General features: G+C 35.0%; 3 protein-coding genes across 16 annotated transcripts; 2 read left to right on the top strand and 1 right to left on the bottom strand.

Moving 5' to 3' along the window:
* Window positions 1-11,007: 11,007 nt before the first annotated feature.
* Window positions 11,008-14,588, top strand: LOC142551257 (putative disease resistance protein RGA3). The gene has a single exon (XM_075660391.1). It carries the CDS (start codon window positions 11,027-11,029, stop codon window positions 14,486-14,488), a length of 3,462 nt encoding a protein of 1,153 aa, XP_075516506.1. The 5' UTR covers window positions 11,008-11,026; the 3' UTR covers window positions 14,489-14,588.
* A 3,893-nt stretch (window positions 14,589-18,481) lies between these two features.
* LOC142551254 (WAT1-related protein At4g08300-like) lies at window positions 18,482-21,209 on the top strand. Of its 2 annotated transcripts, none has more exons than XM_075660387.1 (7): window positions 18,482-18,802; window positions 19,149-19,211; window positions 19,292-19,408; window positions 19,504-19,738; window positions 20,295-20,453; window positions 20,531-20,682; window positions 20,768-21,209. In XM_075660387.1, exons 1-7 carry the CDS (start codon window positions 18,678-18,680, stop codon window positions 20,916-20,918), a joined length of 1,002 nt encoding a protein of 333 aa, XP_075516502.1. In that variant the 5' UTR covers window positions 18,482-18,677; the 3' UTR covers window positions 20,919-21,209. The 2 variants fall into 2 exon arrangements, with proteins under 2 accessions (XP_075516502.1, XP_075516501.1); XM_075660386.1 differs by having other exon boundaries at window positions 18,482-18,928.
* On the bottom strand, window positions 20,316-25,061 carry LOC142551255 (uncharacterized). 13 transcript variants are annotated; one of them, XM_075660388.1, is made up of 4 exons: window positions 24,251-24,631; window positions 24,010-24,092; window positions 21,718-22,033; window positions 20,316-20,453 (listed from the first exon to the last, which is right to left on the bottom strand). In XM_075660388.1, the coding sequence occupies exons 1-3, from the start codon at window positions 24,339-24,341 to the stop codon at window positions 21,764-21,766; spliced, it is 444 nt and encodes a 147-aa protein (XP_075516503.1). In that variant the 5' UTR covers window positions 24,342-24,631; the 3' UTR covers window positions 20,316-20,453; window positions 21,718-21,763. The 13 variants fall into 13 exon arrangements, 1 of the variants encoding a protein (XP_075516503.1); XR_012821551.1 differs by lacking the exons at window positions 20,316-20,453; window positions 24,251-24,631 and adding exons at window positions 23,344-23,421; window positions 24,666-24,945 and having other exon boundaries at window positions 21,440-22,033; window positions 24,004-24,092; XR_012821545.1 differs by lacking the exons at window positions 20,316-20,453; window positions 24,251-24,631 and adding exons at window positions 22,418-23,421; window positions 24,666-24,945 and having other exon boundaries at window positions 21,440-22,033.
* Between the last annotated feature and the right edge of the window lie 47,028 nt (window positions 25,062-72,089).

The following is a 72,089-nucleotide window of genomic DNA, read 5'->3' as shown; positions in this document are numbered from 1 at the left end:
CCACTATTTAGTGCGGAAGACGGTTCACAATTTCCAATAGAAACTTGAACATATTAACATGCTTATTCAACAATTAGAAACAAAGAGAGTGCTTGCGATAAGTAAAGTGACACAATGATTTTTATGGATGTTCGGAGAATTAATACTCCTACGTCACCCCTTTTTCCTTCTTAGAAAGGTTTCCACTAAAAGACTCTGGCTCTACAAATTTTTTGCAACAGCCCACTCCAATCAGAACTTATCACACTGCCTGTTTTGGAATTCTTGGTGATCACTTTACACTTCTGGATTTTAAGAACACTTAGTTCACCAGAAACTGAGACTAAATCAAATAACCAAAAGGTTACTGATATGAACAATCAGTTTGTTTTCAGTAGCACGAAATTGATCCTTAGAAGATCGAATGTAATGATGTTTAAAGCCTGCTGAGATAGCGATGAAGTATGTAAGCTTGTGATAGCTCTTTGAGATCTTTGTGTATGCTAGCAACGAGATTTTTAGCTGTCGATCAAGAGGGTGTCTGAGCTAGCACACTCCTCCGTAAATATATACGCGATCTTCATAACGGTCGGAAAGGATGCAGCAACGTTAACCTGATCCACTGAACAGATGTGTTGATGTCGACTTTATGAGCATTAAATGATCTTTCGTAAAAGCATTTAATGTTCCTTTTACTCAGCGTAGTTCTGAAGCGCTTTACCTGAGGATTTCCTTTTATGGTAACTGTCTTCTTTAATCAGAACTTGAAGTCTATACTTGGTCTACCTTTTCTGGGATAAAGATATAAATGCAGATAATTCTTGGAACTGATGAGTGTATTCGTTGACTTCAAGGTGGTGTAATACTTTGAATGTCTTAAGCCGGTCAGAGAATGTCTTTGAGCAATAAATGGTTCTCTTTAATGATCCGGTTCTGAGAATCATTAAAGTCCAAGCTTAATCTTCTAACAGTCTGAAGTAAGCGGTTGAGACTTCTTTGAGCTTTAGCCGGTTAGGAAGATATTCCTGCTGATGAGCCGAGCGGTTGAACTGATGCATATCTCATATACGAACCGCAGCTGTTTTCGCCCTACAACTTGTTTTTGTCATACACCAAAATTCTTGGGAATAATATTTTCTTAAAAAGGTTTCTGTTGCGTTAATTCGAATGGTTATGTAAAAAGTAAACTTAGCCTCATTGTACATGCATAATATTGTGAGATTACACGGTGTTCCAGCAAGCATTTTGTTCAATAGAGATCCAAGATTTATGTCTCTGTTTTGAAAAAGTTTTCAAGAAGCCATAGGGACTAAGGTCACTCTCAGTTCGGATGATCACCACAAGCTGATGGAAAAACTGAGATAACAATACAAGTTCTTGAAGATATGATGAGGACGTATGACTAGACTTCAGAGGAAATTGGAGTGAACATCTACCCCTGATTGAGTTCCTTTAAAGTAATAATTATCAGAGCAGTATTGGAATGGCTCCGTACAAGTCTCTGTATGGACGAAAGTATAGATATCCCCTATATTAGGATGAGATTGGAGGAAAAGCTATCACAAGACACGAGCTTGTCCAAAACAGTGAAAAAAGTAGTCATCATCAAAGAGAGATTGAAGGCGCCCTAATATTGACAAAGATAGCTGGGCTGGCTTAAAAATGAAGACCACGAGAATTTGAAATTGGTGAAGAAGCTTAGGTGAAAGTCTCACCCATGAGAGGAGTTGTCCTATTCAACAAAGAGGGGAAACTAAAACCCAGATATGGAGGACCCTTTCGAAGTTCTAAATAAAGTGGAAACACTAGCATACCACCAACTAGCCTTGCCACCAAATATGTAAATAAGCCACAACTTATTTTGCATTTAAGGAACTACATACCTGACCCAAGCCAAATTTTTGAAGATGAGCTACTTCGGATCAAAGAAATTTGAATATACTAGACACAAAATATAAAGTCTGGAGACGACTTATAATTCCATATGTCAAAGTACAATGGTCTAACCATATTGAAAGAAAAGAAACATGGGGTTTAGAGGAAAATGCGGATCCAGTAACCTTATACTTTTAAAAATCAAGCAAACTCAAGTTTCGAGGACGAAACTTTCAACAAACAAGGTGAGATGTGATAACTCGGAATTTCAAAGAGTAAAACATGTAAGAGATAAACTCAAAACCATTAGTTCAAAGTTTATCAAAACAAAAGTTAAGTGACGAGTTCAAACTTTTAGCTCAAAGTGTTCAAGATTCAGCTTGATGAAGATCGAGACATCACAAACTTCCAGGAACCAAAGTGTAGCAGCTCGTGCATGCAAACCCCAGCTTAAGAACCTAAGAATCCGGAGAAAAAAAACTAGATCCATGATGTCCTAAATGACTTATATCTCGGCTAAAGAAGAAGTTAGACGATGGACACAATTATGGTGTAAGAATTGGCTCTTTAGTAAACCAATGTGACACTTGATATTGGATAAACTTTGACCATAATTATGGCTGTTTGGGCTCCAAGAAAACAGTTGAATTAAAGAACATCAATATCCACTTTTTTCCTATAAATACCCATTGGGCAGTCTCAAGACTCTTAACTTTTGTCTATTTTAGCAACAAATTGAAGGATACTGTTCGAAATTTATTTATATTGATACAGAGGTTCAAATCAGATCCACACCGTTCATAATTTAGGAAATGATACTTTTAATATCCTGTAAAATTTTCAGGCCAATCCAACGATTAGATTCTTGAAACATCTTTCACAAGCCAACCACGCATCTTTCTGCAACAAATTCTATACATTGACTGATTTACTACTTCACATGACCTTAACACAAATCCACACCATTAATAATTTAGTCCCCTTCCATATATACTTGCAAACCAAATTTCATCTTAATCCGACAATTAGATATGTCGCGACAACTTCTTCACATTGACATATTTACAGATGTTTGGAAATCACAAAATTCTTTTCACTCTCATCCTTTTGTGCATTCTTTTAGTGGCTTGTGGTGTGTCAAAATAGAGAAAAGTATTGTCCAAATTCATTCCAACAAAATCAATCTACGATCAAACCACGTTCGAGCCACTAGAAGCCTCACCCATAAGACCATTTTCAACCAACTCTCTTCTCACGCTTTTGAATCAACTGTAAGTAGGCTTTTGTATTGTTTTAAAGACTTGAGTTGTTTTATAATTCAATCGATGTACTATATGTTTGCTATTTCTTTGCTTTTTTTGCCTCTAAACGTTCAGTACTAATTCTGTTATGTCCCGTCTATCAAGTTTTGAATCCGTTTTGAATCCAAAAAAGCTCAGTTATGATTCAAATTGGAAGTGGAAAGAAAATTGATAAGTTTTGTTCTGGCCCCCACACAGTGGATATAAAACTGTGTCTCTGGCCTCATCTTTTAGAGAAATAACATATACGGGACAATTCGATCATAGATAATGAGATGAGTTTCAATGCTCTGTTCTGCTCTGTCATGTTCTGATTTGTTCTGTTATGATATGTGCTTTTATGTTCAGTCTTATTTCTGATTCTGATTATGTTTATACTATGATATGATAAGATAAGCCTTGGAATATCTCCAAGATAAGTATTGAACTTTTAAAACTATGTCTATATGTATAAATTATATTAATGTGGTAATCGATCGACCCCTACTTGCTGAGTGTTTCTCAAAACACTCACCCTCTTACTTCTCTCCCAAGATAGGACGAAATAACTGGTGAACGATGAAGAAGAAGAGACGTTTCGGGAACTGGTGATGGAATCCAAAATCTGAAGATCAAGAACCATTTAGCTTTAGTATTAGATTCTACTGTATTTCACTTCTGCAACTATATGATTAAATATATGATGAAATATTATGATTTTCTATTGTCAATGTAAAGACAATATTTATGTACAAAAAATACTGGTTTTTACTATCTGTTTTGCTATGAGGCTTATTGAAAAGTCTGCTTGTTCGTTTTCTTAAAAAGTACTAGGAAATTTTTTTTTTTATTTTTAAAAAGCTCTCAAATTTTCGGCCACTACATATACATATACATAAAATACTTTTGCACCATTTTAAAATAAATCAACCAACTAGTATTTGAAAATCCAAAGAAATATCTCAAAACATAAAATCGTCAAACGTTTTACCCAAACCTAAAAAGAAATAAATTTTAAAAGTATAGCACATACTAAACCTCTCAAAAATCTATCAAAAGCATAAATAAATAGTCGTAAAATCTTTAACATAATTCATAAACTTAAGTGCGGAAAATAGAAGTGTTGATCCTTAGGTTATGTGCACCGACAGTCCAGCAAAGTCACACATCAAGACCTCCAATATCTTAATTATCAATATCACCTGCATCAAATACACCTAGTGAGTCTAAAGACTCAACACAACATATTCTTGATAACGAATAATGCATATAAAACCACTAGCAACAATGAAAAATACTTATACGTAAAAATAACGTTTCATGTCACGCATAAAACTTCAAACATAAACATTTTCCTAAACGTTTTCATGATACATCAACTTTAAACATAAACATTTTCACAATGATACATAAACATATTCATATTCGTATCCATATTCATATCCACATATTCATATTCATATCATCCTCAACATCTTCGTATCATCATCAACATATACGTATTCTTTTTTCCTTTCGTTGAATTCAGATCGTTAATTGTGACTTTCGTGTTCATCTACGTCTACGTGTTGGGCGATTGATCCATCTACATGTAACCACAGTATTGGGCGGCGGGGACACCAGCAACACTCTCACCGGTAAACTGGGGTTTGGCCTTATGTATTAACATATCATCGTATACATATACATATTCATATCCGTATGCAAGGAAACACGATCGTCGAGCTCCCACTAGGACCATAACCCTCACGATATCTCCAACATATCATCGTATTAGTCACAATTACTTCTCTTCCTTCAACGTTTCATATTCTCATCACTTTAATAAAATGTAAACATGCATATAACGTTTTTCTTTTAAACCAAGCATGCAAAATATCTTTTAAATGTCCATAATTAAACCATAAAATCCATAAACATTTTAAAAATAACATTTTAACATATACATATCCATGAACATTTAAAATAACATGTTAACATATAAAAATTCATAAACATTCCAAATAATCATATTAGCATATAAAACAGTATTCAGGACACTGCCATGACGTTTACTAATTTCTAGGTGTAAAATGACTGTTTTACCCCTGGACGTAAAGTTTCACGTTTTTGACATTCTCTTAATTCCACTGACTTTAACATGTCCCAAATAATTATTTAAGCTTACATGAATTTTCTCATACTTTTATTTGGCTTAAATCGAGGACTTTTAAATTAATCTTTAAATGAGACGTATTAATGCGTTTTAATCCCAAATTAAACCAAATCTTAATATAAAATTCTCAAATTAAAAAATTAGACTTAAAATAATTATTTAAGCTTAAACCTAATTTTTCATAAGTTTATAAAGCTTAAAACTAGGCTTTTCAATTAATTCGTTAATTAACGTTTCGTGAGGCGATTAAATCACGAATAAATCCAAAACTCGTTATTTTGATCACAAGTTTTAAAAATCACATTTTTATTATTTATTCTACCCTTCCAAGTCATGAGCCACACCCGTGGACCCATGGATTCAATTTTAGCTTTATTATTTTTCTTTATGACCCTTTATCGAACACACCGAGCCATCTCCTAATTTACTCAAGCCATGCCCGAACCCCTGAAGCCAAACCCGAGCCAACCCACCTAGGAACCCTAATGACCAAGCACATCCCGAAAAACCAAACCTGGCCCACTCAAAAACCTCCTGGAAGTCGACCCAAAACCTGCATGTGTGACTCCTACCCTTCACCAAGACCCCTAGCCAACTAGGACACCTCCAGCTGGTTAACCCTCGACCCAAACTGACCCTAGCCACCCTGGTCCACGCCCAGACCAAGCCAAAGCTTCAAAACCGAAGCCACATCTCAGCAGCTTGTCATGGCCGAGAAAACCCACATGCACATGGACTCTTGTTTGCACTCCTAGGACTCTATCCGACCGAGCCACCCCTGAACCAGCCTATTGCACACTTACCTAGGATCCCAAAGAGTCACCCTAGCCCATCACGAGCCCCCTGGTCAAGCCCCTTAACCTCCTGCAACCTGTGCAACCCTGCGCTGATGAAATCTGTTTTCTCGGGTGGGAGTCCTAGCAAGCTAGGACTCCTTTCCCAACCCATGACTCGAGTACTAGCATGGCTAGGACTTTACTCTCGACCCTTCCCAGACCCTGGCTAAGCCCTGACCCAAGCCAAGACAAAGCTGAGCCCTCAGGACCCAAAACCAAAACCTATACTCTCCAAGACAGCAACTTGCTTCCAGCTTACGTTTATGATGGTGTGTGCTGTTTTGGTTGAGTTCCAAGGCTTCTAAACTCGTGTAAAACAATGTATGATCATAACCTAAATCATGGCAGCCCTTTAACACATACAAAACATGATTTTGGATGGATAATACAAGCCAAAAGATTGACCTATGCCATAAAACCGAAAATAAATCAAAGTGACCCTTGTTTTCCATACTTTCATGCAAAAAAACATATTATGGAGTGGTGATGAGTAAAAGTAGAATATGACGTGCCTTTGCGTATTTAACACACGAAAAACCGTTGACGATTGCGAAAAACGGCAACGACGACCTTGGCTTGAATTTTCGCTTGAACTATCAAAGCTTTTCCCTTGATTTTTTCTTTTGTGTGTGCCGTGTATTTGAGGGGAGGGTTGTGGAGAGAATTTAGATTGCTTTTGGCGTACACAATGAGGGTTAAGGGGTGGGTTTTGATTATTTTATATTTAATTAATCATTAATTAAGCTTAGACCCATTAAGAATGTAATTAGGCCCATTAGTGCTTAATTAAGGTTTTAAAAATAATTTTGTTCAAGAAAGTTTGTGAATTTATTAGCCGGGTTGCTAATACGTTCGTATTTTTGTTGAAACCAACACCGATAAAATTTATGCCCCGGCGTATAAAATCATCTCAAAACCCCTTATTTTCAAAAATACTAAAAAAGCATCATCCATATTTTAAATAATTTAAAATCAATTAATTAATAAAAACATTTTACATTCTTCAGCCCTCGTTCTCCGTTCCTCGATCGCAACTTGAATAATCCTAAAAAATATAATTTTATGTTTAATGGCAATAAAATCCTAATTAACATATAATCATGCATGTCACACAATCAATTAGACAATTAAAATCAATTAATTAGTCATTTATCATATTTCCTAGATTTGCATGCAGTTGGATTGCGTCGTCTTAATTTTGGACCTTACACTTATTGTTATCAAACAATGCCGGATGTCTATATGCCTCATACACCGAGTGTGACAAATATCATGAATAGAGTATTGAACCATTATTTGACAAATTTGTGGTAGTATTTATGGATGATATTCTTGTATACTCCCTAAGTGAAGAATACCACATAAAACACATTCGTCTCACTCTCTAGACGCTCAAAGAGAAGGAACAACTTCAAGAAATGTAAAGTCTGGATAAAAAAAACATCACATTCTTGAGACATATAATATCAGCTGCAAGAGTATCTATGGATCTTAAGAGAGTAGAAGCAATCATAGAAAAGACCAAAGACTTTGACATAAATTCCAAGCTTCTTGGCATCAGCTGGCTATTACCGAATTTTTTTTAAGGATTATCTTTTTATAGTCATACCTCTCACCAAGCTCACACAAAATAGCTCTAAATTTTTGTGGAGTGAATAATGTGAGCAAAGCTTTGAAATTCTGAAGAAGAAACTTTCCTCTACACCATTATTGATGCTGCCTATTGAAGGAAAAAATTTCACTATCTACACGGATGCTTCAAAAAGGGGTTTAGAATGCGAACTCATGCAAGACGAGAGAGTGATTGCCTATGCTTCGAGGCAACTAAAGCTATATGAGCTAAACTATATGACTCATGATATTGAATTGACTGTAGTGTATTCGCTTTGAATATTTGGAGACATTATCTTATGGTGGGTTGAACTCTTGAAGGATTATGATTTAACAATAAGATACCATCCATACAAAACAAACAAATTAGTTGACATCTTAAGTCGAAAAAAATATGAGTAAATTAATCTTAGCTTTAGTTTCATCCCAATCGTGCCTTTGAGAAACAATCAAGTTAAGTAAAAATCTTGATCATATATGGGTAATCTTAGATTGACTCACAAAATCTCAACATTTCTTGCCCGTCCGTATGAATTATAATATGGAAAAATTGGCTACATTGTACATGGATAATATTGTGAGATTTTATGGAGTTCCAGTAAGCATTTTATCAGATAGAGATCCGAGATCCATGTCTCGTTTTTGGAAAAGCTTTCAACAAGCTATGTGGACTAATGTCACTCTTAGTACAACCTGCGACCCATAGACTGATGACCAAACCAAGAGAACAATCTAAACTCTAGAAGACATGCTACAAGCTTCTTCTATGGATTTCAGTGGCAACTGGAGTGAACATCTACCGTTATTGAGTTTTCTTACAGCAACAACTGTCGCAGCATTGGTGTAGCTCTGTACGAGGCTCTGTATGGGGGAAAATGTTAATCACCCCTATGCTATTATGAAGTAGGAGAAAAAGTGCATTACCGGTCTCACGTATATCCAAGCCACCATAAACAAGGTAGTTATTGTCAAAGAAAGACTCAAGGTAGCCCAAGGTCGACATAAGAGCTTTGTAGACTTGAAAAGAAGACCAGTGGAATTCTAAGTTGGTAAAAAGGCTTAGGATGTACATTCATGAGTCGGATCACAATCTTGAAGTTGGACCCCTTCTAATCAAAGGTAACTTGAATAAGGAACTATAATACGAGAAATTTCCTATCCGAATAGTGGAAACCAAAGACCAAGTAATTAGGTGATAAATCATTCTATACATCAAGGTACAATGTCCTAATCATACCGAAAAGGAAGCAACTTGGGAGCTAGGGAAGAAGATGTGAAAACAATATCCTTACCTCTTCAAGAATCAAGTCAACCCAAGTTTCGACGACGAAACTTCCTATAAGGAGGGAGGAATATGAGAACCAAGAATTCTGCATCTACAACACTTGGAATTAAAAAATATAAGCAACCAATAAAATCATTCAAACATTGCCACCTTTCACAAATTTGAAGGGCATTTAGCTAAGTTATAACAGCCTAATAAATGGCTATTTGACCAAGTCTTTCAACAGCTATTGATTTTGAAAATGAGACACAAAAATGCAGAAAATTTCAAATTGAAAGGAGCACATTCGGCTGATTTAAGATGGAGTGGTATAGCTCTTTTATTAGCTATTATCAGCCATGAATGGAATTGTAACAGATTCCCATTCTACTGAATGTTTTGGTCTATAAATAGTAGCTAAAGACTGAGTGAAATCACATCCAAAACAATACCAAATACTCTGCCATTTTGTAGCACAAGAGCTTAAACTTTCAAGCACAAGTGCTATCGAATTTTCAAGAATCCAACAACATTTTGAAAAAAGCTTTCTGGCCAAGTTTCGAAACTACTGAAGCAGTCTTTTTAAGCACTTGACAGCAACATTCCGATCTGAAACTCTGCCAAAAGATTTTTGGAACCTACAACACCAATTTTCGAGCATTCTTGCATTGCTATCAAGCTTTTTCTACCCAATTCGAAGGCGGATAACACCAAATTCTCGAACAAAACACTGACAAGCAGAAAGATGTCCAATATATAACAAAAACAGCAAGATTCGGTCTACTTTCAAAGTCATTCGGCGGTCGTTGGTTCGCATATCTCGACAATTATTCTCACGTTTTTTGAAATATCAATATCAAGTAAGTAAGATTACTACTGTTTTTTCAAAAATGATATTTTTTATATATATATATGTATGTATGTATATATATATATGTATGTATGTATATATATAAATAAGTATTTGAAAATCCGATCGACATTATATATTCATTTCTATTTGATATGCTATCTTTGAATCCGTTTGTTGTTCGATATTAGATGTGATATTCGAAAGCATGTTTGAAATACACAGTAATGATTCGAGTTAGAAATAACAAAGGAATTCTGATGTTTAATATGTTTTGTTAAAGCCATGATTCAGTGAGTTATAATAACCGTTAATTTGCCTCGCTTCTTAGAGGAGTAACATATAAAGGACTGATCAGTAAACCATGAAAAATGATATGATTTTAAGTGCTATGTTTTTATTTTTGTTTGTATTAGATTCAACATGCTTATAATAAAAATTATGATTCAGTAAACGTATGTATTCTTGGTATTTTTGTGCATGATTGATCTCCACATGCTGGGTGTTCTCCAAACACTCACCTTGTACTCTCCCTTCTCAGATAAGAATAAAAATCAATTAGATGAAGACAAGTAAGCCATATTTTGGGGATGATGATGAAGGACCAGTTCTAGATCAACCCTATCTGAATTCTGTTTTTATTATTCGCTTAACATCCACATTTCGTTTAAGTTTTAATGGCATTGTAAAGACATTGACATGATTTATGATATAAATTGGTTTTGGTAAGATTTGTGCTATAAGGTTTGTTGTTTATGATTGTGTGATTGTTAACAATGAGGTTGTCAATACGTCTTGGTCTCGGGTCGTGACAGTTAAGAAATTGGAGCCCCGTTTAGTTTTTTTTTTTTAAAAAAACAAGTTATTAATATACATAATTTTCAATGTACTAAGTTTAATTATGCTTTGGGATTTTTCTCAAAGCATGCCTACCAAGTATTATAGATAGTATGTATTGAACTGTATCATACGTTTTTAAATATACCTAGCCACCTTGTTAAATTGTCCTTTTTTTTTAATTTAAAAAAAGCTACCTTCTTAAATTAATATTTATGCGTACTATGCAATTTGAAGATATATCATTCAACAACTTTCATACTGACAGGCTGGGAAAGCAGTACAAATCTAATGTCAAACCTTTAGAAGTAAAGAAAACAGAACTAATCAAACTCATCAATGGCTAAACCAAGTTTATGGATGGCTGAAAAATTGGTCGATGCTACCGTTCAAGTTTTGGTGGAGAAACTGCTTGCTGTTGCTGCAGAAGAGATCGGTCTAGTTTTGGGTTTCAAGAATGAACTGAAAACGCTGGAAAAGTCATTGAAAATGATCCAGGCATTCTTGCATGATGCATCAAAGCGGCATATTGAAGACGATCAAGCCGTGAAGCAGTGGCTGCAGAATCTGGAGGATGTCGCCTATGAAGTGGACAACATGCTGGACGAGTTCAATTACGAGCTCATTCGTCGTAAGATTGAGATCCAGAGTTCAATGAAGCGAAAGGTATGGTCCTCCTTGTCATCATTCTTCAATCCTTTGGCTTCTCGTAGCACAATGGGCAGTAAAATAAATGTTGTGAATATGAAACTGAAAAATATTAACGAAGAAGCCAGCAGCTATGGTCTTCAGAAGAGAGTTGCCGCCGCCGCTGATTCTGTTCCTCTTGTGATGGAAACAAATTCCATTGCAGTTGATCCTATTTTTATTGGAAGAGATGATGTTGCATCCACAATAATTGATGGCGTGATCAAGTCCAGCGATGAAGTAGTGGTCTCAGTGGTTCCCATTGTCGGGATGGGAGGGCTGGGAAAGACGACTCTAGCTCGGAATATTTTCAATCATCCAAGTATAGAGAAGCATTTTAATAAAAGGATTTGGGTCAGTCTGTCAAAAAATATTGACAACAAAAGTTTATTTGTGAAAATCTTGGGATCCTTGTCCAACGGATCTGTTCAGGTATCACTGTGGGACGAAGCTGTCTTGAGACAGCTTCGATCTAAGCTGAAAGATGCAAGATATTTGCTAGTACTTGATGATTATCTGAATGAAAACACACAAGAATGGGACAACTTCATGAGTTGTATACTGGGAATCAGCCCAAACAAAGGAAATTTCATATTCGTTACCACACGAAATCGAAATGTGGCGTCAATTGTGACAACACAGACTGTTCATTCTTTACAAGGTTTATTGGATGATGAGTGCTGGTCAATAATTAAGGCAAGAGCTTTTCCTAGCCAACAAGTGCCTAAAGATTTTGATACTATTGGTATGGAGGTTGCTCGTAGATGTCAAGGACTGCCATTAGCAGCCAATGTTGTCGGGGGAAGTTTACGAGGGAGGGGAATGGATGGTTGGACATCGTTTCTAAACGAAAGTGGGTCAGCAATGTCCAATCCAAATGATAATTTTGTGTTGCGAGTATTAAATATCAGCTTTGATCGATTACCATCTTCATTGCTTAAAAAATGTTTTGCGTATTGTTCCATCTTTCGCAAGGGGGAAGAACTATGGAGAGAACGATTGATTCAACTTTGGATGGCGGAAGGATTTCTTTTCGGAACTGATGAACATATGGAAAGTCTAGGTAACAATGTTTACAACATTTTGTTGCAAAACTCTTTCCTACATGAGGCAGTAAATGATGAGTACGGCAGGATCAAGTACAGCAAGATGCACGATCTTGTTCACGACCTATCGTGTTTGGTCGCGAAGGCAGACCCTTTTAGTGTTAATGACAATAATCCTCAAGTAAGATATCTCGCGGTTGTTGATGAAAAACCAAAGATCAGGGAGGAGCAAGCGATTTATTTGCGAACTTTGTTAGTGAGAGGAGGCAGGGGTGAGCTCATTAATAATATTTTCCAAGATTGCAAATTCTTGCGCGTTCTTGATCTAGAACGGGCAGATATTGATGAATTGACAAGTTCAATAGACAAATTGATACATTTAAGATTTCTGGATTTGTCTTTCACTAAAATAAAAACTTTACCGGATTCTGTTTGTAAACTTTTCAATTTGCAAACTATAAGGCTCACTGGTTGCTTTTTACGGAGTGAGCTTCCAGATCAGCTGAAGTTTTTAATTGGGTTGAGACACCTTGTTTTGGAGTCCATTATTACATTCGACCGGATGCCATTTGAAATTGGGAAGCTGACTTCTCTTAGAACATTAATCTCGTTTATTGTGTGTGACGAGGAAGGACGTCGAATTGATGAACTGGGATGCTTAAAGAATCTACAGGGAAAACTTGAGATACGCAATCTTGACAAAGTGAGAGGTAAAGAAGAGGCCTTGAGAGCATGTTTATCTGAGAAGAAATATATAGAAAGATTGGAGTTTGTGTGGAGTAAACCGTCAAGGGAAGGCAACAACAATGATTCTGAAGTTCTGGAAGGCCTCCAACCTCATCCAAATTTAAATTATTTAACCATTAGAAATTTCGGGGGAGATCACTTTCCATCATGGACCATGAAGATGATAGTTGAACAGGGCATTGCTCTCCACAAGCTCATCAAAGTTGTCCTGATAGATTGTAAAAAATGCCAAGAAATCCCAACACTTGGCCATCTACCACTTCTCAAGATCTTGGAGGTGCAAAAAGTTGAAAACGTGAGATCAATAGGTCCGTCATTTTACATTCCTCACCAGTACTGCAAAGATGCATGGTGCAAATACGGCGAGCCATTTCCAGCACTTGAACAATTAACATTATCGGGAATGGAAAATCTTAGAGAGTGGGTTGAAGCACCGAATACGGGGTCAACAGCCTTCCCCAGGCTTGAATATCTGCAGATTATTGACTGCCGCAATATGATGACAGCTCCGAGTCATGATTTTCCATCTCTTAAAAAATTGTTCATTTCTCATGTAGACAACGAAGTTCCATTAGCAAAGATATGCAGTAAATTAAGCTCCCTCACGAAACTGATCATCGAAGGCAATTCAAATCTCACCTCTCTTCCTGACATGCTTCTCTACAACAACCAAAGTCTCCAGGAATTTCAGATATACAACTGTGAGAACCTGACACAACTCGTACTCTCGGGTATCCCCAAGTCTCTTTGCAGTTTAGAAATATATAGGTGCTCTAATCTTGCCTCAATTCAAAATCTGAATGGCCTCACTTCTCTTCGACTATTGGATATTTCGGGATGCGAGAAGCTGACGGAGGTGCCGAGCGACATGCTAGAGTCATGCACGTCGCTTGAGTATTTGGATATTTCTGAATGTCCAAATCTGAGGAGTTTACCCATGGGAGTAAATTGCCTTAACAATCTGAAAGAATTACGAATTGGTCCTGTTTCAGAAGAAACTTGGTTGAATGAAACTCTCAAAGGCGTACGTCAACTTCGTAGTTTATCATTATATGGAAGTCCTAATTGGGGGTCTCTCCCAGATCAGCTGCAGCATCTCACAGCTCTGGATTCTTTACAATTGTATGACTTTGGAATGGAAACTTTGCCCAAATGGTTTTCCAACATGTCGTCTCTCGAATGGTTATCATTTTGTAATTGCAAGAAGCTGAGGTTTGAGGAGACATTCAACCAGAGCGGCAAGGCCGACCGTTCTCGATGGCCCGAGATTGCTCATATCCCCAATGTTATTGTTGATTACAAACAAATTCAGTTTTCTTGATGAAATATGTTAGATACTCTGTCGGAACATTATTTGCTCTTCTACTTTTGTTTTGCTTTGTGATAAATATCATGTTTCGTGCATTCATCTAAAATGTGAATTGCAATGCCATTTTTTTTAATATCGTGGGAACTCTTCGCTGCTGCAATTGGTGCGCCCTAGACAAATCTCCGAACTAAAGCAATAGCCGGCAAACCACATTAGTTAGACAAACCACATTGATCAAGCATTGTGTGACAAGCTCGTACGAAAAAATATTGTTAGAAATAATCGAACTCATAACCATTGGTTAAATGCTCACCTACCCCACGAACTCGGATGCTTATTGGGGGCTATAATACCATTATTAGAAATACTTCATGTGTATTTTGAGTTCTAAATTTTACTTCTTGGTAATATTTGCTAATCGACCATATATATCATATATGTGGAAATATGGAAGTTTGTCTATTTTGTATTTAGTTATACAAGTATTCAATTTTGAGTTTTAGTTATGTAAGTTATGTTATGTTTTAATTTTTAGTCATTTTTTCACGGAATACTGACATAACATCAAGAAATACTAGACGCTACGTCAGCACGTAATGGAAAAAAAAGAATAAAAACCAAAACATAACCAAATTTAGAAGGCCAAAAACAAAAATTGAATACTTACAAGACTAAAATATAAAGAAAAACTTACAAGGAAAAACCAAACTATAACCCAACTTACAGCTTTTGTCCAAACGTGTTGAAAAATACCAGATTCAACTAACATGGATCGAGCGGCTTCTTCTAGGGTTATGTTCCTTCTTTCTACAACACGATTTTGCTGAGGTCATCTTGCAGCTGAGAGCTCATTTTGATTCCATTATCATCCAAATAAGTTGTAAGAAGTTTATTGGTAAATTCAGTTTCTCTTTCACTCGTTATTCTATCAACCACTAAAGTTTTCTCATTCTTAAGACGCTTTAGGATCTTGATAAAATGAACACTAGTCTGATATTTTGAATTCAAGAACATGAACTAATTTATCTTGAAAGTCACCAATAATTACAAAAATATACTTCATGCCTCCTAAGCTCATCACTGTTATTGGACTGAACATGTCCAGATGTAGAAGTTCCAAGCATCGAGCTGAAGCATTACATTATTTGTTCTTGATTGTTGGTCTGAGAATTTGATAAAAACCTGATTTCAAATCAAAAGATGAAAATATTTTTTTCTTTAAATATTCTATTTAATAAATTTCTTTTATTTGGTAATGGTTGTTTTTATCCATTTTAATGTTTTATTAAATGGTTTATAATTTATAGCAAGTCTAGGAGCTCTTCTTTCTAATTCAGCTGCATTTTCTACATAAAATGCTGGGCAACTCTAATGACTATTATTGGGTCTATTCTTTTTTAAGAAGACTATCTATTTCTTCTTTACAATATTTTTAAAGTTTGGGCCTATAGCAATTGGCCTTGATTTAGTAGGAATATTATCATTAGTAAATCATCCGTGTAAGGAAGACTTGATATTTTTTTCCTTTTCCAAGAAACATTAGGAACCTCTGCATATATTTTGAAACGTTCACTACTCGTTTTCTTAAAAATTACAAAAAAAAAAAAATTTCCCCAATTAACCTCGGCCAAAAATACTATACATATATATATATTTTTAAAAATAACCTTACACCATTTAAAAATAAAACCACCAACTATACTTGAAAATCAAAGAAAATAGTTTAAGAACTTAAAATCGACAACCGTTTGCAAATCCTAATTTAACAATATTGCTAAAACTAACAACCTCAAAAAAACCACTCAAAAGCCTAATAAAAGTCGTAAAAATATCGTTAACATAAACTTAAAATCATAATTCATAAACATAAGTCATAAGTGCGGAAGAACAAGCGCTGATCCTCGGGTTATGTGTTCAGTCCAGTCAGATCAACCATCAAGACCTCCACTACCATCAACATCAAACTCACCTGCATTGATCATACCTAGTGAGTCTAAAGACTCAACACACCATATTCTTGATAACAAATAGTACGTATACAAATGACATGCAACAGTAAAAATACTTTTACTTAAAATAACATTTTCATAATCATGGACCAACGTAAATATTTTCCATTTCAACATAAACATATTCATATTCATATCATCATCATCATATACGTATACGTATTCTTTTCTCGTTGAATTCAGATCGTTAATTGTGATTTTTGTATTCGTATTGGGGGCGATGGATCCATCTACATGTAACCACAGTATTGGGCGGCGGGGACATCAGCGACACTCTCACCCGTCAACTGAGCCTTGGCATTTTGTATTAACATATCATCACATTTATATTAGTCACAATTACTTCACATCCTTCAACATTTCATATTACCATCATTTTATAAAATTCATGCATATAAATATCAATTTTCTTTTAAACCAAGCATGCAACATATCTTTTAACGTTAACGTTTCATCATAAAATTCCATAAAAATTTAAAATAATCATATTAACATATAAAAAAGTATTCGGAGCACTGCCATGAAGTTTACTATTTTTTAGGTATAAAATGATCGTTATATCCCTAGACGTAAAATTTCACGATTTGGATTGTTGCTGGATTTTCTCGAGTTTTGTTGCTGGAAAATCTCGAAAATTTTGTAGCCTACAGACAGAAGAATGAGACCTGCTGAAATGAGCTTTGCAAGAGTGTTGTAATAATTAAAATCTTCTAGTGATAAATACCAGTAACAGAATAATTGAGACATAGAAGAGATATGTCCTTCGAACTTCTATAAACAAGTCTTTGTGTCATTATTTTTTTACACGCTAAGTTACTCTCCACTGATTTTGGTTCAATGATTTTTCTAATTATTGTGGTCCACTGAGTTCAATTATACTATTTTTGCACTTTATTTCGCATAAGTTGTACTCAGAAGATCGAGATGAAATCTTCACTACTAACAACAATTTAGAGCACCGAAATTCTAAGAAAAAAATTTTGTAAAGTGTTTATCTACTCCTCTATAAACATCATAGCTAATCCTAGCAATATATATTATTTGAGCCATAACAAATTTTCAAAGTTCAATTTCTTTAACATGAGTACTTATTAAAAAAAAAATCGATTGGACTTGCAACACGTGCACACATGAGCTAATATCAATAATTGATTTGATTCTCTTTGATTAAAAACTTTATCTTCTAAACCATCAACCAAACAAATTAATTTTTTTTTGTTTTTGAATTAAAAACCAATCCAAGCAATGATTTACTAAAACCAATCCAAATCGAACAAATTAGTGAAACGTTTAATTCTACATGATACAAAACAAACATCTAATTAGTGAATGTTTTCGTTGCTTCTATGTCCTCTCTTACTTGAAGTCGACGCATTTAGTCTCCGGCGTCAATCCACTGTTAACAACCTAACAAGGAACAAAACAGTTTTTGTCTCTGTTAATTGACTATCGAAATTTTTTTAATAGACAATAATAGTTATTGAAAATGCTTTCGGGTCTCGAATGGAATCATCCTCTAGAACTAGTACCCAATTTTTGGAGAAACTTGGGCACGTGCAGAGCATATGCCCTTTTCCATTACATTTTACTTATGAATTGCCTTTTTTGTCACGTATGTATCTTTGTCAGCGATTTTTGTCATTTATGTTACCAAATTTATGTTGAGTTTCGTATCTTCCGAATTTTAGAAATTTTAATCTTTTTTTAATTAAGAGTGCAAATGTAATGTTAAATCAGTGCAACGTCGGAAATATGATTAAAATTTTTCAAAAAAAAAAAAAAGCAGATAATGCCAGAAATTTTACCATTTAAAAGGATTATAAAAAATACAGGAAAAGATTTTTTTTTTTAAATGTAGTGACAAACAAAGGAATTCCCTCAAATATAGCTGATATCATCGCATTATATTCTCGGATATGGTTCCAGATTTCTGCCAAGTAGAAATTGTGACAGGAAAGGCATATTGGAACATTCCAGGTCAAGTGTTATTGACATCCTTTTCTACAAAAGTTGCAAGTAAATTACATCAGCTTGCATATGACACTGGGTTGTTGAGAAACGATTAGGACTCATCTATTGCATGGAATATAACAAAGAACATGATACCACAACATGGATGAAGAATCGAACTCTCTATTCGGCTTCAGCCTCTCTCTCTCCACACACATATAAAGAGACGCACGCACGGAGATATGTCAAGAAATGCAGCTTGCATCACAATAGAAGTAAAACAGAAATCGATGAAAATGAAGGAGGTTCGGTTTAGAACTTGTGCAGATTTCAAGCCTCATGTTCTCATGGTTTCAGCACAGATTGGGTATACGTTCATGTATATCATAACTGAAGCATCCTTCAACCATGGAATGAATCCCTTTGTTTATGTTACTTATCGACATATAGTTGCTGGCGCAGCATTGCTGCCTTTTGCCTATTTTATTGAAAGGTAAATCAAGATATACAAGTGTATCATTATGAGAATTAGTGTAAGATTTCACAATTACACACTTGCCAATGTGTATAAACATGCACTTTTCTACACAAAACGATGTCTACACCGAAAAATGTTAATTCAACTAAGGGACTGATGAAACTATTAGCTCATTACTAATATGCAAGGGAAGCTAGATTGAGACATACAATAACATTTTTTTGACTAAATGCAGAGAAGCAAGGCCAAAACTAACGTTTACTCTACTCCTAGAGATTTTCGTTCTCTCTCTTCTCGGGTAAGTCAGGATAGAAGTTACATTTGTAGATAGCAAAACTTCAAAACAGCAGGACTTTCAATGACCTTCAATTGTTGCAGGGTGAGCTTGACATTGAACATGTATTTCACAAGCTTGAAGTACACATCTCCAACATTACTGGCATGCATGGTCAATACTATAGCTTCTTTGACATTTATTCTAGCAGTTATACTAAGGTAAACCATATAAAAGACTTTGAACACAAAAGTTTCGCTAAAATTGCCTGCCCGAAACCTCTGAGTCGAAGACTCAGACATGTTTTTCATTGTAGGATGGAGGTTGTAGATATTCACAGTACTCAAGGGATTGCAAAAGTTCTAGGAACTGGCGTGTCTCTGGTAGGTGTCATGACCATGACATTGTACAAGGGATCCACCTTGAAAAATGTAGGGCATGCACTCATTCATATAAGAGGAAACACAACAGTTATTCAAGAGAACTGGTTGAAGGGCTCTCTTCTTGCTGTAGCCAGCTGCATCACATGGTCTATGTGGTACATTATGCAGGTTCTATCACAAAATCTTCATAGATACTTCTATTTTTCCTACTTGATAATGATAATGTAAGGGTTTGAGAGTCCCTTTGGGAGCAATTATGCTTTTAGTTACTTGTTTTTGTATATTTATTATTTTATTTTTTAAAGAAATTTAACGGGTAAATACCCCTTTGGAACTAAAAGTATCATAACGACTCAGAAACAATATACTGTTTTGGGAGCTTATAAACTGTCACATCTTATTTTAAAATAAGCTGTCACGATATAGTGATAAATAGCAATAACCAAAATAAGCATGATAATGATAAAAAGTGAAGGATAAAGAAATTTATTTTCTTCCATAACCTGTTCACCCGTTTTGGCAAGAACATGAGTTCGCAAAATATACCGATGAAGGTTTATTATATTTGGAGAAACAGTAAAACTCTAAAACAAGGTATCTTCCATGCTCCGAAACATAAACATAATGTCAATCATGTTAATGATGAAGGATTACCAGATATAACAGACTCAAATTTTAATTTTGATACAATATAACAATGCTTACCAGCAAGATTCTGTTGCAGGCATACACGTTGAACCGGTATCCAGCACAACTTTCACTGACAACATGGATGAATTTTGTTGGAGCTGCACAGTCCGCTGTGTTCACAATTATTGTACAACACGAGCAAGGTGCCTGGACTATTGGTTTTAATGTCGATCTATGGTCCACCTTATACGGTGTAAGGTTAAACAATATGAGAATTAAGGAAATCAAAATCAATAAATCGGCACTAACTTCATGGCTAAATTGAAACAGGGAATCGCCATATCTGGCATAGTGACCTTCATTCAACTTTGGTGCACAGAAGCAAAAGGCCCTGTTTTTGTCACAATTTTTAATCCACTTTCATCAATATTAGTAGCAATATTGCAATATTTCGTACTCGGTGAAAAGCTACATGTTGGGAGGTAGACGAAACATGTTACTCTCAGTTAGTCCGCAGCACAACTAAAAGTATTGTCTCTCTGACAACTGGTTTTCTGTAACTTGCAGTATACTGGGGGGAGTTATTGTAATCATGGGACTCTACTTGCTATTGTGGGGAAAAGAACATGATGGGACACAAATGAAGCTGAAAGATCCTGAAGAACCAAAGATACAAATATTCCCTTCTATGGAAAATAATTATAAAGAAGAGTCTTAGCCGTCCGTAGCATTTGTAAGACAGAAAATAGCATGAATATCAGACTCGGTGGAAAGAAAGAGTAAGTCGAAAAACAACAGAAGGGCAAACTCTTCAAAAAACTAAAGCCAGAAGAAAGAAGAAGGATGAAAAAAGTTCAATTACATCTTGCAAGGCCGTTGACAATATGATAAGTGGCTTTCAATTTAATGGTAGATTTCGCTGCATCTTAAAAAAGAAAATTGAAACTATTCTGGCTAGAAATTGTGTGTTTGACAGTTCTGTGTATTGAAAACAAAGAGCCTTCAATCATATTTCCAGTATCCTAACAAGTTTCATTATTATGGGTAGCAAAGAATTGGACTCTTACCCCATAATCCGATGGCATTTTTAGTTCCTGATATCAGAAATATCCAAATCTACCCTTTCGAACATCTACTGAAATTCGTGTAACACTTCAAAATGATAATGTTTTCAAAACCAGGAAACTAGGTGACAGCCTAAAACTTTGTCTGTGTTTACAGATTGTCAGTCTTCTTGTTTTTTTAGTGAACTGAAAACCCAATTCATGCACCAGAAATATGGACACCTTAGAATTGAATCAAGAAATGAAAGCTCAAACTGGGCCCACTAACATCTTAGCAAGCCTCTAAAGAAAACTAATTAGTACTCTGCACCATAATCAAAAGATTTGAAGGCAGGACATTAATAAAGTAATCCATTTCCTCCCAAATCAAATTATCAAAATACTAAAGAAGTAGCAAACAACAGATTGATTGAACCAAAAAAGAATAAATATTAATAAGCTAGAATACGACATTTACAAGCATGAGGGGAAGTACGTCCCCAGTTGCAATTTAAAGCTCCTACAAAGCCGTGTTTATTAAGCACCAGGAGGCCTCAATGCATGCATGATCTTGAGATTTGTCACAGGTAGAGGATGGCAGATACTGCCACACTGGGATAAAACTGTAGCTCGGAAACGCTGACATCTTGTTTGCTCCAGCCTGATATGCAGGCGGATATGCTGGAATGAGCCCAGTAGATGGAACAGTAATGCTTTTCAACTTCTGTTTAATCCTTTCCTTATTTTCCTTAAGCACCAGTTTCTCTTCGCGGAGTTCATTTTTCTCAGCCTATCAGTTAACGAAGTGAGGTCACAGAACCAGAAAAGCACATATAGTTGTACACAACAGAAATACAAGCTGTGGGTCATGATTATATTAATTATTTTAAATCCTGCGACATAATGGGTTGAAGAAAATTACTGAACAGTTCCTGATTCGAAATGCGTTCTACACTGACCATAAGGAGAATTCATCAAATATGTATATCTGTATTCTATGTCACTAGACTGTACCGCTACTGTTCCGGCCCTAACAAAAACCAAGACCACGAAAAGCAAAGACAAGTCTCCACAGACCACAAGTTTCACCCAGAATATTCATTTATCCTACTGAGAGACAATCCCAACTTTATACAGAAATTCTTAAGAAATCAGCACAAAATCCCAGTGTAACCTTCACAATTTTGATTTCCTCCAAAAGCTTTTCATTAATCTCATTTTACTCTTGGGTTTCAGTTTTCAACTGCTCTAGCACTCTGATTGCTTCACCAAGAATGGCTAATTTGTCAGTTTTAACCAATGTTGCACGGGTATGGGTAAGGGTATCGTATCGAATACAATACAAATACGGCGATACGGTAAATTTTGAAAATATAAGATATAATACGGCTATGATACGACAATTATTAATATATATAATATATCGTATTAAAAAATATAGAGATATATATTTATATAAATATATTGTGGAAATATATATACATATTTATGTAAATATACACCATGTACAGTTTCAGAGCAGTGATATAAAAAGAACAAGCTTCAATTTTTTTTAACGAAACACATCTAGAAATGTATATCCGCTGTGTCCATTGCATATCTTAGCCGTGTCCAATCCGTATCCGACAAAAACTACAAAAAGTCAACGACGCGGATTTTGCTTTATCCGTCACGCGTCCGCTTCGTATCTGTATTCGATATTTTAGGAAAAAAAATTTAAAAGCATCCGTGCTACATAGGTTTTAACAGGTTTTAACAGGTCTGCCAGGCTCTGACATTGCCGACAATTCTGCAAAAATCTGTAAGGAGGAGTGAAGACAAACAAAGATTCATCACTGGAAAATTTTTAATATTCATGGCCGTGGAAGCTTTATAAAAGTCAGCGCACAGAAACTTCTGGACATCCAAAGCATTAATATTGCCCCATTTTTTAAACAACTCCAATAAAGTTAATGAACAGGGCCACCAGAGACATGTTTGAATAAGGAACCGAACAGGGTTACACACAAATCAACACTTCCATGATACAAGTGAAGTCTTTAGGGACTTCCGGAGGAAATAACATTACAAAAACGAGATTCTAATAAATATTACTGCCACCTGCTATTCAAGGAGTCTCTTCTGAATTTCTAGCGGCATGCTTTATTTCCTCCACCGGTGCATGGATCTCTGCGGCCCCTGTACGAAGCATAGAAACAACTAATACAAAATTCTCCTTCTTGATTAATTTTCATAAAACTGAATTGCTTCTAATTTCTATTACATTTTCATGACTGTTGCAATATAAACTCAAATTAGCCAAGATCTATTATTATATTTAAATAATGCAATAACATGCTTTCCCTAGTAAAAATTTATTCACTCTGTGCTTGATCCTGAAGACAGTGGAAGCTTGTAGAAACAAAGTCAAATATGTTCAAATTCTTCAAAATCAAGTATTAATAACGATTTACAGATAGAAACAAATTTTATTTAATCCGCATAGGTGTCACATGTGTTGTGCTCACGAAGTTTCAAATATGTTGAACCATTCATTTTCCATGATATCCAAGTCCTGTGAACTTAACAATCAAATGACATTCATATTGTTAGTACCAGTTTCAACCGTATCCATTTTCTGGAAACACATTTTCAAAAATATTTTCCATAAACACCCCAAAATAAATTCCAATACCACCTTTATATTGGTAAAAGCTACACTATACGATCAAACCAAACAGAGAAGAGTGAGCTTTGCCTAAAATAGGGAGAAAAGTTTACCATTACCTCTTTTTCATGAATTCTCTCCTCGAATTTCACTAATTTGAGATGAAGTTCCACTACCCAATGTATCAGCTGACACACCAGCACTGCAGTAAAACAATATCTACATTAAAAATACCATCATTTTAAAACACTTTGCAAATAATCTTCAGCTTGCTGTTAAATTACATCGTATTAAAAACCCAGAAAAGGGTGAACAAAAGAAAGATTTTATGTATTCATAAAGTTAAAACTTTCTGCATACTTGACTCACGGAGAAAAACGAAAATTCGATTTCGATCACAAGAGCGTGAATAAAGCACATCATTTAACAACCATATTTCTTCAATCTCCATGATCACAACTCTATTCAATTTTTAAAGCTTCCTTATACCGCAACACTGGAGTCAAAACTGAACATCAACCCAGAAATAAAAAAGACAAAAAACACCATCACTTTTTTTTTATCCTTCAAAACATCAACGTCCATCATACGTAAAGAACTAAATTCCCTAGAATAATAACAAAATGTACATCATCACATCAAATCTCTACGTCGCGTAGAACTCTTTCATCCTAATTAAGTAAATATCAACATAAAAATGGCTATATTCCTAAACGAATAACAAAACCACAGCGCACGAGCAGCAATTAACATCAAATCTAATGTACAAAATTACTTTTGACAAATACAAAATTCAGCCAAACACCAATGAAACTGCGGCTGAGAATTCAAAAAAAGATCCGCCGGCACGTCGTCTAGAAAGTTGCTGCACTCTATTAAGTGACACCATTCATTCCCATCCACTGAATCCAATTGAACATTATTCATTCTCAATCTCGTTTTTGTAATGTTATTGCCTCCAGGTTATTCATTCTTCCAATTTCACTAAATCGCTCAAAAAAAAAAAATCGAAATCGTTTTCGATTTTGGTTCAAAAACCAGAGTAGGAATCGAGGGCTTACATCTTGGTCCCAGATCGTAAAGATTCAAATTCGGCGTTCGAAATCGTAAATTATGTGAGCCCTTCATATAATAATTATATGTACAATATTTGACACAAAAACACAAATTCAAATATTTTCATTTTTTCAATTCAATTTACGTCATATTCGAGTAACTACTCGTAATCAAGTATTTGAATTGTAAAATAAGTAAGAAAAATATAGGTCACATAGTAAAAGAATAATCTGACCTAGTCAGATATAAAATATTATTGTAGTATTTAAATATGAGATGATATGTATTATTAGTAACATATTGTCGCGAAATGCAATTATCATTAAGACTTTGAAATGAATATCGTGGACTAAAGATGTGGCTCCCACAAACATTTGGCGTAGCATTTTTTCTCGTGCACTCGAGTAGTATCCGTACAATCAATCATTTTCAAGTCAATGTTTATCAAATTTTCGAACTGAAGTCACGTTGTTCAGATAAACCATATACTTGAGTTTAAACTCGTTGTTTGTATGACTCACTTTTCAGGATGAAGTTGTGTTGTCCAATGGGCTAGCAATCCGATACATAGAGGGTAGTTGGGTGATTCGATCATTCATTTGTTCAGTCACTAATCGATCGATAATCAGTTAGGAACAAATAACATTTTTAGAAATCAAACATGCAGAAAATTACGATCAATAAAATGTGGCATGTAAAATATAAGTCAATATAAATGAAAATTTCGTTAATTTATTTATGAAAGTTTTCCACAAATTCCAGAAAATACCAAAGGGGCAATAATTGAAGAAAATAGATAGTAAATCTCAAAGTAAAAAAAATACCTCAATAACTTACTATTTGTCCTTGATTGTCAAAACTAAAGAAAATATAATTTGATTGATTTTACATTTGTTATAATCGGCAGTGGGTGATCAAACCTTTTAAAATCATTTTCATGTCAAGCTTAAAGTTTACAAAACAATAGTACCCTAACTAAGCATCTAATATTTGCGGGATGTTACAATCTCCCCTTTTAAAGAATATGGTCTTCAGATTCTCTACGCAGTGGGAAATCCGAGTCTTTCGGTCTATTTCTTTCCTAATTTTTTTCCTTTTATTCTGATTTTCTACGAGTAGCGAAGAACAGAGAAAATTTTTTCAATTTTGATTAGTCATACCTCAATTTCAATTTTGATTAGTCATCCCTCAACTTCTTGTGTTTCAAGGTTGACTTAAAACTTGGACGGTGGAACCTAAGGAATCGATCGAGATGTTATTTTGTGTTGCGTCGAACAATATTTCATTGAATTTTTTTTAAAACAAATGTATTTAAAATCGGAAGTGAGATTGATTTTGAGACATGATTAGCACTTGGAGATCCATTATTCTCGAATGTAAGAATGAAACCACATAGATTGGAGAGATGCCATTAATGGTTCTGGTGTTCACGATTTTCTTGATAAGGAATCGATTGGATAATATTAATTAATAAGGAAAATTTGGAGCTTGAAAGCGAATTGGTTCCAGAACTTATATTCGTTTAACCGTTAGAATTGAACTCCAACTAATCTTTATTTCTTAAATGAATGATATTAATATATATATGTACTATCTATATTATAACACACACTATAATTAGCGACTAATTTTCATAAACATGTCGCTATTAGCGACAGTTTTATGAACCGTCGTCGATTTAACTCAGCGACAGTTTTAAAAACTGTCGCTAAAATAAACTGTCGCCATTGGCGACAGTTTTATGAGAAAATGTCGCTGATAGTGACGGCTTTTCACAAAACCGTCGCGAACTGTCTCAAAATTTGGACATTTCGGTCCACTTTCTCCACACCTTTTACCTATGTGATATTTTTTTCTCTCTTAACAGATTTTGTTGTTTGTTTATTATCGTAAGATTTAATCGTTTTATACATAATTTATAAATTTGAAAATCATTAAGATGAGTTGCGGAGATTATTTAAAAATTTGTATAAATAATTTTAAAAAATAAATTTTATTTTAAGAAATTATAAAACAACATTTTTTTTATAAAAAAGAAACAATTAGCGACGGAATATGAAAACAATTAGCGACGGTTTCTAAGAAAACCGTCTTCAATTAGCGACAGTTTTGTCATGTTCCGTCGCTCAATTGACGATAGTTTATGTAAAACCATCGCTAATTTAGCGACAGTTGATTTCAAACTGTTGCTAAATTAGCGACGGTTTATTTCTTAAAACTGTCGCTAATTAACGACGAGTTTTGAGAAACCGTCGCAATATGTTTGCGACGGTGACTTTAGCGACGGTGTTAGTTTCCGTCGTAAAAATCGTCGCTAATTTTCTTAGCGATGGTTTATTCCGTTGCAATAACCGTCGCTAAGCATAATTTTTTTTTGTAGTGACAAAGATATGAAATTCTTAAGAATTTGGTATTTATCTTATCGCTCAAAGGCATCAAATTCTTATAAATATATTCTATACCATTTATGTTTCATGATAAACATTGGAGTCTTTGATACCACTATGTGATCCCCGACTTGTAATATAATGATTATATTTTACATTCGGTAGCGGAAGCATGTAGAATATTTGATAACACTAATATTAATTCAACAATAATATCACAGTCATACTAATCCAACATTTTCATTTTCTCAATTTTCATTTTATTCGGAGTCCTATAATCTTGTATCTGGAATTTACAATAAATAGAAGGAAAATAAATGTTAAGTTTTTGAGAACTTATTGGGGGAATAACGGGGCTTATATATAGACATAACAAGAAAATCATAATATATCAATTCAACAATTAAATATGAGATAAAATATATCAATAGTAAAAAACATATCATCACGAAATATCTTGTCAAGTGAAATACAATGACTGTTCAGGAATATGAGTTAAAATATATCAGTAGTAACATATCATTACGAAATATCTTGTCAAGTGAAATACAATGACTGTTCAGGAATCTGCTGTGAATATCGTGGACTAAAGAAATGGCTACCAATTAATCATTTACGAACCAAGGTGAAATCACATTCCCGAACTGAAGACAAATTGTTAGGATGAACCATATACCTAAGTTTAAACTTGTCATTCATTAAACTTACTTTTCGGGCCGAATTCGTGTTGTCCAGTGAAGTAAAAACGTAACGTCCCGAAAATTTGAAAGTCCACGTGAACTACATACATGCAAGTTATCAAATTTCTTATTTTTCTTAATTAATTTATTTTAATTACATTTAGTAAATATGTCAGGCATGTTTACAAGTTTAAAATATGATTTTCTACTAGAATGCATAAAACTGTGTTTTAAAGGTTATTCGAGAAGCGATCGAGGAACAGAGACCGGAGATCATTTAAAGGAAATATTTTTATTAAACAGTTATTTTAATTGTTTAAATGTGTTGTGTATTTTAAATGAAATTTTTGAAAATGGGGTGTTTTGAGGTGATTTTATACGGTGAGTCGTATTTTAAAACAGTATTCGATTTTTGACAAAAATATGAACTTTTTTAGAACTCGGCTAATATTTTCACAAACTTTTCTAACAAAATATTTTAAATATTAAAAATTGGGCTTAATGGGCCTAATATACCATGTTAATGGGTCTAAGCTTATATCATTAGTTTTAATTATTAAATAAAGTCATCAAACATTTACCATAAACCACAAACTCACACCCCCACCCTAGGAAAAGCACAAGGACTCTTCCACCAGCATGTTTTCAAGGGGAAACTCACTAAAATAGTGCAGAATTTCAGCAAGGATTTTTCCCATATCTTTCCGCCAACGTTCCTCGCATCGCCAACCCGTTTTTCGTGCGTAATAAACACAAAGGCATGCCTTAATTTTTTTCAAACATCTTTCACACCATGTTATGTAAATTTGATTATGTTTGCATGAGGATTATGATGCACAAGTTTTATTTTCTTTTTTAAGGCTATACATGCATAAAACTAGAGTTTTCTCTTTTTTATACTCTTCCTAATGATGCACAAAAGGGCTGCCATGGTAGGGCTATGAGAAGGGACGTTTTCAACTTGTTTAAGGGTCCATATATGAAGGTGTAAGGGCTGGACAGTAGGATGAAGCATGATGAACGAAATTGGAGTCAAGGGTATGCTAGGGTTTCGGCTACTCCTAGGGAAGCATGGCACCTGGCTGGTATTGGGGTGCGTTCAACGGACCTAAGAGAGGCTAGCCATGATCCTAGGTTGACCACAAGAGGGCTGGAGCGAAGCTATGCATGGCTGCACCATGGGAGCCGCGTGCATCTTGGACACGTGAGGGGGAAGGATGGGCTGCTGTCGGGGGGTTAGCGTCTGTCCAGAAGCTTACCTATGGTTCAGTTAGGGTCCGAAGAGGGTGGCCAAGTGTCTGGTCGTGTGGCTAATGGGTTGGGGTCGAAGCTAGTCTAGGTCGAATCACACTAGAACCAAGACTCTTGCGCAGAAAAATACAGCAACTTCCTAGGCATGATCGAAGGTCTTGTTAAGCTTGAATTGGGTTGAAAATGGTTTATTTAGGTGTTATTAAGATTTGGTTCAAGTTTGGTCAAGTTTCAAGTCAATACGAGTCAAAACCGGGATGTACGTCTAAGCTTTAAAAACGATTTGGAAAATTAGTCGAGGAGCATAATTTTACGTCTAAGGAATATTTATAGGAGTTTTTTAAGGTTATATATTAAGTTCGGAATGATTTGGGATGTCGTTTCGAGGTCTATGGATAAATAAGGAAAGTTATGTTTCTAGTGGTAAAACGGTCATTTTACATCTAAAAATTGTTAGACGTCCTGAAAATGCCCTGAATGCTGTAATATATGCTAAAATATTTATTTTAAATTTTTATGAACGTTTATTGTAACATCTCGAAAATTTGAAGGTACACGTGAACCACATGCATGCAAATTATTAAATTTCTTTGGTATTTTATTTAATTGTTTTAAAGCATTAAATGCATGTTTATTTCATTAATTTGTGTTTAATTATTTTTATGCATTTTATGCATAATTCATGTATGATAGGATTTAATTCATGAAATTTTAAAAGTTCACGTATTAAAGATTTTTAAGTTGCATTACACGCTCGAACGAGGAATGAAGACCGGAGAATTTTCAGGAAAAATATTTTAATTACATGATTAATTTTTATTAATTATTATAAAGTGTTTTAAATTATTTTTCAAGAATTTGGATTTATTGGATATTTTTACCCGCATGATTTTAATTTTAACGGTACGTAAATTTTATCGAATTGGGGGACTTTTTGAGAGTTCGGCTAATATTTTCAAAATATTTTCAACACGAAATAGTTTTCGGGAGTGTGTTTGAATTTAACGGGTCAAATTTTGAGCTCATCGAGCTTAAATATTCTTTTAAACCTTTAATTATCAAGGTTAGAGCCCATTAACCTTTTTAATTGCAATCTCATTTAAGCCTAATAAAATCCCTTAATCTCCCGTAACCCCCACAGCCGATATATGTCCCTCTCCTTTCAGAATTCCCATGGTTTCAGAGAAAAAAAATCAGCTGAAGGCCACGGCTTAGCTTGTTCTTCCATGGAATTCTCTCCGGCGCATCCCTCTTCTCGTTTTTGATCTTCAAACTCATAAGGCACGCATTTGTATCATTTTTTATGCATCATACACGATATATGCATGCTGTTATGTGTTTATTTGTTTGTGAAACTATCGATCCAAGCATGAGCATGGTTGGTTTTCGGTTTTTGCATGTATCTTTGCATTCCATGCTTTGCTACTCACGTTTTTATGAATTGGGGTGCAAGGGGATGCAGTTTGGGGCTGTACAGGGTCTGATGTTGGTGTCACGATGGAGCCTTGGATTGAAAATGGTTCGGTGTTGATGTAGGAGAAGAGATCGAGAGGTGGCGTCTTGGTTTTTGCTCGGTATGGCAAGATAGATAGAGTTGGGGGTGCTGCGATGTATGGGTTCGAACCAAGCTGGGTTTCAAAACTTGTAGAGTCTAGTAAGATGGTAGAGATGAGTCATGGGTGTTTGGTGTTGGGTCATCGTATTCTCGCACCCAAGGCGCAGCGGAAGTTTAAAATATTTTGTTCCTGGGCGTCGTGTGTTTAAAAACATCCATAGGGTGTTTAGAATTATACCTTTGCGTTCTTAACGCTGGACTCGAAACTATTCCGATTTTTAGGCGGATATAGCCCTTCTTGTAAATCCCTAAGAACGGCTCTTCAAATTTGATCGCCTAATTAGGTCCACGATCGAAAACTGTCTTTCTCGTTTGGTTTGCACTAGAAAATCCAAACGATTTATGCGTTGAGACTGTAGCCTCCGAATTTCCAAAATCCGAAGACAGTGCAGCGATGACAGCGCGGCAGTGGAAGGAAGCATGATGGCAGGATTTCTTTTCACCCAAAATTGTGAGATAGCCATGAGTCATGATTCTCAATCATGATTATTTGCACTCATTGATTCATAATCAATAATTAACAAAACAATTATTGATTCTTAATCAACAATTAACAAATCTAATTTGAATGATTATCTTCACCAATTTGTGTGGTGGCCGTGGGTTTATTTTGCAAAGGGAGGAAAGTGTTTTAATTTTGTGTGCAAAATTAGGGTTAGTATTATGAGTCTTAGTAGTGTATATATAGAGTGAGACTCCTAATCCAATTAGGATTCCCTCTCCCACAAGGACTCTAATAACTTCATTGTATTAAAACTCTCATATAATTAATATATAATGTATTTATTAACTTTTAATAATACATGATATAATAAAACCATATACACATATTTTATATCACCATATAAATATATATGTACATTAATTAAATTAAATAACCATTATTTAATTTATAAATTAATTCCTTAGTTAATTTAATTCTAGACTCCTCTAGAACATATATTAGAATTTGTGCATGTTAGTAGTCACCACTACTAGCACAATCATTTAATCAGTAAATTCCAAATGCACATAAAAAATGATTCCGAACTCATTATAATCCCGATCGACGATCCGAAAGCGCCGATGTACCAAGGATACAAATCTTGTTCATATAATGAAAATTAAAAATTTCAAAGATCAAAATTTTCATTTACCAAATTTAGAACTTACCATTTATGGCAGTTACCATATTTGGCAGCTGCCGGTTTTAGTGAAATCCTTCACAAAATAGGCAGTTCCACTCTCCTTCCTTATCTAGCAGTCATGCCAACTTCCATTTCTTCCATCCTATGGAATCAGCTCATAAACTCCTTTATAAGCTTCTTGTTTGATCTCCATCAAACTATAGTCGCCAAATTCCAACTCCATGAAATTTGACTATCTCAACGGGAACACAGAATCCGATACTTGTGTGACCCTCAATGGTTTAGGGATACAGCTAGCCGTGGGTTCACATCTCCATGTGATTCAGAATAACATTTATTCTTATTCGGGTTTACCCTAGTTAACCCCATTCTTTTCATCAACTCCTTGATCAAGAATGTCAGAACTCATTTTTGATTGCACCCATCGGATCATGGTAAGAGCGTCTAGTAGCATCGCCCCATGATCCCCTAGGTATCACTGATAGTGCCTGCAAGAACCTTTAGTCATGGTTAGCGTACAGTACGGTCCCTTCAACACATATATCCCGATCGAATCTACAACCATTGGTATATCGAGAGTTGCATATGAATTCGATAACGATGTGATTTATCTTTGAGTACTAATAGTGGCATGACATGTGCAACTAGGAAAACACCTTTCCCTAAAGCACATTTCTTGCTCTGGCCAGAGACTCCTTGCACTATTAACTCATCAGATCACATATGATATCTTCACCCGTAGGCGAACGGTGAATTCCCGACTATAATGCATTTGTTCCTACGATTTCAAAACTACACCCAACCTCGCCACCTGATGACCCTCGATGGAGTCGGTAAACGGATCAAAGTGCATGTTAGTACGTATAGTCTCTACATTGTCCCGGGTCAAAGGACTAATGGTGTACAACCATAACTGCGAAATATTCCACTCGATAAGTGGGAACCACTTGGATAGTCCGAGGGAGGGTTGTTCAGTGCATCATCATATGATCACTCATCTGTGTGAATGGACATCTTCATGCCCTTGCCAATGAAACATGGCGTTTACACCACAAATGCTAGTCTCAAGCTCGAGCGACCTTTATCCTTGTTTTAGGCGGCTGATTCGACTAGGAACCTGTTTAGAATATACGGTACAATTCCTAATGAGTTTCATGATCTTACGTTGTGACACAGACCTCATGGTACCTATTGTATATTCAAGGACTTTATCTATGCAGCTTGCATGGGTATACAGATAAAGTATGATGCCATAATCGAATAAAATCGTAAAATATTATTAGAATTAAGATTGTTTTGCCTTAGAGTCAATAAAAGCCCTAGCCACAAGTTGGCTTGCCGGAAACCTACTCTAACATTTGGCCGAAGAAGAAGCTAGACCCTTGGATGTATAGCGTGAATGGAGATGGATGTGTTAGTTTTCGGTTGGCTTTGCAAGTGGTTGGTGCAGCGGGATTTGTGAATTGGTTTGGCTTAGTTTAGAAGGGTCATTAGGGTCCTAATGGTGAGTCTTAAGGCTGGACATGTGGTGGCATAGGGGAGGACCGAACGTTCAAAAATTAGGAGCCATGGGTAGGTTGTTGATTTGCACGAATGGGGGGTGGCCGATACTTTAAGGAATACAGCAGGTAATGGCTGAAGATTTAGGGGATTAAAGGACTTAATTTAAGTGGTAATTGGTTTAGAAGGAGTGGTATAAATTATGGTTCAATTGGGGAAAAATTTTGGTTAAGTTTCGAGTCGATTCGGGTTAAAACCGGGACCCCGATCCAAGTTTTAAAACGAATCGGTTATGTTCTGATTTTGGCTCGAGTTTATGTCTAGGAATACTTTTAAATATGTTTTGGGGGCATTTTAAGGAGTTTGATATGTTTCATGTCAATTTTATAGGTCCAGGGTTGAAACGATAATTTTTGGGTTTCCTTCAATTTTTGGGTTTCCAGGGGCAAAATGGTCATTTTGCACTCGGGGTGAGATTTTGGTCCTTGCAGTGCCCTGAGCACAAATATATGATATTTTAAATATTTATGCATCATTTTTATGATTTTTACGCAATTATGATAAATACGTTGCATGCTTGGTTTAAAGGAAAAGTTACGTATATGCATGTTTTATTAAATGATGATATTTTTAAAGGATGGAAATTGGTTGTGACTGACGATGTATATATATAATGTATACGATGACATGAGATATGATAAGCTGAGGCCCGGGCTCAGTGGGCGGATAATACTGTCGCTGATGACCCCTGCCGCCGGGTACCACGGTTTTATAGATGGATCTATCGATAGAGCTGATACGAAAGTCACAACTAATGAACTGAATTCAATCAGAAAAGAAAATGTATACGTTTATGATGACATGATTTGATACAAGATGATTTTACACGACGCGTTTACGTTATGCTTTTAAGTTCATGAAATATATGTTGAGTATGATATTTTTCACTGCTGTGTGCTATGTATATGTACTTGTTGTTCCTGGTACAGGTGTGTTGAGTCCTTAGACTCACTAGACGTGTGTGATGCAGGTGAGCTTAATGATGAGGAGACTGGAGGTGCCGAACTCTGAGTAGGCAGACCTAGTGCGGTGACACGACCCGAGGACCCACATGTTTTCCGCATTATGTTTTTATGAGATTTGAGAGGAAATGAACATTTTATATACGCTGAGAATATTACGATTTTTACTCCTTTACGTTTAAGTTTTTACGTTTGATATTGGTCATTTTAAACTGTGAGATTTTTATTGTCAAATAAAGACGATTATTTTAAATGTTATTTTGTAATGGCGAGCTTTAAAAAAAATATTTTTCCGCATTTTAAAACGAGTAGACGTTTCATTTATGATGAAACGTTAACGCTAAAAGACGTGTTGCATGTTTATGTTAAAAGAAAAATGATTTATATATATATGCATGAATTTTTATAAATGATGAAAATGTGAAACTTTGGAGGAGGTGAAGTGATTGTGACTAATACAATGATACGATGATATGATTGGAGACAACGTGAGGGAAAAAGCCTCAGAGAGAGCCCGTTTACGGGAGAAATCCCAGAGGGAGCCCGACGATCGTATTTCCATCGATATGATATGATGATATGTAAGGCTAAAGCTCAGTTGATGGGTGAGAGTGTCACTGATGTCTCATCCGCCTAGTGCTGTGGTTACACGTAAATGGATCCATCGACCTTCACCTGATTTGAAAGTCACAATTAACGATCCAAATCCAATAAAAGGAAAACATATACGTATATGATGAAAATGAAAATGTATATGATGAAAAGAAAATGTATACGATGAAAGAAAAATTGTTTAAGTTTATGCATGTTCATGAAAAATTAATTTAAGTAAAAGTATTTTCACTGTTGCATGTGATTGTATATGTATTATTCGTTACCAAAATTATGGTTTGCTGAGTCATTAGACTCACTAAGTGTGATCGATGCAAGTGAGCATTGTGAGAACTCGGAATTTCCGAAGCAAATAATGTAAGAATTAAAACTCGAAACTAAGCTCAAAACTTTAATCTTAAAAACTCAACCATAAACTTAAATTTTCAGCTAACATGGCTCGAGGAATTAACTCCAAAGCTCGAAGATTAGCTCAACGGGAAGCTATGCTATGAGAAATCACAATAATCGAAGCGTCATCACCGGAGGAGTAAAACCCCAGCTCATGAACTCAATCCTTTAGCTCAAAGAAGCTCAAGTTTTCTTGTCCTAAAAGAACCAAAAAAGGAGCTAAGGGAATGAACAAATTTATTATGTAAGAATTGTCCCTTTAGTAAACCAAGATGTCTCTTGAGTTTGGATAGAATTTTGAATGAATCGAAGGCTTGCTTGGGGAACAAATGGTGGGGGGAGGGGGGCGCCAAAGGGAGTTCAAAGGACAAGAATTTCACCTATAAATACACCTTAATATGCTGAACAAATCACACCCAAAAAGCCCTCAAAATTTAGGCCCCATCCTTACAAAATCAACCCTCGACCACCGCCAACAAGGAAGAAGAAGGAAGGGTTGTTCCAGCCATTTCGTGAAGAGAATTGCCGCTTATACTCTTGTGAGGATACTATCCAAAATTCGGTCACCATCTGGTCCGAATTCAGCAAGCTTCGTACGTCCAAATTTAAGAAAGTTTCAAATAGCAGCTTCGAGAACAATTTAAGTGGGTTTTTGTTATGTACTTGTATTGTAATTTTAAACTTTGTATAAATATATCATGACATGCATGTATGTGTGTCCTTTCATTGCGAAAAATGTTATCTCCTATTTAAAATCTCGATCGATGAATGAAATGTTCTTTCTGATATCGATGTTCTTTGATTCCGCCAATTCCTTTCAATATTCTGATAAGTTCTGTTCGATAAATCTGATTCTATGATACACTGTTACAATTCGATTTGGATATGGAACGATAATTGTAATTCTGTCTGGCTCCCATCAGTGGGTATAAAACGGTGTTATGGCCCCTATCAGTGGGTATAAAACCGTGTTCTGTCTGGCCCCCATCAGTGGGTATAAATCTGTGTTCTGGCCTCGCCCTTTAGAGTACTAACATATTGGGGACAATTTGACAATAGAAAATGAGATGAGTAATAGTGTTGTGTTTGTTCTGTTATGCTCTGAATTGTTTGATAATCTTTGTCTCATATTTCGAATTTGATTCGGTTCTGTTATGATAAGTCAATGTAATAAGTTTTGAAAGTCTGTTAAAAGATTATTTAAAATTATGTCTATATGTATCTGTAGAAATCAATCGACCCCCACTTGCTGAGTATTTCCCAAAACACGCATCCCTTACATCTCTCACCAGATAAGAATGTGGAGCAAATGAATGAGGAGGAACATGAGGCATTCTGGGGATGGTGATTGAAAGAAAAGAACAAGAATCAAGAATTTACATTTTTCTTTTGTATTTCGCTTTCGCAATTCTGATGTAATTTTTATTATGTTGTCATTGTAAAGACAATATTTTGTTTTATGACAAGACTGGTTTTTGGCCATTTGCTACGAGGCTTAATTGTTTTCATGTAAATTGACAAACAATGCCAGATGTCACCAACGCCTTGGTCTCGGGGCATGACAAGCATGATATTGATATTGTTGAGGGACTGGATGATTGATCTTGCTGAACTAAAGGTGCACACAACCCGAAGACATTTGCTAGTTTTCCGCAAATAAAATTAAGTTTATGATTTAAGTTACTTTATGGTTTTTATTTATGATGTTCATGACTTATGATGATTTTGATAGGGTTTTGAGAGGGGGTTAGAATTAAGTTATTTTTGAAAATGTTGAAGTTAGGTTTGGTTGACGATTTACGATTTTATGCTCTGAATTTATTTCCTTTGAGTTTTCAAATAATAGTTGGTTGATTTATTTTTAAATGGCGCAAGAGGATTTTTAAAAATGTATTTATATATAGGTATAGTTCGGCCGAAGCTTTTTAAAAAAAAAATTAGTACTTTTAAATAAAAATGGGTAGTGGAGGTTTCAAACAATCTGGTACAGAGATTGTTGTCTAGGACTTCAGTCATTCATTCGTTTACTCAGTCGATCCGTATTTATTCAAGAACCAGTAACATCATAAATTAAATATGCAAAATAATATGATTGATAAAATTTTTCATGTAGAATATGATGAAATTATACATGAACAAAAAGACAATTTATGAAAGTTAACTATAAATTTCAGGCTAAATAAAAAGGGGGCCATGATTGAAGAAAAACGATAGTAAACCTCACGGTAGAAATCTTACCTCGATAACTTATTGTTTTCCCTAATTGTCGATTACCAAGCTAAGATACTTTCTTATAAATTTGATTTGAGTGATTTACGATGGTTAGAACGGTATTGGCGGTAAAACCTTTCAAAATCATTTTCATGTCAAACTTGTGGTGGTTATTTTTTTAAGGCATAAAAATTCATATTAATTAAAATAAAAGTCTAAAATTACCAAAATTTCTAGAAATGTCTAAAAATAGTGTAGAACTTTGCTATATATTTGAGCATAATGTCCTCGAATTCTGCCACTGAAATGCTTCGAAAATGAGAGGTTTTGTAATTGATTTTTCTCTTCAGCTAGTGTCGTATTTATAGACGAGAAATATGAAGGTTTCATTGCATTAATCCAATATTAATTGCTCATTATCTGCCTTGAATTTGCATTCATTACAAGAAAAAATCCCTTCAACAATGCACCTACGACAACGGTTTTTCACTAAAACCGTTGTCGTAGACTTTTTAACAACGGTTTTAGCGAAAACCGTTGTCATAGGTGCGTTTTTTAAGCAAAAGACAACGGTTTTTACAAAACAGTTGTCTTTTTGGGTGTCAAAGACAATGGTTTTCAAAAAACTGTTGTCTTTGAGAGGTTTTTTTAGATAGAACCGTTGTTTTTTAGCGCGTTTTTTTGGACAAACCGTTTAACGTGTTTTTGGACAAACAACAACGGTTTTATTATATTTAGTGACGGTTTTGCTAAAACCATCGCTATTATATTGCGACGGTTTTCAGCAAAACCATTAAATAGCGACGATTTAATAAAAAACGTCGCAAATTGTCTATAAATATCCGCGTTTTCATTCCATTTCCTCCACACCACTTCACAACACTTAAAAATTTTTCTCTCTTAGACTATTTTTGTTTCGATTTAGGGTAAATTTTTTCGTTCAATTTTTGGTAAATTTTTAAGTGTTAGTTAAGATAATAAATATTGTTAGTATAGTCTGATTGTAAGTTTTTTTTATATTTATTAAATTATTAAAAGTAATTTTTTTTATTTTACTGAAAAACATAAAGATGAAAATCATGAAAAACTATTGCTAAAAGTAGCAACAGACTTTATTGAAACCCGTCGCGAATTGTAGCGACGGTTTAACAAAATTAGTGACGGACTTTATGGAAACTCGTCGCGAATTGTAGCGACGGTATGTTAAACCGTCGCTAATTAGCGACGGTTTGTTATGATGTCCGTCGCTAAGTTTAGCGACTGTGATCATAAACCGTCGCTAATTAGAAAAATCGTCGCAAACAATAGCAACACGAACAGATAAATCTGTTGTGGTTGAACGCACTTTCAACAACGCCATCAGTTACAACAGTTGTAAATTACGTAAGACAACGGATGAAATCCGTTGTCGTATGCCGTTTTTGTTGTAGTGATTCATGCATCAGTTACGAAAAAACGTAAATGTTTCTGAACTCTTCAACTACATTGCTAAAAGTATTGGAGGGTCTGCTGAAAGTAAGGGAAGGTCTGTTGAATTTAGGTATGCCGAATTTTTCTTTGCTGCTTTTGAGTTTGGCTATAATTTGTGTTGCTGAGATCATGTTGTTCACTTCCCTCCGTCTTTATTGGAAGTTTCGTCCTCTAAACTTGTACTCACTTAATCTTCAAAGAGCTGAGGATATTGTGTTCACATCTTCTCCTCGAGTTCCCATGTTAACTTCTCTTTCAATATGATTAGACCATGGTACTTTGACATAAAATCGATAAGTTCAGAATTTGATTCATTGATTCAAGGTAAAAAAAATTTCAAACTTGAATCATATGTAATACGAATAAGGCAGATTTTGAAATAGTTTTATGGTATGAAAAAATGGATGAGGGTGCAGTTATTACAAAATACAAATGAGAGGTTAATCTAGTCTGTAATATCTTCATTGCCTAGCTCTTCATTAGCCTCTTTTTCTTGCGCATTCAAAAGTTATTGCATCTCGAGTGCATTTTGTTTATTGGAGATTTATGCACCCAGGTTTTGGTTGCTGAGATCAAGCTGTTGCACGTAGTTTCCCATTTCATGGCTATATGCATTGAACACTTTGTTGGAGTTTGTCACAAAACTTTTTGTAGCATGATAGTGGCTGAACCATGCTTCAACGATGCTTAACATTTGATGGCCATATTTTTGTGACTCTTTTAGGTCCTTGTTGTAATATTTGAGTTTCTTTTCTGCAAATTTCTTGTCGAAAGCGAGTTTTCCAATTTCCACTTGAAGGTGATCACTAGCTTTCTTCAACTCATCTTTGTCACGAAGTATACTCATAATGGTACCTTTAGTTGCTCGATCTCGAGCTCAAGGCACTTAAATGTTTTGGCTTGATTCGTCATATTCAAACAAGAACTTGAGAAATCTTGAGGTTTTTCAAGACTTGTTTGAAGGGTGGCTAAAAAATATTAGAGGATATAAATAGGTGGAAGGTGGAGTTAAAGAAGGAAGGTTCATCATCAAGCTAGAATTGAGGCTAGATTCATGGTCTCAAATCAAGGCTTCAATTATGGGGGATGATTTTGGGGAGGTTAAAGGCTAGATTGGGAGCATGAAAATTTTTCAAAAAAATGTTACCTAACATGATTGTTAAAGTTTCGAAAATATGTGACAGTCTAAACGAACTCGAAATGATATTGTCCAAATTATATGGCCTTCAAGATTGTTCAGTATGTGAATAAATTGCATTACAAAATATGAAATGAAGGCACCGATCGGGTAATTTCAAAAAAAATTAGTTATAGAATGGGTGTCGACTATTTGAGAAATATTTCCGAAAATAGAAAGTTTGGAAATTTTATATATGAGTTGGTTATAAATCTCAAGGATTTTTGAACAATTGGCGGAATCGTATTCCGTATTCGTTGTGTGAAATTGTGTTCTCCTATACTCTAAACGCCTTTTCGGATGACATATGGAATTTGGTATAAAGAACTTTCTCTCGAGAGTCATCCAAAGGTGTTTCTCGTGGTCTTTATTTCTCACTATTGCTCGGAGAGTAGACAAGAATGTCATCACTAAGGACTACCCCGAGCTTATCAAGGAATGACTTGAATAGCCGATTCATGAGATCCGTGAAACTTGCGGGTCATTAGATACACCAGAAGGGCATAACTATATGTTTATACGAAAAATGATGTCTTCCACAATGGAATATGACAAGTGAGATTCTAAGTAAGTTTTTCCGTAATCTTCTTCTGTAATCATCTTTTGTCCAAAGAAATGATTAATCGAAATATTGAGTCACCATGCTCAAATTTTTTTTCTAAAAGGCAGATTTAAGAACCTCTTCTACCTTGATCTTCAGTTGATAATACCTTGACCATAATTCAATCTTTGATAATACCTTAGCTCCTTTGCAGTTGGTCAAAAATTCCATTGGTTCTCGGAATGTGTACTTGTCCTTGATTGTGATCCTATTCAATTCTATATAGTCTATACACAATCTAACTCTTCATTCTTTCTTCTTGAAAAAATAGGTTCTCTCCACGAGGATGCACTTAGAAAAATGTTCTCCTTGTATAGCAACTTCAGATTGAGTTCTATTGGTGTCAATTCTATATGATTCTTCTAAGTTAACATGATAGACTCCATATTTCTTAGAAATTATTGTACCTATAATCAATGTATATCACCATAATCAAATAACATATAAGCGGCATAATTTAGATTTAGAATGGTACCTGACAATAATTTTTGGGGTCGTCAATCTCCTCTTGAGTCAAAGCATAGACCCAAGCATTTGGTTTGTTCTTATTTGATTTACTAGGACTAGCATCAGCATTTGATCATGTCCCTTTCTTTAATGGTTCGGGACAATTTACAATCCAATGTCCCATTATTCCACAATTGAATCAAGTACCAAAGTTCTTTCGGCATTCTCTAGCGTGTCATAAGATGCATGAAGGACACATCCTTAAGATTGGAAATGTCAAAATTGGAGTGGAAGGGATTCCCTTGAATGGCTCACTTGGCTGGTTTGACTATTTGAATCGTTGTTTGCGTTGGGAAGATTGCCCAGAGAAGGATCGCTTGTTCTTGTTCTTGTCTTCTTGGTGCTTGATATCCGCCTCTGCTCTAATGGATGCTCTCATCAAATCAGAAAAGCTTGTGGGTTGGTAAACTACCGGAGCTGACTAAATTCTGCTGCTCAAACCTCTCTTGAAACAATGAATCTTCATGGTCTCGTCCACCATTATTGTTGGGGCATAAGTTCCAAGATCATTGAACTTGGAATTGTAATCCACTACAGTCATGCCTAGAGTTTGAGCGAAGTTTTCAAACTCGCTCTTCTCTGTAATCAAAGTTCCTTTGAGTAGTACTTCTACAATTTTTCTCGAAATTGTGGCCAAGTGATTGGTCCAGCTACTTTCATGGTTGGTGACACCAAATTTGCTTTAAGTTCTTTCGAGACTTCGATTAGTTTGAGTTGGGTCTCAATTTTCTTGAGCCAGTTATGTCCAACTTCTGGGTTCGGGTTGCCATTGAACGTTGGAACTTGGTTTTTCCAGAGGGATTCATAATGGTATTTGATCTCTTTTTATGGCGGAGGTGGAAGACATGGTTGATTGGTGTTAGGATTCACCATTCCATTTAGAGTTTTATCTATAGTGACTCTAGCAATCAAGTATGCATGGTTCAGACTAAACCCAGGTGGGGGTGGCGGAGGTCCATCTCCATTATTGTCGTCTTTCATGTTGCGGTTACGGTTAACATAAAGTTATTTGAGGTTGTTACAAGGAGGTCTCTTAGCCATTTTCTACACGTGTGAAGGTTTCTAATATGTTTGAACAAGTAGGTCAAAATATTAATAGCTCAGTGAAATCAATCAAGGAATATCAAAAAACTAGCAATTATCGACCTTAGGATAATTGACAAAATGCGAGTGTCAAATGAAAATTTTCTCAAAAATTCACAAAAGTTGAAACTTCGAGATCATGGATTGAATGTAGGAGTCGTGGGGATTACATAATAGATAGATTTTGAGTTTCCTACGTAAGGTTGTGGTTCAGAACATAGCTTTCCTAACAAAGCAAGGAGTGAGTCTGGGTTGGACAAGAATAATTAGGCTTTGGCCAAATTCTGACATTGTCAAATTTTATATAGCAATTTTCAAGCCGGATTATAAACCTGGCAGCTCTGATACCACTTAAATATGTCATCCTGAGACCTGGGTGGGTCTAAATCTGACGTTATTTCACAATCACACAATCATAAAACAACAAGCCTCGCAGTACAATATACAATCAAACTAGTTTATTTTGTAAAATAGATAATCATCTTTATAATGCGATAAATATCAACTGAAATGTGGAAGCATACAAAGGAATTAAAGTAACACAATGCAAATAAATTATTATTCTTCGTTGAACGGGGCTTGATCGCCATCCCAAAAAATGCTCTTGCTCTTTATCTTCCTTGTTTTCCGTTCTTATCTGGAAGGAGGAGGGTGTAATGGGTGATTATTTTTTGAAATATTCAACAAGTGGGGCTGATCGAACACATATCATTAGGATAACAAAGGACAAATCTTTCAAGTAACAAAATATTGATCTCATATAACATATATCAAATAGCATTGAAACTCATATCATATCTCACGGTGTTACTAATCAGTCCCTTATATTTACATCCTCATTGGTGAGACCATTTATCGGTTATTATTACCCTTCGCATCATGGTTGTATAACAGTTATTCTTCCCCACCATTTTAGGGCCGTATAACTGTTATTCTTGCCAACCGTGTCAGGGCCATATAACAGTTATTCTTACCCATCATGTCAGGGCAATATAACAGTTATTCTTATCCATTATTTTAGGGCCATAACTATTTTAGGAAAATTTTCTTTATCATTTCAATAAGTCATAACAGTGCTAAAAAAGAACTTAACAAATACATATATCTTCAATCAAACTTTTCAATAATATCATACCAATCAACTTTTTGATATTTAGTGATGGGATTAGTTGAAATGTTTAGAAAAGGGGGTTGAATAAACACTTCCTAATTTTTTTGTCCACAAATAATTTAATCTGGTTAGAAATTGAACTAGGTATTCTCGATTGTCAATGTCAGTTGGATAACAAAATATTTGCAGAAAGAAATGAAACTGACATATTAAAACACTTTAAATATTGGCTAGACTAAGTAAATTGAATAGTAAACTGAAAGTAAAATATACTCAAGTTTGTTTCTGGATGCTCGGAGAACTCAAGCTCATACGTCACTCTTTCTTCCTTTTGGGAAGACTCACATTAGAAAGCTTTGATCTTTACAGGAAATTTGCAAAAATCTAGTTCAGTTTGGACTTAAAACTGCCAAAACTAAGACTTCTAGTCTACTCAACTGAAAGAAGAAACAGTATATGAATTGTTCTTGAATACAATTAATTACAAAAAATTCTTAGCACTTAATAATCTTCAATGATCAGATATAATATTTTGTAAAGTGTGCCTTAGTGTTTGAGTAGTTTTTTTCTTGAACTTGAAAGCTAAAAACTTGGTTGTAACTTCGTAACTGATAACCTTGTTACTGGGTAACCGTTCCTCAACTGAACTACATCTCTATTTATAGTTTCCAAACTGAAATGGTCACAAACTTCAAAAAGGATCCATTCCAAATAATGTAGTTGTTCTGAGTTTTTTGTCCACGTCATCATTCCTGACATCCGTACAAAGGTTGATTCTAACTGTGTCAGCCAGGAACTGAAAAACTTATCAAAATCAATTTAGTCCTCTAGTGTAACCTGATGCAATTGAAACTGAATGATGAAAACTGATAAACTGAAAAGAGATGCTTCAGTTTTGGTCCAAATTAGATCTGGTCGACTAGTTCAATTTATGTAAATCAGTTTAGCTTATGGACATTACCAGTTCTGTTTGATTTGAAGTTCAGTTTCGCTCAATTGGTTTTTCTTATGGATTATGTTTTGTTTGGAGTTAGTTTAGCTCAAATCAGTTTTGCCTTAGTTATATGTTAACACCAAACATAAATGTCATGTGCCAACAATTTTTTTTATTTTTGGTGTTTGACAAAATTAAGCAATACATCAAATTTAGACAAAAATAAATTCTGATAAACTGAGTTTCTAAAACTGATAAAGTAAGATAAATTATTCTAACAATTTCTGATAAATCTGATAAACAATATCAACTATCTATTATTTTTTTCTCCACTCTTCTTGTCATATTTCTTTGTAGTAGATTCAGTTTAGACTTTTTAGAATTTTCTTCCCCTTTTTTGTCAACACCGGGAACAACTACATATCTTTTCATTATGTATACAACTGAATTCATCTGGGCTGACATAGTGCCTAGCTTGGCTGAAAGTTTAGTGTGAACTGAATCAAACTTGGAATTCAAATTTTCATGAACTATATCTATCTTTTGAGTGAGAGCATCATGAGAACTTGATAGTTGTGATGTTGAAGCACAACTATGTTCATGGAGTCTAGTTGGATGAATAGGGAATGGACATCTTTGGATAGATTCTTGAGATCCTTGACCACTTTGTCTTTGAAGTTTTCAATATCAGTATCAGTCAACTTCTAACACGTCTTGAACTATGGCAAAAGATTGTTTATACTAGTTAGATGTGAGAGGATGTTGTCCACTGAAAGAACATCTCTTATATCCAATTATGGTGATTCATCAATGATATACACTTTGGGATCGAGAAAGATGATCAACTGGATACTCTCTTTAGCAACATCAACTAGCTCAACTACTTCAACAAATTCAGTTTTAGTTTCCTGAATTAGCATTTGGTTCACTGTTGAAACTGACTCTTCAATTATTATAAGGTTCAGAGCCAATTGATTCTTCAAAGATGCAGATACAAAAAATATTTCAGGAACTTCAACTGAAGGAATTTAAACTTCTATTGACTTCACCACTTCAGTTACATCTGCAATTTTGTTCTTCAGTTTCCATTTTTTATGAAACGGTCATCTCAATATCTTCTTCATGGAAATATTTGTGGATTATTGATCAGTTGAGACATATTCTAGCATTATGTCTTTTTTCAATGCATGATCTCTGATGAAGTGATTCCTGACATCAATGATTTTTATCCCGGAGTGCAGAATTGGACTGTAGGTGAATGTTATGGTTCTTATATTGTCACAAAAGATTAGTGACTCTTGTGCATGATAACATAATCTCTCAACTATTGTTGTATTCAAAGCACAACAACTTCCAACTTATAAGCACTATGCTTTAGTTGTGGATGTTGCAATGGAAGTCTATTTCTTGCGAAACCAAGAAATCATTTTGTCTCTTAGAAACTGACATGATCTACTGGTACTTTTTCGACCAAATTTTCACCCTACATAATCTGCATTTGAATAGCCAACTAAATTGAAAGAAAAGTCTTTAGCATACGATAGACCCAATTTTGTGTATCTTTAAGATATTCAAGAATTCGTTTGGCAGTTAAGTAATGAGATTGTTTAGGATCAGACTGAAATTGAGCACACATACAGACATCAAATACGATATCAAGTCGACTGACAGTTAGTACAATAAGAAACCTATTAATTGTCGATACATGGTTACCTCAACTGTTGTCCCCCCTTTATATTTGTACATTTTAACTGATGAGCTCATTGGGTTGTTGCTGCGGAACATGTTTTCATTCAAAATTTCTTGAGTAGTTATTTGTGTACTTAGTTTGACTTATGTTAATACCATTATCCAATTGTTTCACTTGCAGGAAAAAAAGAATGTCAGTTCACTCATCATATTCATCTTAAATTATTCATGCATCAGCTTAGAGAACTTTTCACACAGGTTGGGGTTAGTTGACCCAAAAATAATGTCACCGACATAAATTTGCACTAATAAAGTATGATTTTCTTTGGTAAATTGAAATAGTGTCTTATCAACAATGCCTATAATGAAATCATGTTCAATAAGAAACTTAGATAGCGTGTCATATCAAGCTCTTGAAGCCTGTTTTAGGCCATATAAAGCTTTGTTCAGTTTATAAACATGATCAAAAAATAAACGGTTGAAACCTAGTGGTTGCTAAACATAAACTTCTTCTTGCAGTTATTCATTCAAGAATACATTCTTTACATTTATCTGATGAACTTTGAAGTTCTTGTAAGAGGCAAAGTCAATGAATACCCTGATAGTTTCCAGTCTAGCTATTGGAGCTTAGGTTTCATCATAGTCAATTACTTCTTCTTGCATAAATCTTTGAGAAACTAGTCTTGCTTTATTCCTCACAATTGTTACATCTTCGTTGTGCTTGTTCCTTTACACCCATCTTGTACATATAACTGATTGATGAGAGGGTCTTGGAACTTAGTCCAGATAGAGTTTCTAGTAAACTGAGTTAGTTCTTCTTGCATAACATCAATCTAACTACTATCAGTTAATGTTTCATCAGTATTATTAAACTCGGTGTTAGAAATGAAAGCAAAGTATAAAAAAAGATTGAACATATTTTCTCTTGTTCTCAAAAGAGCGGATGTGTTACCTATTACTAGACTAGTTGGATGATTTTTGTTCCATATATAAATGGATTCATCAATCTTTTTATGGGAAACTGAATCAGTTGGGTTGACTTTAGTTTGGTTGTCAATTGTTCTTTGTGTATTAGTAGATTGGTCAACTGAAATATCATCTTGTTCAACTGAATGATCAACCAGCTCAGGCTCTAGAGATTTAGGTGTTCTTTTGTTGGTATAGACATAATCCTCATCTCATCTTATAGATTGATCTATTCAAATCAATTGTTCAGTTCAGCTGGATCAGTTGACTGGTCGGTTGCATTGTTTCATAAAAAAATGTGCAAAAATTCTTCAATATTTAAAGTTCTGTTGTTAAATACTCGCTAAGCTTTGCTAACTGAAAAATAACAAAGAAATATACCCTCATCTGACTTAGAATCAAAGACATTCAAATGATTTTTACTATTATTGTGAATGAAACATTTGCAACCAAAGGTTTTGAAATAGGATAGCACAGGTTGCTTGCCATGTCAGATCTCATATGATGTCTTGCCATGTTTATTTTTAGTTATTGATATGTTCTGAGTATAGCATGCAGTGTTCACTGATTCAACCAAAAATTTTTGAGAAATCTCATAATCAACGAGCATTGTTCTAGCAGGTTTTTTAAGAGTTCTATTCATCCTCTCAGTAATTCCATTTTTCTAAGGTATTCTAGTTGCAGAGAACTCGTGCTTGATTCCATGGCTTTCTAAAAAAATAGAAAAAGTTCGGTTAATAAATTCAGTTCCTCTATCGGGTAGGGTTTTGTCAATTCTTTTTTATTTTTCATTTAAAAATCTTTTGAAAATTTTGATCAGTTGAGCAGCAGTTTGTGCTTCTTATTTTAAGAAAAGTAACCAAGTAAACCTTGAGAAATCATCAACAATAATTAGAGTGTATTTCATTCTCCCTAAGCTCATTACTGAGATAGGACCAAACAAGTCAATATGCAGTAATTCTAAGCTTCATGTTGATGAGTTACAACATTTTTGTTTTTAAAAGATGACTTAACTTGCTTTCGAAACTGACATGCTAAAAAGACTTTGTATTTGGAAAATTCAATTTTGGGCAGACCAGTGATCAAATAATTCTTGCTCGGATTTGTGGTGAATTTGAAATTTAAATGATTTAACCTCTTGTGCAACAACCAGTTCCTTGGTAAGTTATAAGCAATGAGCACATTGGTTCACTAGGTTGACTAGTCCAACTAACTTTGTATGTATTTCCACATCTGTCACATGTCCAGAAGCATATTCAAATATGATCTTGGGTCCAGTAAACTGAGTCAGTCTAACTGAGCTACCACTTGTTGTGTTCCAAAGTGGTTGTGTTTATGCATGTGTGTGATATGTTCTGTGTACATTACATACAAAATGTTGTTTGGCCCTTCCAACTTCATTTATCTGCTTGTATCTTTCTGAAAAAGCTTGTTGTTAAAATATCGGTTAGGCTAGCCTTTCTTCGAGTTATGCCTAGCTAAACTGGTCGGTTAGGCTTCCGATTTGGCTTAGCATTGGAACTCTCAGGCACGTAACCAACACCAATCATTTTTCCATTGCTCAAATCTTCAACAGTCTTTGCAACTTGAGGGATGAGTTCATTGTGTTCATATACCAAACTAGATTCATAAAGTAAATGTACTTCCCTTTGCACATGTTTAGCTTCGGTTCAGTACTAGCCTCAGAAATGCTGTCATTGTTGTTAAAACAAATACCAATTTTGTCTCCAAATGTTTTTTGCAACTCATTTATTTCAGTTAAGGAAACTGAAGACTTGTTACAAGATGAAACTAGTTCAGTTAGTTTCATATTTTCAGATTTTAACCTCTGGTTCTCATCCTATATTCTTTCATTCTTAGTTTTCACTTAAACAATCTATGCCTTTAGAATCAACATTTCAAGAGACGTTTCTCAATCAGGCTTAATTTTGTTGTCTAGCAGATCAATTTGCTTTGTTTTAACTTTCTCGAATGAGAGAGAAAGTCTTTGGTACTTATTTATCATCTCATAAAAGTGTAGTGACAAGATCATATCTTGTGAAATCAGTTGAGTGAAAATCGAATAGTTGTTCACTGGTAGATTCTAGCTTAACATCATTGGCCATCAAGTTCTTCACTTCCTCATCATCACTCGAAGTGCTTGAGCTTTCTGACTCAGATGATTCACTATTAGAATCAGTCCACTTTGACTTACTTTCCATGGCTACCAACACCTTATGCTTATTCTTGAAGGACTTCTTTTCATCTTTGGATATACTTCTATCAAAAGATTTCTTGCCCTTTTCAACTGATCTCTTGTCATCCTTCTCTGGTCTGGTACAGTCAGCTATAAAGTGTCTAGTTTTGCCACAGTTGAAACAGGCATTGGAATCATCAACTGATTCTCTATTTTGACAAGATATTGGGTGAGAACCTTGAAAATTTCCTTGATTCTTCCTTAGAAACTTGCCAAACTTCTTTACAAACAGTAACATTGCATTTCTGCTCAATTTCTCGGCTGAATTTTGACTCAAAAATGATGGTTTCAGTTTACTACAATGAATTCCTTGGTCAACTAAGAGGTAAACTGATCATCCTCTATGGTTTTTCGCTCAAATTCATAAGCTTTTAGATGTGTGAACAAATCATGTAGTTCCACTTTTTTTTTCATATCTTTTAATTCACTCATTGTCATTGTCTTCACACCCCACTCCTTGGGCAAACCACGAATCACTTTCAGGATAACTTCTTGATTACTGTACAATTTTCCAAGTGCACTCAGTCAAATGATAATACCACTTACTCGTTCATCAAATTCAGACATTGATTCTTCTTGTCTCAATTTGATGTTGTCAAACTTCTGTGTAGCAAAAAAGAGAAACTGAATCGGGTTTTTCCCAAATTTCTTTTGTTGTCTTGTACACCTTGATCTTTCTGAAGGTATTATTTTCAAGAGTTTTATACATTATATTTTAGCCACATTATCGAGGTTGGCTTTCTTCTTATCATTGTTTGTTCATTCATCTTTGGGCTTTTCAATTTTCTGAGGTACCCCATCAATTATAGCAACAACAGTATTCGCTTTCATAATTGACATTGGTCCATAAGTAATGATGTACCACATATAATCATCTTGTGCAGCTAAATGAGCCTACATCCTTATCTCCTAGCATTTAATGATCCTAAATTATCCGTTATAATACTTTGTAAAGTGTGCCTTAGTGTATAAGTAGTTTTTGCTTGAACTTGAAATCTAGAAACTTGGTTGTAACTTCGTAACTGATAACCTTGTGACTGGGTAACCTCTTCTGAACCGAACTACATCTCTATTTATAGTTAACGGTCACAAACTTCAAAAAATATCCCTTCCAAATAATATAGTTGTTGTTGCATCTTTTGTCCAGGTCATTATTCCTGACATCCGTACATATTTTGATTCTTATTGTGTCAGAAAGTTACAGAAAACTTATCCAAAATCAGTTTAGCCCCCTAATGTGACCTGATGTCATTGAAACTGAATGATGATGAAAAATGATAAACTGATAAGAGATACTTTAATTTTTGTCTGAGTTTATTCTGCTCGTCTAGTCCGATTTATGTAAATCAGTTTAGCTTATGGACGTAGTCAGTTCTGTTTGGTTTGGAGTTCAGTGTAACTCAAATCAGTTTTTCTTATGGACATAATCAATTTTTTTGGTTTGGAGTTCAGTTTAACTCAAAGTAGTTTTGGCTTAATTATTTGTTAACATGAAAACATAAATGTTTTGTTCCAACATTAAGACTGACCAATGGTTCGATATCCTATTATATTGATTTAAAATTCATAAAGCAATAAACCATTCGAAGTAAGCGTCGAGGATAAGAAAGATCATATAATGATCGATCGATTTAAACCATATATATCGAGTTTTAAAACGAAGACACACTTACCATACACAATTGTGCAAAATTTTATAGAATATACATATACTAAGCCCACTTACTAAAACAAGTTTGCAAAAGTTCATAAAATAATATATATAAGCCCACATAATATTACAAGTGAACAAAACTTTATCAATATATATATAACCCCACTTAGAATACGTGAAGTTCAAGGAAAATGTGAGGGGTCGAGGGGTTGGCTTGCTTGCTCGAAGGTAAGGTTGACTTTTGCTCCTCACTTGGGCAACACTTTGTCTCACGCTCTTAAGCTATTTTTTGGGGGAAAAAAAGTAAAGTTTGACTGCTGAAATTCTTGACTTTGGCCACACCTATGTCTCGAAAGTTTGCTGAAGTTTGGTGTGTAACTATTTCTCTTGAACCGTAATTCATATTTATAGGCGGGAGGGGAAATTGTTTGGGCGCCACTTAGGGCCTTAATCATGTCCATTAATTGCACCATTATACACGATTTTTGGGCCTTTGATTAAATAGATACGATAAAATCGATAAGTTCAAAACTTGATTTAATGTTGAATGATTTATGGTTCATGGTTAATTGTTTCAAGGTAAAAAAATTTCAAACTTGAATCCTATGTGACACAAATCTGGTAGATTTTGAAACAAAAGTAGTGGGATACAGAAATGGACGAGGGTGCTCTTATTACAAAATACAAATGATAGCTTAATCTAGTCTATAATATCTCTATTTTCCAACTCTTTATTATCCTATTTTTCTTGTACATTCGGCATTTTTTGCATATGCTCGAGTGTATTGATTGATGACTTATGCACCCAAGTTTTGGTTCATGAGCTCAAGTTGTTGCACATAGTTTTCCATTTCATGACTATGTGCATTGAACTCTTGTTGGATTTGTTCAAAAAACCATTTCATAGCGTGATAGTGGCTGCACCATGCTTCAGCGGTGGCTAACATTGTTGTCCATATTTTTGTGACTCTTATAGTTTCTATTTGTAATATTTGAGTTTCTTTTTCGCAAATTTCTTGTCGAAAAGGAATTGTCCCACTTCCACTTGAAGGTGATCCATAGCTTCGTTCAACTCATTTTTGTCATGTGATAAACTCATAATGGTAACCTTAATTTGCTCAATCTTGAGATCGAGGTCCTTAAAAGTCTTGGCTTGAATCGTTGTTTTCAAACACGAACTTGAGCGATCTTGAAGTTGTTCGAGACATGCTTGAAGGGTGGCTCGAAAATATGAGAGGATTTTGTAGATATTTGTGTCTTTATTATGAAATTAAAGGCATGTATATATAAATGGAAGGGGGACTTAAAAACAGCAGGTTCATCATCAAGCTAGCACTGAGGCTAGGATCAAGGATTCAAATCAAGGCTTCAATTACAGTTGTTGATTTTGGGGAAGTTAAAGGCTTGATTTGGATCATTCAGGTTTTTTTGAATATATGTACCTAACATGATTGCTCTGTTTTGAAAAAATGGGGATTATTTTGAACGAACTCAAAACGATGGTGTCCAAATTATATGGTCTTCAAGAGATTGTTCAGTATGAGAAGAAATTGCGTTAAAAATATGAAAAAGCATTAATCGAGTAATTTAAAATATACGGGTTGGTTATAAATCCTAGATCAAGCTTATAAAAGATTGTGGTTCCTTTGAGTTGATAAAAAAATGTCATCTATCCTTGGAAGATGATAACTGTACTTGATTGTGATCTTGTTCAAGTTCACTATAATCGATATATAATCTCATGCTTCCATCACTCTTGTATATAAACAGGACTGAAGCTCCCCATAGAGATGCACTTGGTATGATTTTCCTCTTATCAAATAGTTATTGGAGTTGTTTCTTCGGCTCTTTGAGTTCTATGGTAGCCATTAGGTAGGGTACCTTAAAAATTTTACGGAACCAGATACCACATTAATCTGAAGTCTATTTCACGTTCTGGTATTGTTCTTGTCTTTTCTTCAAGCAAATCATCCAGAAATTATTGCAGTATAGGAATATCTTATAGTTTGAGCTTGACTCCTACTTTTACCTCATTTAGCATTGCTAGGTAGACTTCTTCACCAGAGTCATGGCTTTTTAGGTCTAAGATGTTGAAAAGAGAGATTTATGTTCCTTGACCTTCACGTGGTAGACTTATTTTTCTTGGTTTGGGGCCCGAGGTTTAAAATTCTTTATTTGACAACCTACTAATGCATGGTTTTTGACTAACCAATCCATTTCTGAAATAGCATCAAATTCTATAATATGAGTTGGATGAATTTAGCTCTGAATGTATGCCTATTGATAGTGAATTTACAGTTAAGGTGTACCTTATGGGTTTCAATAGTCTTATTAGCAGGTATTGCTACTCTAAATAGTTCATTAAGTAATTCGTATAAGACCTAACTTCTCAATGAACCTCTTAAATATAAAAGAGTGTGTAGCACCACAATCAAACAACACATAAGATGGCAATTTGTTGATTAGAATGGTACTTTCCACAACATTTTTTGACTTGTCTTCCTCTTTTTTTGTAATGATAAAACACGGGCATTAGGTTTATTATCCTTCGGTTAGTTCTGGGTGGCACCATTGTTAGATTTGGTTTTCGTATTCTTGGATTTTGGACAATAAGCAATACGTTGTCCCAACTTCACACAGTTAAAGAATGTTCCAGAATTCCTATGACATTTTCTAGCGTGTCATTGGTGGCAAGTAGGGCATGGTTTCCTTTTCGAGTAGATTGAGGTAGGTTCCTTGGATGGCCCACTTCACTGATTTTCATGAACTATTATTTACCTCAGGAAGAATAACTCGTGAAGGGCTGCTTATTCTTGGTTACATCCTCTCTCCGTTTGATATCTATTTTAGCTCTAATGGATGCTCTGATCAAGTCTGCTAAACTAGTAGGCTAGTAGGCTGCCAAGGCCGACTGGATTCAATTGCTCAAACTTTTCTTGAAGCAATGCATCTTCATGGTGTCATTTGCCATGATGGCCGGGACACGGGTTTCAAGGGATTTGAACTTCGAAGTGTACTCCTCTACTGACATATCCAGAGTCTGAGTAAAATTTTCAAATTCACGCAACATCTGCAATTGAATTTCAGCTGGATAATATTGTTTCAAGAATTCTCCTTTAAATTGTGACCACGTGATTGGAAGAACTTCTGACATGGATGGTGAAACTTTTTCCATTCATTTTCTTTATTTTTACTCCGAGAATGTCGTCACCATATCTATCTTAAGTCATCCAGAACTTCAAGTATTCGGAGCTGGATCTCAATATTCTTGAGTCATTTCGGTCAATTTCTAGATCAACATTGCCATCAAAAGTTGGGACTCGGTTAATCCGAATGGATTCATAATGCTATTTGATTTCAATCGAAGGTGGAGGTGGAGGTAGAGGTGGTGGGGCTAGGGTTGGTAAACGCTTGCGGTGTTTTTGCCATTATAATAGCTATGGTCATCAAGTCTGCTTGACTAAGGTCAAACTCTGGTGTTGGTGGTGGTACATCCTCATTGTATTTGTTGTTGTTGTTTTTTGTTGCTATTGTTTCGGATAGTTCTTTAGTCCATTTCCTAAAAGTATAAAAGTTTCTAACAAGTTTGCAGCTTGCACAATAGATAGATTATATATGAAAGAATACCGACTCAAATATGGAATCAATCAATGCATAGTTCAAATAAACATTTATTGATCTAAAATAGAAAAGAAAGCATAAAAATCAAAATCGGATGATGCTAACAGAAAAATGGATTGCAAATTCTTATTACAATAGTCACGATGCTAGAGGTCTAATCTAGTCATCTAAAATCTCTCCGTCTCCTACGACTTCCTCTTCCATATGATCCTCCTCGGTGTCTTCCTCCTCCTACAGTTGATCAATGAAGTTATACAAGGCCGCGTTTTGACTAGTCAAGGCATGTACAAAGTTTTATAGTCCTTGAATGGTTGCCTCAGCTTATTGATTGCATTGTGCCTCAATAAACATGGTCTGTTTAATCTAAGGCAGAAGTGCCCAGGATTTCTATAACAATTAGTTGCGTACGTCGTCCAGTTCAGAGAACGTGGCATGAGAAGCCTCTAGCTTTTTCTTGGTTACTTTATGTTGTCTGTCCACCACATTGTGATAGAAGACGTACCTCCGCATATTAGTCTAAAGGTGGTATCTAAGATATTCTAGATCCTGCTTCTCATCTCCCAGAACCTCAATGATCTCGATAAGTTGTTCTTCTTATCCCGCCTAAAGTGAGTTTAGCATGGAGTTTCGTAATGATGAAACACTTCTCATTAATGGCCTTTTGACACATAAAGATGGAAGCTTGGGTGCGGGTACGAGGGACTGTCATTTCATGGAATAAAACAAGTGGAAATACTGAAAATACCTCAAAATGGAAACAATACAACCAATAATCGAAAAGTATTAACAAATTAGCCGTTCGAGTAATTTCGGCACATAGTTTTAAAGGTCTAAATCATGCTAAGGTGAATCAATGTTATGAAAAAAATCAAACACAATAGTGGTATTTGGTGGAAACAAGTTCGATAGTGTTTGGACAAGATTAAAAAATTAACCCAAAATTCTACTGTCTCAAAATTTGGTGAATGTTTTTTTTCTAAAAATCCTCCTCATCGTGAACATGAAGTATGCGAATTTTGGTATAAAAGTGACGAGTTGCGTGGAAATGAAAATTCCTCAAAATGTTGCAAAAAACGAAAATTTTCATTAAATTCATGATATCTCCATGAAAACAAAGGAATTTAGTGCTCATCGGTGGTGCTATACTGCTATTAGAATTAAATTGTACTAATTTAGGTTTGTCTCGAGCCAAAATTTTTGTTAATATATTTTAATAGCCAAAATTTTTATTGCATCAAAAGATAGGGCCATTCGATTTTTTCGGAAAAAAACCTCAATCTGGTGCCAGGTATGCTAAATCTACTTCTACTGAAACAAGGTATGTTGAAACCGGCATTGTTGAATCCAACTCTGCTGAAACCAGTGGTGCTGAAAACAGGTCTGCTGAATCCAGCACAGTCGAAACCAGTAGAGGTATGTTGAATGCACCGCTTCTAATTGCGGTTCTGGTTTTCCCAACTGATTTGCCCAGTTTCTTTATCACAATTGGTCTCTACATTCAGTTGGCCTATCTTATTCTTCTGATATTCATGTAAGTTCGAAATTCTTCCCCGCCAGGTTATGAACATGACAGCTCCGATACAACTTAAATGCCAGGTTTCGAAACCAAAGTTTAACAATTTTACATCATAAAACAACAAACCTCTTAATAATCAAATAACCAAAATCAGCTTATTTCATAAAATAGATAATTGTCATTACAATGCAGTAGTCAAAATGTGTAAAATGCTGAATCGAATAAAATTAACTCAAATCAGGATTAAATCAATGCAAATCTCGAGCTTGATCTTTATCACCAGCCTCAAAAAATTCGTCATCTCCTTCATCTATTTCATTCTTTTCTTGGGAGGAAGAGTAAGAGATGAGTATTTTACGAAATACTGACGGAGATCTAGTACATATAAAAAATATATATGAAATATTTGAAACATCGACGTTTCTTAAACAAAAACTGAGTGTATCATAAGCATATCATTAATATGAAGCATTAAAATTTCATATAATTTTTATGGTTTATTGTTATCAGTCTCTAATTTTTAATGCGAGTCCATGCAACACTTATAATCTCATCGTAAAGAGACCATAAACTTATCGTAATTAAGAAATCCTTTCCCATATCAATTCGAATCATGTCAGTGCTTGAAACAGAAGTCTTCAAACTGTTACAAAATAAAGAAATATTATTGTTCAAAATTTTAAAAAAGCCATAACATATAAATATTATATGTATATATAGTTTTTTAAAGATAAGCCCACTTGCCTCTTTTCTTGAAAAAAAAAGTGAAAGGTTCGTTGTTGAATTGCTTGCCACTGACTGTTCAACTGCTTCGAAAAAAATTAGTCCTCAAAATGCTTCAAAAATGAATAAAAATTTGTTAATGCTGCTACGAAGCTTCAAAAACTGGCAAAACTATGCTCTAAATTTGATTAGAATGTTGCTCGAATTTTGCTACTGAAATGCTTCGAAAATGAGAGGTTTTGTGTGCAATTTTTTGCTTAAGATAGACTAGTATTTATAGACGAGAAATCTGAAGGTTTCGATGCGTTAATCCATCATTAACTGATCATTATCTGTTATGAATTCGCATTTATGCAGCATTTACGAAAAATGTAAGTGTTGTTGAACTCTTAATTTTATAAGCTAAAAGTAGCCAAGGGTATCCTGAAAGTACCGGAAGGTTTCCTGAATTTTGCTTTGCTGATTTTTTATTTTTTTGATGATTTTGGGTTTTGCTGAAATTTGCTTTGTTGATTTTGGGTTTTGTTGAAATTTTATTTGTTTTCATTCTACGCACCCATTGTGGGCACTTATGTGAGCACCACTGAGGTGACATCGACCTATTCGATATACAATTTCATCACATGCGTAGATTTTAGCTCAGTGATGCTCACAAATGGATCTCTAAGAGATCAATTATATGTATACACACATACTTCAAATGAGCTCTTAATGGATATGTCACTACACGCTGTACATTTCTTTCGAAACATAATTCATCGATTGTTCTTACATCCTTGATTCATTCAGTATATTTCTTAAGTTCTGCGATAATTGGAGTTATACATCATACTATTATCCATATATTTCAGTTATTATCATATTATATATAACTTATTATTTCGTCCATGAACAAAACAGGGCTGAAAACATTATTTCTTATAGTGCATGCCAACTGCCACCACTTGTCATAAATTATGGTATTTTAGATATTAGTAGAGATTATGCTATTTCTTATAAAGCCACCACTTCAATATTTCAGCTACTTTCTAAAGAGAATTGGCAATCCAAGCAAAAGTAGCCACAAGGGGTTAGAAAAAGGTTAGTTTAAAGGTGTGACACTTCATTGATGGAAAATACTCTTCCATCACGTAAATAGTTATCATCCTTGTAAGGAAAACATGAATTCTCCGGATTACTTTCTAAAAGATAACCGACTTGACCCAAATATATATCCCCTCCAATTTCTACCATTATAATACAAACCCATTGAAAAAGATGCAAAAATTTTACCTTGAATTCAATATTCTGTTACTCCTAACTTTGCAATGGTTAACAACCCAAGGAAAAGTCCTAGTACACGCCACACTTCATCAAAATGCTACGAATTCGACAACCGTTCCCCCTTGGCTTAGAAAAATGACGAATCCGCGGGCCACCGGCTGCATGTTCCGTCCGTGGATCTGCAACCAAGATTTCCCTAGAATCAGGCAACTCTGCTGCCGGAACCGTTGCGTAGACGTCACGTCCGACGTTAACAATTGTGGGTTGTGTGGGATAAGGTGTCCGTTTTCACTACAATGCTGCCGGGGAATATGTGTTAACACAAATTTGAACCCCTTTCATTGTGGAAGATGTAGTCATAGGTGTCCATTTCCAGGGATTTGTTTCTTTGGGATATGCAACTATGCTCAGCCTTTGCCTCCTTTTCCCTTCCCTTTTCCTCCCTGGCCCCCTTTCCCGCCGCGTTCCTTTCCACCGAAGCCGTTCCCGCCACCAAAAGGCTGCCCTCCTAAGGATCGTGGGCCGCCGGGGCAGGGGGGTGAAACTTGTATTTGACGAGCATGTTGTTCATTATGCCATGTCAAATATAAGGTTAAGTGATCGGGCATATTGTCATGTTCATTTGAGTATTCCTATATTTTACTATTTTTTATTTTATTTTTGTTTGATTAATTTGAATTAGAATTAAAATTAAAATGTCATAAATACACCTTATTTACTTAAATATCAATTATTTATTTACATGCAACTGTTTGTTTTTATTTAATTCCTAATTATTTGTTACTCATAATTTATTTGGCATATTAAAATAAATAAATTAGATATTATCTAATTTCAAATGTACGTAATATTAAATTGAAAAGGAAATATCATTTAAGAATAAATTATTTAAGATTGATTAGATAAAGGAATGAGTTTAAAAAATGTATCAATATAAATTTTTGTTATAATTTTCACTAAAAAAGGAAAGTGTTTTTCTTGTAGACATACTTAAAAATGTCAGGGAAATTTTTGGATATTGGCTCCAAATCTTTTTAAAAAATGACTTTCATATATGTTTTTGTACCGAGGAAGGTTATAAATGTAAAAATGTATTATGCCGAGGTTAGATTTTGGAAAATGAACAATGTCATTTTCGTCTTAAACATTTGATTCTTTGCAATTTTGATAATCTATAGTAATAAAATTAGTTTTAATCATGTATTTTTCAATTTTTTACATTTTAATTTATTTTTTTCTAGGTTGTTAATAAAACACTATAGATATGAGCGTCACGTTGACATCATGTCAGTGTCGCATCATCGTAACGTTGAAAAAATAACCAATTTTTTTGGAAAAAACAAAGATTTGATATAGAGTATTGTGACCGTGATAGTGGACAAACTATGTAATAGTACTATATATTTAGTATTATTATTAGTTTTACGACGTTTTTGTCCTATATATTCAATTAAACAAATAATGTTTTCTGCTGTTAATAATTAATCGTAATCAATTTGCAAGCTAATTATGAGATTAGAAAACCCAAACTATTTTATTAATACGATATACTTTAAAATTTATCAATGATTATATGAATCCCATTATATAAATATATGGGACTTTGCGGTGCAAATTGCAAACGCATATGTAGTAATATTTTCACACATTCTCTCTAAATATTTTATCTAAAATTGTATTTTTGATTGTGTATATTTGTTTCTTTCGTGATTCTATATTGCCAAGTTCCATTTTTCTATTTTTTTGGCAATGTTGTTATTTTTTTAATATTGTTCTGTATGACACTAATGTGACACAAATGTAGTGCTGATGTGCGTGTTACAACATCAAATTTTCAATGAAAAATATCTTGGTATAATTTTTAGAATCCCCAAAATATCCCTCTTTTTTGGCCCCTTATTTCTTTTTTCATGAAAAATTAAATTTATGTAAAACAAATTTTAAAAAATATTTTTATTATAAAATTTTCAATTTTCAATTAAAATACTTATAAAAAAATCAATTAGACATGCACGCAAAATGTGCAGAAAAAGGCTAGTTCTATAAAATGTTTCAACTATGGTTTATAATGGGCTTTTTTTGGGAAAAATTTCAATTTTAGTTCTATAAGTTCATCTTCTTAGTATTTTAACTTGTCCAAATTTGGTTTTCATCAAGTAACTTGGATTTTTTTTTATTTTGGTCTTTGTTTTGCTCATATGTGTCATGTAGGAGAACATCAATGTCAAATAAATAATTTTCGATGGATGTAGTAGTTTCGAGCAAAAAAATTTAAAAAAATCCAAAATATTATATGAAAATCAAACTTTGACATGTTATAAAACTAAAATCCAAAACAAACCAACTTACATGAATAAAATAATTTCGTTTTTCTTTGAAGGTCACTTTCATCAAATCTTAAATTCTCCTCCCTAGCACTTATCTTATTTGTCTCAACAAATGATTGTCTTTGGCACCAATATTTCATGTCTGGGTCCATACAAATTACAATCAAGAATGATGTACACAATGAGTTAAATTAAAATTATTCATCTTGTTTCACTCAGAAAAGATTCATACTCATATGCTCTTTATAAAAAATAATTTTAAAAATGACATTATAAAATCAAGCTCGTCTCGTAAAATAATTTGGGCTCCAGCATTTTCAGAAAATTTTAATCATATTATTAAGCCTAAAATATATTTATCAAAAAATATTTTAGCTTGGTCGTCTCCGAACTCTTTTCTCCAGCCAGTTATTGAATATTCAGATAAAAACCTCAGTTTTCATGAAATCGTGCAATTAGACCTTCAATCATATAGTATGTGTCATTTAAGCATTTAAAATCAATTAAGCAATTTAAATCATTTTCATGCATGCGGTTTACGTGGGTTGACTTTTAGACGTTACAATTTAAAAGCATGAAAACTCAAGTTTTATCATGTATATGCCATAAAAACGAAAATAAAATGAAGGGTATCATATTTTCCATGCAATCGTGTATAAATACACATAATATGATACGGAACGATGAGCAAAGAAAGATTACGGAGTGTCTTTGCATGTTTCACGCACGAAAACAATCCTTGACGCGAGGGGAGTTGGCGGAGAGGCGGAGGATCCTTGTTGTGTTTTTTTCTTCAAAAATCGATGTGGAAAAGCTCCTATCTGTGCGTGTGCGTGTGCGTGTGCGTGTGCGTGTGGTGTTCGGCTGCTCTAGGTCTCTTGATGTGTGTGCGTGTTTTGTGTCTTGTTTAGGTTTTGGGAGATCAAAGTTTTAAATAAAATACTTGGGTAGAAATTTAAGCTCAATAACCTTAGTATAATAGGCACATTAGATAGTAGGAAAATTATTTCGTTTAGGGAAGTTATTGAAAATATTAACCGAGCCTCCAAAAAGTCTTTGTTTTCGTCAAAAATCAATTACCGATTTAAAATATGACTCGACGTGTAAAAACATATCAAAAAACACCATTTTCGAAAATTTCATTTTAAATAAACTATATATTAAATAATTAAAAATAATCATTTAATAAATATATTTTTTCCTTTATGGTCCCCAGTCTCCGTTCCTCGATCGGGTCTCGAATAACCTTTAAAAACACAATTTTATTCATTCTTATAGGAAATCATATTTTAAACATACAAACATGTCATGCAGACCAAATTTAATCAATGTAATTAAAATGATTTAATTGAGCATTTTCGATTTTTCTTAGACTTGCATGCAGTTGGATTACGTTATCGTAATTTGGACCTTACACACTATGATAGATTCGTCCTAAATTTTGTCATTACAAGCAACAAAATTTTGATAATTTTCGAGCTGAATATTTGTCCCTTAACAGCATTTTTTATCAAGACCATGTCTAAGTGGCATCATTTTCAAGCAACATCATTGTCCAAGGATTTTGTCCACTCTAGAAACGTTCCCAACAACTCAGTTCACATTTAGTTCAAGAAAAATAGTTAAGTGTGATTGATGTACTGATATTTTTTGAACGAATGGTAGGAATTTATATTATGAATATACCTGATTTCAGCCTCATCCTTGGAGAATTAAAATATAGGAGACTAATATCAGTTAGCCATGAAATTAATAATATATCCAATGCATCAAATTATACATGTTCATTCTTGAAAATTATTTATGCTCTTTTAAAGGCTGGGAGAATTATTTTACCACTTATTGAGAGACAGCCATATAACTCATTCACTCAAAACAACTAGCTAGCAGATAAGAATCCAGAAAAGATTGATGATGAAGAGCATATCCAATTTTGGGGATGATGAAGAAGAATAAGACCATTATTATTGATTAGTTTCGTTTTCATTAGATTATGTTTTATATTCTACTGATGTAAAACATTATGTTATGATACACGATGTTATTATAAAGTTGTAGAGACAATATTTAATTTTTTGAAATAAACAAACCTTCAGAGGTTTGTCGTTTTTGAATATATAATTTGGGAACGACGTCGATGTTAAGATTTTTCGGTCACGAGGCATGACGTTTAAGTGGTATTAGAGCGGCTCTAGGTTCATATTCTGGTTGGGAGAAATTTGCACAAGACATGCACCTCAGCGTTCATATAGTAGAGGACCAGTCACCTACGCACTGATGATGGGCATGAAGTGCCTATTTTGATATGGATTTACGCGAGTTAAGCGTCTCAGCGCCCCTCCATGATGAATTTTCATAGGAAGCGTTCCTAAGAACCGCCCATCTGGTGCTTGACTGCCAGAACCTCAATTCAGAAAATGAAAAATTCGAGCTATAGGCGCCCCAACACTGCCTTCAGGCACCTCATCACCTAAGATTTGTCGTTTTAGAAATTCTTGTAGAACTCATAACTTTATATAGAAACTTGAAATTCAATTATGTAAAATATTAAAGAAACCTTATTTTCAATCCATATCAAAATCTCCGAACCTTCTATTTTATTTTCTTGAAATATCATATTTGACATAATATTTTTTTCGAAATTGCCTATTTTTTACTATTTCCCGATTATTATTTGCATTGTCAGCAATTAAAGGTATAAAGAGGATTTCTACATATTTCGTTCTGTAAAATGGCCGATAGACCGCATCGAAACAACAACTTGTGTTATGCAACCTGCAAATGCAACACAACAATGAGGATGGAAATCCTACACCACCACCACCACCAGGGTTTTGCCTTAGTCAAGCAAACTTGATGGCTATCACCACTATATTGGTAACAACTATGAAAGGATATGCCAACGCTAATGCTAATCAGCAACCACCGCCACCTTCAATGCAGGATGGGACTAAGAAGCATTATGAGTCCCTCTTGTGCCAGATTTTAAAATTTTGAGGGGAACTCCGATCCCGAGGACGGACAAAACTTGCTCAAGGATATAGGGAACCACATCCTAATGCTCGAGGTTCTAAAAGACATCAAAGTAAAAGTTATTACACATTTCCTGGTGGACAAATAAGCTAAGTGGTGTAAATGAGTCTCAACATATATGTTAGGAACGAGACCTATCATTTGGTAGAGGTTCTGTAATAGCCGATCGTTCATTTCTTTAATTATGAATTACGGTATTTTATGGTGAAGGTTTATGGCTTTATGTTATGATATGAATGTTATAGAATGGAATAGATAATGGATAGGTAGAATAGAAAGTTGATCTTGAGCCAAATAGGTCATGGAAGTGTTCAATCAGTATGAAAACTATGGCAGTAGTTGTGATTTTTAGCATAATGTTTTGTATTTTGATCCAAATAATGTGAGGACACTTCCATTAGAAATATAAGACATAAGGCTATAACTATGATGTTTTGAGTTTTGTTCAAATCATTGTGGAAGATAAGACAATAGTGCCCCGAAGCGTGTCGTGTGTATTGTCGTTCTTGCACTGACACATTTTGGGAGATGGAGCATAACTTTTTACAAAAATATCCAAATGACATGAGGCCAATTGGAGATACAATCCAAGATATAGAGCTACAACTTTCATGTTTACCATTTTTTCTAATTATGAAGGGAAGAGGCATTTCAAAAGCAATCTTTGGAGAAACTGTGCGCAGAGCGCGCGCCGGGACAGAAAGTTCCGCGCTAGAGCGGTATTGTTTGACCGCCCCAGCATGCCTGGGTCTATATTTTTGGGTTTTGGACACTAAGTTCCATGCTAGGGCGGTAAAAATCGACCGCGCCAGCGCCCTATACAGTGCAAAAACGTGTTTTGAAGTTTGGGAAGGCATAAAATCGAATGGGATCACTTTTTTACTCATTTTCCTTCTCTTCTTTTCTCTCCATCGGCTTGGAAGCTAGGGTTCCTCATTTCTCCTTCAATCTAATTTCTTCCAATACATTAATATTTGATTGAAGCCTTAATCTTTGCTTGGAGATTAGAAGTTCTTCTCCTCAAGAGTCTAGGATCAAGGTAAGAAAGCCTATTTTCTTTGAGTTAGTGATTGAAGGAAAGATATTGGGTTGTTTGGTTTGAATGTTGAGGTAAGGTTGTTAATATAATGATTGATGGTATTATTATTATCATTGTGTTGTAGGAATTCCTCAAGAGCTAAGCAACTACTTGTATATTGGGTTGTAAGTAGACTTTTCCTTTGAATGCATCTCATTAGCTATGTATATGATAAATGAAGTTTCTATTGATTTTAGCTCCTTTAAATCATTGATTATGTATATTGTATGTAATGATATATTTAAAAAAAATGAAATTTTTGACAAGAGCAAAGTCAAGGAGCTAATTTTTTAGCACGCACACCGCGTGTTTGATAAAATGTTTTAACGATGTTTTTATGGCTTGATGGTTATATGGTATTGTAGTGTTACCTATGGTAATTCTAAACCCACTTGACTGAAGTTGATCAACATAATGACATGTATTGTGACTGATTTTGACTGAGACGTACATGTGTACCATTGACTGATGACCTATCAATGCTATACGAATGAAAAGAAATGAATTGTTCTATAGATGCCATCTTATAATTGTTATATACGCATTTTATTGACTGATGGCATATTACGGTTAAGAAATGGTATGGATTCCTTCTTTACACTATGGTATATGTACTTGTTATTTAAAGGTCTACTTGCTGAGTTTTTATAGCTCATTTCAGTTATGTTCATGCGATGTAGATGCATGTAACCGAGATTGATACGGCGGGGTGTCGAGACGGAAGAAAGAAGTGTACCAAGCTTGGAGGAAGGATGAAATGATTATTTTGTCTATGGATGGTTAAGAATTTATTTTTGTTTTGAAATGGTTGAAGTGGTGAATATCTTTTGTTGTAAAACATTTGATATTTTGGGAGTTTAAACTTGACTAAATTATTTTGGTAATCAAATGCAATAATTTTGATTTTGTATATCTTTATGTATTAGTTGTGGAAATTTTTATGATGTATTGGTTTTATTGCTTGAGACATGTGGTGAGTTCTTTTTTACGGAGAAACTCTGTAAAAAAAATTTTAAGTGCATACTTTCCTCTAGGGTTGAGCATTCGCTCGGTTCGGTTACCAACCGAACCAAATTAGCGATAATCGAACCAAACCAAAATATTTAGCCATAATCGAACCGACCGAATTAATTTTCATAATCGATGAAAACCGAACAAAATTAAAATCGGTGACCGAATTAACCGATTAATTTTTTAAAAAAAATTGTGATTTAAATTTAATTATATATGTAATTTTTCTTGAACACTACAATATACACAAATGCATAAAAACATAGAATCAAATACATCACAAATGTATAAGTTTTGTTTAAACAAAATTAATATTATTATATCGATTTTAAAATTAAAAATTAAAAAATATGTAAAAATTGATAAATAATAAAAATTATTAAATAATAATATTTATTATATCGGTTAATTTGGTTAACCGATTTCAAAATTTTGAAAACCGTAACCGAACCGAATTAACCGATATAACCAAATTTTTTTAATTTGAAAATCGAATTTCTGAAATAACTGAACCGAATTTCCGAATTGGCTCGGTTCGGTCGGTTAATTCGGTTTAACCGAAATCTTGCTCGCCCCTACTTTCCTCAAAGTCTATTTTTTAAAGCTTCCGCATTATAGAGTTTATTATTTTAAAACGGGTCAGGGTGTCACATTTAGTGATATCAGAGCAGACGTTTTTCGGACCAATGATTTGGCACGTGACTTCTTCTGTTTACGATACTTTGGTTTTTATATTTCTGCATCTCATTGATGTACTGATATAATGATAAGTATCTTTAATGGTATGTAGATGATTTAAAATGATTTTTAACTGAGATGCAATATAAGAGATGCCACCTAAGGGGAAAGCTGTAGAGGGAGAAGATAGTTCATCATCACAAGTTGTTGATGAGTTTAGTAAGTTACTCAAGAAGCAAGCCAAAGTTCATGGTGATCAAATCCAACAGTTATTGAGATTGCAGAACCCAGTACAAGGGAGAGGTAGAGGTCTTGTGAGACACGAGCCCAGTTCAGAGGGAGCGTATGACAGATTTAAAGGAATGAATCCACCTGAGTTCGTGGGAAGTGCAGACCCTCTTATAGCTATGGAATGGGTTAAAGCTATTGAAGCAATCTTTGACTACCTGCACTTTGAGGATAATGATCGAGTTAGTTGTGCAGTGTTTCTTCTGACCAAGACTGCATTCATTTGGTGGGAGGCCACGAAGGTAACTGTCAACATTCAAACCCTCCAATGGAATGAGTTCAAGGAGCTATTTTATGACAAATATTTCTCCACGAATGTCAAGACACAAAAAGTGAAGGAGTTCTTGGAACTAAAGCAGGGCAACTTGAATGTGAATGATTATATATTGAAGTTCGAAGAAGGATGTCTGTTCGTTCCTTTTATTGCTTCGAATGACAAAGATCGAGGGGAACAATTCATGAGAGGCTTGAGAGCTGAGATCAGGAGGGATGTCAGAATGGCTAAGTCCACAAAGAACAAAGAGATCGTGGAAAAATCCCTTATAACGAACAGGACGAGAAAGAGATTGAGAAGGAAAGGCAATTGAGAAGACAAAGTTTTAATCAAAAGAGCTAAGTTTCGAATCAAAGATGGAAAGGGGGATACAAAGGCAAAGGAAAATAAGAACATCGAGGTAAAGCTCCCCTGGTTCAGTCTCAGACGAATAGGCCTTTATGTCCCAAATGCAACAAGCCACACAAGGGTGAATGTCTCGTAGGGAGCCACAAATGTTACAGATGTGGAGGTGCAGGTCACATTGCCATCAACTGCACCCAATCTTTACGCCGAGGACGAATCCAAAGGCGCATCTTCTCTTTGACCAAAGAGGGTGTTAATCCAGATACGTCTGTTATATCAGGTACTATTCTGTTTTCAGGCAATGTAGCTCTTACTTTAATTGATACTGGAGCTACACATTCCTTTATGTCTGAAATTTTCATGAGATCGTTGGGTATTGCACCTATATTTGAACCTCTCCAGTTTAATACTGTGCTTCCTTCGGGTGATGTGATTTGTCCTACAAGTGTGATTAAAGCTTGTCCTATTCAAGTGAATGAGAGAATCTTATTTGCTGATTTGGATTGGCTATCATCTTATCGTGTAGTAATAGATTGTGTTGAAATGACGGTGCGATTTTTGACAGAAAAAGGTGACAACAGGGTCTTCAAGCGTTCAGGTACTTCGCTTGACACTTCTTTTATTTCTTGCTTGAAGGTGAATAAGATGTTGGTTAAGGGGTGTCAAGGATTTCTGGCGTCAGTAATGGATGTGAGTAAGGAATATAATGTGGATGCGAATGCTATTGAAATTGTTCGAGAGTATTCGGATGTCTTTGCCGATGATGTGTCGGGGTTGCCACCCGATAGAGAAGTCGAGTTTGTCATTGATGTTATACCTAGTACTGCTCCTATTTCTAAAGCCCCTTATCGAATGGCACCGACTGAAATGAAAGAATTAAAGAACCAATTGCAAGAACTGTTAGATAAGGGCTTTATTAGACCGAGTTCTTCACCATGGGGGGCACCAGTGTTGTTTGTGAAAAAGAAAGATGGGTCACTACGTTTGTGTATTGACTACCGAGAGATCAACAAAGTTACAATTAAGAACAAGTGTCCTTTGCCACGAACTGATTATCTTTTTGATCAATTTCAAGGGGCAACGGTATTTTCTAAGATTGATCTGCGATCAAGATATCACCAATTGAAAGTGAAAGAAGATGACATACATAAGACTTCTTTTCGAACTAGGTATGGTCATTATGAATTTTTGGTAATGTCTTTCAGGTTAACTAATGCGTCGTCATTTTTTATGGATCTTATGAATCAAGTCTTCAAGCCTTATTTGGACAATTTCGTCATTGTATTTATTGATGATATTCTGGTTTATTCGAAGACTCGAGAACTTCATCGAGAACATTTGAGAACTGTGTTGCAACAATTGAGGGATAACCATTTATATGTCAAGTTAAAGAAGTGCGAGTTCTGGCTGGACCAAATGATTTTTCTAGGCCATATTGTTTCTAAAAATGGAATAACCGTGGATCAAACAAAGATAGAAGCAGTGAAGAAATGGCTTATTCCTACGACAGTTTCTGAAGTACGAAGTTTTCTTGGTTTGGCAGGTTACTATCGTCGTTTTATAGCCGATTTCTCAAAGATAGCCCTTTCATTGACCGCATTGACAAGAAAGACAGTTAAATTTGAATGGACAAATGAGTGTCAACAAAGTTTTCAGGAGTTGAAGGATAAATTAACATCGGCTCCAGTGTTGTCACTTCCTGAAGGATTTGAAGACTTTGTAGTGTTCACTGATGCTTCTAAAAAAATACTCGGTGATGTATTGATGTATTGTAGGGCCGAGTGCTTACCGCTTTACCAAAAGCTATAGCTAGTGATAATGGTGCAACTCAAATCTTTTAAACCGCACAACAGCTCAAGCACCACGGTTCGATCGCTCTACCAAACAAGGACAATTATTGCACCCAGCAATCTCCTTCCCAATAATTGCACTCCTTGCAATCAGTGGGAATCGAACTCATGACCTTGGCTCTGATACCAATTGTAGGACCGAGTGCTTACCGTTTTACCAAAAGCTATAGCTAGTGGTAATGGTGCAACTCAAATCTTTTAAGTCGCACAGCAGCTCAAGCACCACGATTCGATCGCTCTACCAAGCAAGGACAATTATTGCACCCAACATGCAGCGTGGTAAAGTAATTGCTTATGCTTTCCGTCAGCTGAAGGATTATGAAAAGAATTACCCGACTCACGATCTTGAGTTGGCAGCTGTGGTATTCGGTTTGAAGATCTGACGACATTATTTGTATGGAGTAAAGTGTGAGATTTTCTCAGATCATAAAAGCCTTAAATATCTGTTTACTCAAAAGGAATTGAACATGCGTCAGAGGAGATGGTTGGAACTTGTTAAGGATTATGATTGCACTATTAGTTACCACCCTGTGAAGGCGAATGTAGTTGCAGATGCATTGAGTCAAAAATCAGGAGTTGTGTTGAGTTCTATGATTCAAAAATCATTATTGTTGGACTTGCAAAGGAATGAGATCGCTTTGGTCGAGAAATGTACGATAGCTCAACTTTCAGTTTTGGTGATTCGACCTACTTTGAATGATAGGATTAAACATGGACAGCAAAATGATAAGCAATTGCTGGAAATGAGATTTAATGCTGAGCTGAAAGGAAATTCTGAGTATGGTTTAAACAGTGATGGGTTGATGACCTTTAGAGGTCGAATTTGTGTTCCTATCGGGCGATGATATTCGATGAGATGTTTTGATTGAGGCGCATACTGCACCATATTCGATACATCCAGGTAATACCAAGATGTATCAAGTTCTTCGTCGACTCTTCTGGTAGCCAGGTATGAAGAAGGATATTGCGTTGTATATTTCTGTATGCCTAACATGTCAGCAGGTTAAGATTGAGCACCAAAGACCTACAGGATTGTTGCAGTCATTGCCAATACCTCAGTGGAAATGGGAACACATCACAATGGACTTTGTTGTCGGACTTCCAAAGACGCAGAAAGGTTATAATTCAATTTGGGTTATTGTTGATCGTTTAACCAAGTCATCACATTTTCTTCCTGTCAAGACAAATTATTTGATGAATCAATATGCTGAGGCTTATGTTCAAGAGATTGTTAGACTTCATGGGATACCAGTGTCATTTGTTTCTGATCGTTATCCAAGATTTACATCTGAATTCTGGAAGAGTTTGCATAGAGCTTTGGGTACAAAGTTGGCCTTCAGCGCAACTTATCATCCTCAGAGAGACGGACAATCAGAACGAGTTATTCAGATTCTTGAGGACATGTCAAGAGCCTGCATTATTAATTTTCCTGGAAGTTGGTATTTGAAGCTGCCTCTTGTGGAATTCACATATAATAACAGCTATCAGTCCTCGATTGGCATGGCACCCTATGAATCTTTGTATGAGAGAAAGTGTCGTTCACCTTTGTTTTGGGATGAAGTAGGTGAAAGAAAGATGTTAGGACCAGAGTTGGTTCAACAAATGGTTGATGTTGTATCATTGATTCGAGAAAGAATGAAAACTGCTCAGTCTCGACATAAAAGCTATGCATATGTTCAAAGAAGGCCTTTGGCATTCGAGGTAGGTGATCATGTGTTTGCTAAAATAGCTCCTCTCAAGGGAGTTATGAGATTTGGGAAGAAAGGGAAGTTGAGTCCTCGTTTTATTGGACCTTTCGAGATTCTTGATAGGATTGGTGAGCGAGCTTATCGATTGGCTTTGAATCCGGACTTGGATAAAGTGCATAATGTATTTCATGTCTCAATGCTTCGTAAATATGTATCGAATCCAACTCATGTAATTCGTCACGAACCACTAGACTTAACGCCAAATTTGAGTTATCATGAACGGCCGGTACAAATACTGGATCGAAAGGTTAAAGTGCTTAGAAACAAAGAAATTGGGATCATGAAGGTGTTATGGAGTAATCATGTCATCGAAAAAGCAACATCGGAACCCGAGGAAGAGATGAAGCAACATTATCCTGACTTGTTTACGTCGTGAGGTAAATTTCGGGGACGAAATTTTTATAAGAGGATGAGAATTGTAATAGCCGATCGTTCATTTATTTTATTATGAATTACGGTATTTTATGGTGAAGGTTTATGGCTTTATGTTATGATATGAATGTTATAGAATGGAATAGATAATGTATGGGTAGAATAGAAAGTTGATCTTGAGCCAAATAGGTAATGGAAGTGCTCAATCGGTATGAAAACTATGGCAGTAGTTGTGATTTTTAGCATAATGTTTTGTATTTTGATCCAAGTGATGTGAGGTCACTTCCATTAGAAAGATAAGATATAAGGCTATAACTATCATGTTTTGAGTTATGTTCAAATCATTGTGGAAGATAAGTCAACAGCGCCCCGAAGTGTGTCGTGTGTATTGTCGTTCCTGCACGGACACATTTTGGGAGATGGAGCATAACCTTTTACAAAAATATCCAAATGACAGGAATCCAATTGGAGATGCAAGCCAAGATATAGGGCTACAACTTTCATGCTTACCACTTTTTCTAATTATGAAGGGAAGAGGCGTTTCGAAAGCAATCTTTGGAGAAGATGTGCGCAGAGCGCGCGTCGGGACAAACAGTGCCGCGCTAGGACGGTAATGTTTGACCACCCCAGCACGCCTGGGTCTATATTTTTGGGTTTTGGACAGTAAGTTCTGAGCTAGGGCGGTAAAACTCAACCGCCCCAGCGCCCTGTACAGTGCAAAAAATGACATAAAAAGTCATGAGGAAAAAAATCTCAACCGTCCTCATCTTAGACAAGACCAGCAGCAAAAACA

This window comes from Primulina tabacum, chromosome 7, assembly GCF_025594145.1.
Source record: "Primulina tabacum isolate GXHZ01 chromosome 7, ASM2559414v2, whole genome shotgun sequence".
NCBI lineage: Eukaryota > Viridiplantae > Streptophyta > Magnoliopsida > Lamiales > Gesneriaceae > Primulina > Primulina tabacum.
This window is presented reverse-complemented; position numbering and strand designations above follow the sequence as displayed.

Bases quoted from the DNA above. Each gene is read 5' to 3' on its own strand.
- LOC142551255 (XM_075660388.1), bottom strand. From the start codon at position 24,341: ATGGAGATTGAAGAAATATGGTTGTTAAATGATGTGCTTTATTCACGC. The intron at 24,093-24,250 runs GTATGCAGAAAG...GTTTTACTGCAG, and splicing joins CGTTTTTCTCCGTGAGTCAA to TGCTGGTGTGTCAGCTGATA. The intron at 22,034-24,009 runs GTAATGGTAAAC...GTTAACTGATAG, and splicing joins AGAGAATTCATGAAAAAGAG to GCTGAGAAAAATGAACTCCG.
- LOC142551254 (XM_075660386.1), top strand. From the start codon at position 18,678: ATGTCAAGAAATGCAGCTTGCATCACAATAGAAGTAAAACAGAAATCG. The intron at 18,929-19,148 runs GTAAATCAAGAT...GACTAAATGCAG, and splicing joins TTTGCCTATTTTATTGAAAG to AGAAGCAAGGCCAAAACTAA. The intron at 19,739-20,294 runs GTTCTATCACAA...ATTCTGTTGCAG, and splicing joins CTATGTGGTACATTATGCAG to GCATACACGTTGAACCGGTA.
- LOC142551257 (XM_075660391.1), top strand. From the start codon at position 11,027: ATGGCTAAACCAAGTTTATGGATGGCTGAAAAATTGGTCGATGCTACC.